Genomic DNA, 72,089 nt, shown 5'->3' with positions numbered 1-72,089 from the left:
AGCTAAAAGATTTCAACTTTTTTGGCCTAGGTCACTTCCCTACCAGCATGATATGTGATTTTTTGTTATTGACCAAAAGGTCTAACGAAGTCATGAAGTGGCCAAATGCGTCGAGAAGCCTCTGTAACCCCACCCCTGTACGGGCTAAGAGCACCGCATCGTCCGCGTAGAGGAGTACGGGTACTGCGGACCCCCCCACGTAGGGGATATCAGGTGTGGACCCCTCCAAGGCTTTATCTAGGGAGTTAATATAAAGTGTGAACAGAAGTGGGGCTAAAATACAGCCCTGCCTCACACCTCTTCTAGAACTAAAAGGTCTGGTGGTACTGCCTTCACGATTAGTTCTAATGGTGGCTGATAAGTCTGCGTGAAGTGCGGCCAGGAAGTCTACCAGAGGGGGATCAATCCCAATGCCAGCCAATATGGCCCATAACTTGGCCCTATTGACCAGGTCGAAGGCCGAGGAGAGGTCCATAAAGGCCAGATATAAATGGCCCTCCTTTGCCATAGTGTATTTACTGACCAGCATGTGGAGGTTCAAACACTGCTCTATTGTACCTCGTTTCTCTCTGAAACCATATTGTAGATCAGAGAGCACCCCCTTCTCCTTAATGATATCGCCTAGTCTGTGTAAAATGACTCTGCCAAGAATCTTTACGGCAGAATCGATTAGCGAGATCGGCCTATAACAGGCCGGATCGGATCTGGAGCCCTTCTTAAATATAGGGATAATGGTTGAGGTGGACCAGGTTTTTGGAAATCCCTCATTAACAGTTGAATTAAAAACATTGGTAAGAATTTTGGCCCATAATGGTGACTGGGAGCTGTATAGGTCTGCAGGGACACCGTCTGGTCCCGGGGCCTTATGTTTGGTCATTTCATTGATTGCCCTGATAACCTCAAATTCAGAAAAGGACAGAGGAGATGCTTCAGTCAAAGGCTGTTGGGGACGGAGTGTAGCTGGCCCATCTTCGCTATTATATATTTTACTAAAATGATTCACCCAGGCATCCTCGGGAATCACACAGTCCAGAACGGTGTTATTTGAGATGGCAAAGTAAGGGTGATTTAAAATCATCCAGAATTGGGAACTGTCTCTCAGTACACTAACCGTTGTTAAGCTGTCCCAGGCCTCACTTTTTATTGTTTTTTTACGTGTCTCGGTAGCCTGCCTATATTCTTTTCTAAGCCGGCCCACCAACTCCCTATCTCTTGGCTGCTGTTTAAGAGCCTGAAGGAGAACATTATGTTTTTTAGAGCACTCCCTGTCAAACCATCTAGGGCTAGATGAATCCGCTCGTTTCTTTATGGTCGTCAGGTCAAGGCTAATTTGTGTACATATAGAGGTGAAAGAACTAATGATGGCGGTGCCTTCAGATGTGCTGTCCATGCAAATTGTGATGTCAGCTTGTCTGTTCTGTAGAAGGTTGTCCATAAAGCTATCCGGGACGACCTTTGCCCAATTTAATCTGCGGCCCTGCTCCCTAGGGACGAGGGTATCACCACGGTTCCCCAGACGCTCAACCTGGGTGACAATGTTGCTACCCATGTCCAGGGTCAAGACTACAGGATTATGGTCACTGAAAGGGGAAGTACACACTTCATAGGATACCACCATATCAATTAGCCCGGGAGTAATGAAAATGTAATCGATAATCATACTGGCATCCCTGCCTACAAAAGTCAGTGCCCTCTCATCTCCCCATGACCCTTCAGCCTCGTATAAATTTAGTTTTGCGAGTAGATCTTCCAAGTCCGCCCCCTGTGCAGTGTGCTCAAAGTGAGTACTGACAGCTCCCGGGGGGCCCAGTACCTCTTTGTCCAAACAACCCCAGCCACATGGGTGGACGTTAAAATCTCCCATTAACAGGATATCGAATGAAGCATGTTGCTTTGACTTATATGAAGATAAAAACAGAAATAGGGACTTCAAGTGTGAACAGTTTCTATCCCTTGTAGGGGCATTGTAATGGTTAACTATCAGAATTAGCGGAGAATTTGGCCTGGCCCACTCGATGCATAAGATGTTATCAGAGGTACAATCAATCTTACTAGTGACACCCGCCAATTTTAAAGAGAAAAGTATGTGCAGCCCTCCTTTGTGCCTGCCACCCTCCCCGGGGGTTGCCTTGACTGAAAAACTCCGGAACCCGTCCAAGAAAAAGTTATCACTGGCATCCCATGTTTCCTGGAAGCCCAAAATCTCGTATTGGGACACAAAGTTTAACCATCTAGCGTCTGTGGCTTTCTTCCCTAGCCCTGCGATGTTCCAGCTTACCACTGGTATGTGGCGATACCTATGTGCAGGGATGACCTCCGTGATAGAGGGCACGGTGGATGGTTGTCAATCATTGGAATCTAGGGGAGAGTCAGTAGAAAGGGGGGAGAACCTATTACTGAGTAAGATTCCTGTCCCCTGACTACCAATATAATGTTCTTGGGTGGGTGGAGCTACTACGGGATTTGGCCTCACCCGCAGTAGAGCCTGGTGGGTTTGGTAGGATATATGTGGCGGAGCCCCTATCCCTCCAGCTTTTCCTATCAGGTGTGGGATAGGCGGGTGGGGTGATCTTGGCTGAGGGTGTGTGGGAGGGGGGTAAAAATACCCTAGTGGGAGTGGTCTAATACCAGCACCAACTAGATCAGAACCATCCCAGAGAAGAGTATCTGCCATATTACATCTGTTAAAGTTAACAATTACACAGTCTCCGGGAATGCATTTGACCTTCCTTCCCACCCAATCCACCCTTCGAGCAGCTATAATGTGTTTGCCCACATCCACACTCCCACTACTGAACTGTGAACACCAATTTCTAGTTCTATGTAGCAGCTCGGACTCAGATTCACTCTGGTGTGGTTTAAGGCACGGGATCCCGGTCAAAATAACGACTAAACGGGCAGCATCCGGCGGAAGGTCCACTGCCCGGGTCAGTCTTTTACGAGGATCGTTGGGTTGGTGCCCCTGTGCTATTGGGGTCGCTATTGGGGTCGCTGCCACACTTGGTGCCCCAACCCCCGCACCATCAGCCTTTTGTGCCCCTCGCAAAGATGCAATCCTATCATCACGTGCTATGACCATAGGGGCACAGTTAGTGCTATGCGATTGCATATGCGAGTTGACTGGCTCATTAGTTGTCATGGAGACCCTCTCTTGTTGCTCAGATGTTAAGTTACTTTTAGAGTGCGTCTCACTGTGTGCATTGCGCTCGTATAAATATTTATCAATCTTGTCGCATTTACTCATAATGTTATTCACACATGATTTCAGAGTGTCCACAATGTCTTTCGCTATGTTTACCAACAATGGTTCCAATCGCGATTCGAATAAGCCCTCGATCATTACGGCCAGGTTGGCTCGAACATCCTCGGGAATCAATTTGTCCGCACTGCCTGAGTCACCCTTACGAATTGTCGTGCCTCGTTTGCTTTTAGCTTTAGGTGGTATGTTATTAGCCAGTTCAGGATATACAATTTCACTACTTGGTTGAGGAGGTGAGGTGGTAATCCTGGGTGCGGGAGGAATAGTAGGAGCCCTAACAACAACATTGGGTTCCAGTGGAATATGAGAAGCAGACTCGGGGACAACTAGGTCGATTAGGTCCCCGGGCTCGAGAGCGGGCTGGCCGAGTCCCAGTTCTTTTTCCGCATTTGCAATTTCGTCATTAAGAGCCCCCACAGCAGATGTCAGGTAAGATATGATAGTCTCTGATTTCCTAGGGACCTTGGCCTTCTTACCTTCTCCACCGTTCACAGTCAGCTTGCGTTTCCCCATTGCGAGGAGCAGGGTATGTGGCCCTGCCCTGCCTCCTCCTACCAACGACTGCCAAAGACTGTCCCGCCCTTGTCCCGGGCTTCTCCCGGCCGCTCCCGCGCGCGACTCGCGGGGCGAGAGGGAGGTCAGCGTTTTTCTATCGCCTCCGGGCGCTCCAGGCGCGTCATGGGCGCGCCGCCCCTGAGGCTGCTGGGGGCTGTAGTTCGGGGAGTCTCCCGGCGCTCCCCGTCTGCCAAGCAAAGTACCGCCGTTCACCTCACAGCACCGCCCGCTGGCGTCCCAGGCAAGTTTTCCGCTCCTGATGTTCCCCCCTGGGCTCACGGGAGGTCAGCATTTTTCTATCGCCTCCGGGCGCTCCAGGCGCGTCACGGGCGCGCCGCCCCTGATGCTGCTGGGGGCTGTAGTTCGGGGAGTCTCCCGGCGCTCCCTGTCTGCCAAGCAAAGTACCGCCGTTCACCTCACGGCACCGCCCGCTGGCGTCCCAGGCAAGTTTTCCGCTCCTGATGTTCCCCCCTGGGCTCACGGGAGGTCAGCGTTTTTCTATCGCCTCCGGGCGCTCCAGGCGCGTCACGGGCCCGCCGCCCCTGAGGCTGCTGGGGGCTGTAGTTCGGGGAGTCTCCCGGCGCTCCCCGTCTGCCAAGCAAAGTACCGCCGTTCACCTCACGGCACCGCCCGCTGGCGTCCCAGGCAAGTTTTCCGCTCCTGATGTTCCCCTTATAGATGGCTAGTTGGCCCAGGGGACTATTAGATTTGTGCGGCAAAATGCCCTAGTGTAGTTTTTATAGGTGCTAGGAAATGTAATGTTTGTAGTGTGATTTATGCACCTTGATTTATGCTTATAGATGTGCTTTTATGCTTACTAGGTTTTATCTACTGTGTTATGTTTTCTACTGTGGTCTAGGTTTGATTTATTCCCTACTGCAGGTTATGTTACTAAGTTTATTTCCTAATGCAAGTAATGTTTAAGAGTTGTGGTCTACATAAGATTTAGGCTTATGAGGTTGGTGTAGAATAGAGTTCTCGCCTTATGTGCTACTGTGCCTGTTCTTTGATGTAATTATGTACGCGAGGAGCTTGTATGCTCGATGGAGCTGCAGAACGGAAGGGCTCCCTGATTATTGCAGAATGACTCTGGAGACGCCACGCCAGACCTGCCACTCACCCCCTCTGAAGACATGCGGACACTTGCTCTGTCCTCCTGCCACTTCACGGCATAGATTACACCCCCTGTGCTTTGGGAATTTTGGGGACCGACTGAACTTAACACCAAGGTCTCAACCCCCCTGCCTGACCTCAAGTTGGCAGCCTCAGTCGTTCTCTCCACGATGCTCTAATGCTCCGGTACAATAGAACTGGTCAGCGTCCTGAGCTTAACCACATCCCTCACCTGACCTTGATCCTGCGCTCCCTCCTGGACATGTACTCTGAACCTTCCCTCGACCTTTAGAGAACCTGCTATTTGTCCGATGTCCGGTGGAGCTACCTGTTAGCTGAAGAGGATATGGGTTGTGGATTCCCCCTCGGCCGTCACCTACCCAGACGGATTTTGGGCAGACTTTCCTTTGTCTCTCCGTCGTTTCCACCTCCTACCCTTTCACCCCACCCTCTTCCCGCTCTACGCTCCCGTCTTCTCTCCCTCTTCCCCTTTAATGTTTTTCTGTTTCGACCTAGCCATTTGACCGATGCCCGGTGGACCAACCTGATAGCTGAAGAGGAGATGGACCGAGGATTCCCCCTCGGCCGTCACCTACCCAGCCGGACCTTGAACAAACTTTCCCTTTGTCTCTCCGCTGTATCTATACACTACCCCTGTTGCCCTCACCACCTTTCCATTCCTCACCCCATTTTCCTTTTCTTCTATGCTCCTAAAAAGTTTTTTCTGGTATCATTTGTAGCTATTTTCCCCTCGTCTCTACGTCCTGTCTTCCTCCCACCCCTTTACCCTATCCCCTTACCCTTCCTGCTCCATTCACCTTGTTCCCCTATGTTCTTTAAATGCATTTGTTGAAACTTATGTAACTTTTAACTGATGTAATTTGCAACATTATTGTCCCTCATGTAAAGCGCTCTGATTCCATCGGGTCTAGCCAGCGCTATGTAATAACTCATTAATTAAATGTGTTCCCATTTAGTACTCTTTCTCCCTTTGTCTACCTCCCTAGCTCCTATCCTCTCTCCCCTGAATCTCTCACCTTACCTGCTAGTCTGCCTAGGCCCCTGTCCGTTGTGCCCTTTCACTAAGCACTCCTTCTCCCCTTGTTGGGGAAAGATCCATACTCTGGAGTGTCAGCGTACCCACTGAGAGAGTCCACTGCGCCAAGGGAGCCACTCACAGCTGAGGTATGGTATGGCACCCCTTGCCAAAGCACTCCCTCTCCCCTTTTTGGGGAAGGATCCAGTATGTAGGCCTGGAGTCTCAGAGACCCCTCTGAGAGAGTCCACTGCGTAAAGGGAGCCTCCCGCAACAGAGATAGGGAAGTGATACCACTTCCCCTGGGATCACAGCTTACTGGACTTTGGACGTTGCTTTGACTCGTCTACCGGTTTGTGTCCCCATCGCCCTTCCCCTCCTCTTTCCTTGCGATGTCCTTCACCCTCCCCTCCTCTTTCCCGCCTTCATTACCTATCTGCTTCCCCAGCTCCTTCCCCCCTCCCCTGAATCTTTCCCCTTGCTTGCTTTTCCCATTTCGTATTTGTGCTTATTGTTCATCTTGACCTCACAAGTAACTATATTGCCATGCTCTAATAACTGTGTAACCTTTGTAACGATGTAACCTGTAACGACGATCTGATGTTCATGTAAAGCACTTTGATACCTCCGGGTCTAGCCAGCGCTATATAAAACCTTTGAAATAAAATAAAAAAATAAATAAGTAATGTTCACTATTCATCGATTGGTCAGAATGTTAGGCCTACCAAATGTAAAACATCAATCCTAGCCATATCACTGTTGTAAGTCTGACCTAGTTTGTAAATGTATGCATGCGTGTGTCTCTGCTTTTAACTAGTGACATGCTATACAAAAATAAACATACAAATACTTGAATACCTGTGTTTCAAACAGCATACTTTGTAAATCTGTGTACACAAAGGTGTATGTATTGCTTTCTAAATAAAAACAAAACAAAATAACAACAGAGGAGCGTCACACCAATAATGACTAGAGTAAGAGCAAGCATGTAGCAAACCTCACAGTCTAGGTTAACTGTAAGGGAAACCTTATTAGGTTATTCGGAAAGCCTTCACTCACCAACCTGATTGGTGACATGCTTCATCATTGGGCCCCACCAGGAGTGGCCGAATGCCACCCTAGTGTGCTGCAATGCCAGGTTACTGCGGAGCTGGGTTTTTTTGTACGTGAAGTGATAATTAAGTGAGTTAAAAATGTCCCAATCGTGTCAAAATAAGAAATTATTATTTTCGCCAATTGGACATGGATAAAAGCAAAAGTGTAGGATAATGGACCAAATTAAAAGTCCAGTTTTATCCTAATGTTTGGTCAACATGTTTCAGCCTATGTGATAGTGGCATATCAGGCATTCGTCAGGACCAGTGATTTAAAGTGTAATAAAGTGTTGTGGTGAACCCCGGTGGTATGGGCGCGCTAAGGCCCACCCTAGCCTGGGGTTACTAGTGTTAAAAAAGATTGTATCGTAAAAAAAACTCTGTATCAAGATTCCAACGCGTTGGAGTGGAACCGAGTTTATTAGAAAGCGCTAATGATTAAAGCACCATGGGTCTCTGGAGGGGGGTGGTAGCGACATGGAACACCACCCTGTATGATAGGCACACGCTTGGTACCTGCATAAACCCTCAAATGCCGGTCCCCGAAGAGCATGTATGTTCTCGGGGTCCTGCATTTGAGGGTTTACGTAGGTACCATTTCGCTACCACCCCCTCCCGAGACCCATGGTGCTTTAATCATTAGTGCTTTCTAATAAACTCAGTTCCACTTCAACGCGTTGGAATCTTGATACAGTGTTTTTTACGATACAATCTTTTTTGACACTAGTAACCCCAGGCTAGGGTGGGCCTTAGCGTGCCCATACCACCGGGGTTCACCACAACACTTTATTACACTTTAATTCACTGGTCCTGACGAACGCCTGATATACCACTATCACATAGGCAGAAACATGTTGACCGCACATTAGGATAAAACTGGACTTTTAATTTGGTCCATTATCCTACACTTTTGCTTTTATCCATGTCCAATTGGCAAAACTAATAAATTCTGCTTTTGACACGATTAGGACATTTTTAACTCACTTAATTATCACTTCACGTACAAAAAACCCCAGCTCCGCAGTAACCTGCCGTTTCAGCACACTAGGGTGGCATTCGGCCACTCCTGGTGGGGCCCGATGATGAAGCATGTCACCAACCAGGTTGGTGAGTGAGGGCTTTCCGAATAACCTAATAAGGTTTCCCTCACAGTTAACCTAGGCTGTGAGGTTTGCTACATGCTGGCTCTTACTCTAGTCATTATTGGTGTGCCGCTCCTCTGTTGTTATTTTGATTTTTGCCCAAGGGGAATAGGAGCGCAAAGTCCAGTTCCCTTCCTCTCTTGTTGTTACAAGTGTATTGCTTTCTACCCATAATACAGGGCAAGTAAGAAAGTAATAGTTTTTTGTCCTGTCAATTAAAACCTTTTCAATTTCTCTTCAAAAGAAAGTGGCAAAAATTACAGCAGCAAGGTTCATGATTTAAAACTTCTTAGTAATATCATTTCGTAAACATCTGTGCATTGTATTTACATCTTTAGTGGAAATGTCCGCGATTGTGACTATTACAGTACATTGATAAGAGATTTAATCGTTCTGTTTCATGACGGATTTTCAGATCCTAAGCATTTTTATGAGGGAAATTAGATTCTAAAAGATTACAAGTTTTAATAAAACGCATGCACAGTTCGATTAGAGGAGTGATTATACAATATACCAGTTGCTTGCTGACTGTGGTAGAAGTAATTTGCAATTAACAGTCATGCTGGAGCAAATGTTGTCCGGAAGAGGGGTAATCTGAGTGTATCTTGTTTGTTGAGAAAGCAAAAACTGAAGAATGATGCAGTGGTAGATGATACTAGTGGTTTATCGGCCGAGTTTCACCACAGCTGCTTCCATGAATTGTACGAAGCGACACGCCAGCTGGACATTCCCTCCTCCAAGGCATGCCAATACTGCTTGCCTACATGTTCTTATCCCCTGCCTTATGAAGTGTGGCTTTAGAAAATAGCGTGGTTCTGCTTGTAATTCTCCGCAGATGCACAAAAGGTGTATTATGCTTTCGTTAGCTTCCTTGCATAAACGGCATGTTGTCTGGCCCAACGGTCTTTTCCAAGGGGGAAGGTGCTGCACTGATGGTAAAATGCCCATTCGGAGACAAAGGTATTTTTCTTTCTTCCTCCGGTTGAAGCCTACACCTAGGTAGGATTGCGGGGAGGGCTTGACGTAGCTTTGCACAGCAAACCATTCATGGGTTCTTTCTGTGAGGGCCACCTTGTCTTCTAGTAATGATAGTTTTTTTAACTGTCTTATTTACAATCTGTTTAAAACAATGGTAGGACCCTGATGCTGCCCAAAGTTCCTCCAGTCCTAGACGGTCTTTTGATGCGGTCAGATAGCTCATGGCTGCACAGTCCTTCTTTTGTTGTATTTCGGCCCATAGGTAAGAAGTCAATGTTCCTGCTTCAGCTCATTTGATTCTGTACTAAGTCTTGGCATAGGCTCCTTTCCGGGGTAATACTTGGCTTTGCAGGCCAAATTCTAGCCTTATTTGTGCCAGTGAAACATACTTAGGTAAACTGAAAATCATTCTGGGCGCTCTTGAGACAGTACTGTCTAATGTGGCTGCGTCTCTTACCCTCACCTACTCGCTCCCATAAGTGATTGCTAGAATGAGCTTTGCTTGCCAAACTTGTATTAGTGAAGTAAGGTTTGGACCTGTTGTTGTATGCTTGATGGATTTTATTGCTGTGGCGATAGAGTTGCTTCTGCTTTTGATGACGTCTTTTTGTGCGTTAAATGTGCCTTTATTTATTTATATATATATATATATTTTTTTTTAAACAATTTTTATTGCGAGACTGATACACGGCCATTTAGCCCACAACCCGGGGGTTGGGCGGCAACTTAGACACAACATATACATGTAAGCCCAGCAGAGGCCCAATGCGGATAAGTATTGCCCTGTGGCCAGTCGCGCTTTTACTTTATTACAAATAAGAAAAACCTATATAACAACCCCTAATATCAAAACAGCTTCCCTCCCCCCTCTCCCCTAATACAGCCTAGCCCACCCAATAAGTCAAGGGCCAGATGACACAAATATAGGATCAAATGTTCATGATATGAGCCGTGCGTGTCGTCTATGCTCCAGCCCCCCCCCCCGCCATTAGTGCAGCAGCAATTCCAATGTACATGTAGGAGGAAACCACATGGAGTGTGAAGGAGTATACGGTTAGTCTATCGCATTACTGGGACGTAGGAAGTTCTGCAGCTTCACTGTCCGTGTCACTGGGGGAATTGTGGTCCCGCAGGGCTTGCACCAGTGTTTCCCATGCCTGCGCAGTGTCCAGCGCCTTTTCATTCTGTTGCCGCCTCGCCAACTGGTAACGGAGGGTGCTCTCTCCCTCTGCCCATTTTAGGAACTCAGTGTGCGATTTAGTGCCCGTCGAACCAGCCCGTGCCTTCCAGCGGCGCGTTATTTCTCGTTTCGCCAGGATAAGACCCATATCAATGAACTTGCTTTTTACTCGCGTCTTAGGGGTATGTGGGAACCAATGCAGAAGCGCCACCGCAATGTCAAACTGGAGGGTACGTCCCGTCACCTCTCTAAGGGTGTCCCCAATCGTCGTCCAGTAAGAGGTCAAGGCAGAACAAGACCACAACATGTGGGCCAAGTCCGCTCCGATCGTCCGACATCTAGGGCAAGCCGCAGTGTCCGACGCAAAGTATTTCCGAATTTTCTCCGGGGTGAGATATGCTCGGTGCAGAACATAGAAGTGAACCAACTGGAACCTAGCGTTCCGCGAGCTCTTCCAGGCCGTAGCACCTGGGCCCATGTGGTCTCCGGGATGGGTTTCCCCACGTCCGTCTCCCATTTATTCTTGAGCGCCTCCAATGGAGTCAACTGCTCCTGGATCATCCTAGAATATTAGCACGTTACGGCCTTGACCGTCCCGGCTGCCATCATCACATATTGTGTCATGTAAAGATGCTGACAAGGGAATTTATTCAACAATTGATTTGCAGGAGGTTGATCTCTCAAATTTTTGCACTTTTTGATCAACTAAAATGAATCCTTTCCTGCCAATATTATGATTGGTCCCATAAATTGGAATACAGTAATCAAAATACTACAAACGGAAAGCTACACGGATTTCAGAGTTTGACAAATTCTCTTTATATAAACTTATTAAAAGGGTACTGTTACAAAAAGTAAAAATATTTCATTAGAAACAAATGGACAAGAAATAAATGAATTGTTCTTCACTTCCACTTGTGTTGTAGTCCACTCTTAAATCAATGGTTAACAATGAATCTTGAACAATCAGAAGCAATGATTCAAATGTCTAAATTATTTAAATTTGAAAGAAATGGACAACAAAGTCGACGTTTCGGCCTTGTGGTCGTTACATCCTTAAGGCCATCCTCAGGACAATTCAATCTTTAGAGAGTAGAGACCCCCTGTATTTTATGAACATCCACACAGTGTTGGAGGATTAGTTGGATCGAGATTTCAGAAATTATCCTTCTTTTGATGAATCTATACGTGAAGGATGGTGGGACCAAGATGTTGTATCAGCGTCTCCACACCGTATTTGTTCGAATATTCTTTTCCTTCGAAACAAAAGTTAGTCTCTGTCGATGCGTAGTCTCGCGAGAAAAACACTCTCATATTGGCATGTCAAGGACTCCTCCAACCCGGACTGCCAATACGTCTGCAGCGCCCTTGTGACCGCCGCATGCAGAAGGAAGTCCCCTCTGGAGATGCCGAATCAATCCATTAGCGTCTGGAAGGGTAGGAGCGTTCCATCGTCATACAGGTCCCCCATGACCTGAATACCCGCTTCCTCCCAGATGCGTAACTGGGACCAATCACCACCGTGGGGGAGCCCGGTAAGCATTCCCAGTGGGATCTCGGGGGCGTATGGGTGGATTATTCCCAACCTGCGCTGAACCCGGTTCCAGCACAGTCTGATGGTGCGTTCCTCCTGCGTGAGGTCCCTCACTGCCAGTTTCTGCCGCAACGCAATGTAGGAAAGGACGTGCCGGGGGACACCTAGGCCTCTCTTCGCTTCCGGTCCCCGGAACTCCCTCGCCACCTCCTGAGTGTAAACCTGTAGTTGGGCAGCTAAGTAATACGTCTCAAAATCTGGGACCGCCAGCCCCCCCTCCGCCTTTGGTCTCATGAGGGTCTGAAGCGCCACCCTGCGGCGGCCCGACCCCCAAAGGAACGTGATCACGAGTGACTTCAAATGTCTGAATTCCGCTGGCGGTATCCATATCGGTAATGTTCTGAAGTAGTAAAGGAGACGGGGGTGCGCCACCATCTTAAGCAGCGCAATTCGTCCCGCCACCGACAGCGGTAGGGTAGCCCAGAAGGACATGCTGCCCTTCAATGCCCGGACGCAACTAGATATGTTGCCCTCCAGTACATCGGCGGACGAGTGATCAATATGGACCCCCAAGTACTTGAAGCAACTGGGCGCCCATCGAATCTCCCTCTCCGTGGTGGGCCGGGGCTCTCCGCTACGCACCGGAAACAAGCAAGTCTTTGACCAGTTCACCCGCAAGCCCGATAACGCTCCGAAAGACGTGAGTGCCGCATCGGCGGCGGCCAATGCCTCTTCAGCATCTTCCAAAAATAACAATAGGTCATCCGCATAGAGGGAAATGAACTGCTGCCCCATCACAGTACGTAGCCCTCTGTAGTGGGCACCGGTGCGAAACGACATCGCCAGGGGCGCCACCGCCAATGCGAACAGCAGAGGCGACAGCGAACAGCCCTGTCTCGTGCCACGCTCTACCGAGTAATGCCGGGAGATCAACGGGCCCGATTTCACTCTCGCCACCGCCGAGGCGTAAAGTACCGCGGTCCAGCGCAAGAAATCTTCCCCTAATCCGAACGCCCCTAACACCCTATGGAGGTAGTCCCATTCTAGGCTATCAAAAGCCTTCTCCAGGTCTATAGAGAGAATCATGGGTTGGGAGGCCTCAATGTGGCTATCCTCAAGCAGGCGAAGCAAGAGGCGGATGTTCATGGTGGTTTTGCGCTTGGGGATAAACCCCGCCTGGTCGTCGTGTACTAAGGAGCCCATGTGCCCCAACAATCTCGACGCCAGTATGCTGCTCAGTATCTTATAATCTACTGTGAGCATCGATAGCGGTCTGTAGGATGCCGGGTCATTAGTCTCCCTACCCGGTTTGGGCAGAGGTACCACTAGGGCTTCCCGCATCGATCCCGGGAGGTGTCCCAGGTGCATTGCCTCTTTGTAGATCAGCAGCAAGCGCGGGGCGAGGAGGTCCATGTAGGTGGCATAAAACTCAACCGGAAGGCCGTCTAGTCCTGGGGTTTTGTTGCGTGCCATCCTCTTGATGGCGCTGCGGATCTCCCCCAGCTCCACCTCCCTCCCCAGCGCCTTGGCACTCTCGGGATCCAGAACAGGGATAGGTAATTCCTGCAGGAAAGTGTCAATGTGGTCAGCATCCACGGCTGCCCTACTTCGGTACAGTGTTTCGTAGTAGTCCGTGAAACAGTCCATGATCTCCGGTTGGGTGTAGACCTCCACTCCCGCCACATCGCGCATGGCCACCGTGGGGGAGGAACGCCTCGTAGGATTAGCCAGCCAGGCTAGGAGCGCCCCTGATTTATCGCCCTCAGCTAACGATCTAGTGAGGAAGGCCTTGTAATCGAAGCTACGTAACCTTTCGACCTCAACCGCTACCGCCTCTCTCGCGGCCGCCATCTGCTCTCCAAGTTCAGGTCTGCCGGGGCGCCTGAGCTCCAGATCTCGGAGGGTCCGGTCTGCCTTATCTAGGTCCTCTAATAAGACCCGGGGCACTCCCACCTTCGCAGCTATGCAGTAGCCCCTGACAACCACCTTGAAGGCATCCCATTCGGTGGCCCTAGCATCAGTCGAACCCTCGTTGTCACCGAAGTAAGTGGCTATCCTGTCCTCCAGTCCAGTTCGAAATACCTGATCCTCTAATAGTTCGGGCCTCAATCTCCACGTGGGGACGCATGGTGCGCCCGGGAGCCACCTAAGGTCGGCCAACAGAGGGTTGTGGTCGGAGATGGTCCTCGCTAGGTACTCTGATCTTACAGCCGCGGCCATCACGTCCGCCGATCCCAACAGAGCGTCCAGTCGCACGTGCAACTCGTGCAGTCCAGAGTAATGAGAATAGTCCCGGGAACGTGGGTGGTGGACGCGCCATATGTCTGACAGTCCCCATTCAGCCTGCCAGTCCAGCCTACCCCTAGCCACTCGATGTGTGGGCGAGGTCTCCAGGGGGGAATGAGATCTATCAAGATCCACGTCCACCACCGAATTGAAATCGCCCCCAATCAAGAGCGGTCCCGTCATGTAGTGGGTCAGTGATCCTGAGAGCGTCGCGAAGAAGGCCAGCTGGTCCGTATTGGGCGCATAGACACTACAAATGTTCAGCTCTCTACCCCCCAATTTACCCGCAATGGCGACAAATCTCCCCTCTGGGTCTATCGTGTGCTTCGTCACCTGCAGTGGAACCCCCGCGCGCACCCAGATCAGCGCCCCCCTAGCGTAAGCCGAATATGTGGTGTAATATAACTGCCCCCTCCATCTACGCTGCTGGGCTAAACCCTCCGCTTTCGTGAGGTGCGTTTCCTGTAGCAGCGCAATCTGAACACCCCTGCGCGCAGGTAAGCGTGCACTTTGTGGCGTCTGGTCATTGTGTGTAGCCCACGCACATTCCAAGTAATGCATTTCAGGTTGGAAAATTCAGCCATTATCCCACTGCTTTCCTGTTAGTCCCCCCCACCCGTTTCCTCCAATCCAGAAAAAATACAATAATCGCACTGCACCAACGGCGTCCCATCCCCGAAACCAAAAACAGTGGAACCCCCAACCATAACACCCTTCCCTCCCCCCAGAATAGGACCCAGAGATTGCCCCTCAGTACCCATCCAAACCATGTTCCAAAACCAGAAAACTAACCTGTCGGTAGCCACCGCAGGTGTGCCTTATGGGCAAAGGAAGGGGCAGAGCACCGACGGGAGGGCCCTCACTTGCTCAGGCCACCTAGTGGCGATCGAGCCTAAATTACTGGCACAGGCCCCGGGCTGAACCCCAACCCACGGAACATTCAGTTATTCAGCAGAGTCAGTAGGGGTTGTGGCAGTCCATGCCGCACAGTTCTCCCAGCGCCATCAGGAACGACTCACCCAAGCTCACCCTCGGCCATCAAGTAGTTCTTCCGCTGTGTTTGGGGTGACCACAGGGAGGGTCACGCTATCAGCCTGGGAGTCCTCCATGTCCGAGCGTTATCCACCGCCTCTCGTCTCCGGTTCCTCGGTCAGTGGTTCTCCCTGGGAACCCGAGATGCTGGACAGCATCTCAAGTACTCCACGTTGTTCCGCCGTTGTCACCATATCAGAAGGGCGGCCAAAACCCCCCCGGCAGTTGCGGACCCTCTTAGATCTTCGTTGAAGTACAACCTCCGCAGTGGTTTGGAAAGAAGAGGCAGGGCCGTCCTTGCCAGCCCTATAGAGCTCCAGCCAGCTGCACACCTTGTCAGGGGTGTCGAAGAATTTGGTCCTGCCATCCAGGATGATGCGGAGTCTCGCCGGAAAGAGCAAGGAATATTGGAGACATTCGTTGCGCAGTTCACGTTTGATTGCCAGGAAGGAGGTCCGCTGGCGTTGAGTCTCATAGGTGTAATCCGGGAAAATGTTCACCTTGCTGTTGTCCACCTGGTATGGTCCATTTTTCCTGGCGTTGTTGAGGAGCAGGTCCCTATCTCGGAAATGCAGCAATCTCGCCACCACTGGGCGCGGTGGGCGGCCCTGCTGAGGTGGTCTGGCCGGAACCTTGAGCGCCCGCTCCAGAGTGTAAAAGGAGGAAAGCCCCTCGGGCGCTACCTCCGTCTTGAGCCAGTTTTCTAGATAGGATACCATGTCGCCATCCTTGACTTTTTCTGGCAGGCCCACCACCCTGATGTTATTCCTTCTGTTGCGCCCTTCTGCCTCCTCCGCCCTCTTCTCCAGAGTTTTAATCCTCGTCAGCGCATCTTTCATGACGACTGCCAACGTCTTCTGCGCCGGTTCCAGGGTTCCGACCGAATCTTCCACTTCTTTGACCCTGTCCGAGAGCTTGCCATGGTCAGCCCTGAGCAATCCCAAGCCCGTCACCACCTGGGCGATGTCTCGCTGGAGCGCCGACCTCGTGTCCGTTATGGCCGCCAAGATGTTGTCCAATTGCCGCTGTAGACTCGGGTCGGTCGGCACCTCTGGGTCCGTCCGGTCACTCATGTCCGGCAGTTCGGTGTCGGAGGTGGCCTGCGCGTTCCCCTTGGCGCCCCTCGGTTTGCCCATGGTTGCCCCAAGCGTCAGCCACGAAAAGTCTTGGGCCCCAAGGAGTGGCCTCGTTCAACACCCGGGAGGCTCCTCGCTGGTCTACGATCTCGGACCAGCTTCTGTTCGAGTTCCCAGTCAGCACCAACCGCACGGCCAAGGCGAAACAGCCAGGCCCCGGCCCAGGCCAAGCAATCAGCGGGCAGCTCGGTCAGATCCTGTCAGTCAGGACAAAGGGCACTGCAGCAATCGGCCTTCCGTTCCGCCATAGTCGAGGCCACTTACATGATCATGTGGGTCAGGCCGCTCCGTGTTCGTGAACGTCCACGCCCCAACCAGCCTTGCAAAAGTCGGGGCCTCGCCGGGAATAAAGACAGTCGTAGTGGGAAGGCGGGCCCTTCACTGGTCTTCCTGCAGCGCTACTGCTCACTTGCGCCTCTATCAACCACCGCCGCCATCTTGGGGCTCAGGCCCTCTCTTCGGCCCTGGTGGATCGCGTTCTCCCGGCAGTCAGCACTAGTCCCCTGTGCGTGCACTCCTCCGCTCCACAGGGCCGGTCCACGTTAGAGGCCCCCGATGGGCACAGAGTAGTAGACGGCAGCTTCCCTGGTCCGGTGAGGGCGCAGGAGAGTTTCCCCGGCTCTGTCGTCCTGCGGTGCCCCGGGGGGGCCCGTCGGGTGCGCACCACAGCCAGCGAGGTCCGCCAAGCGTTGGAGGCTGCCGGTGATTCAGGCTACCGGCGCGCCCCGCCAGGAGTAGGGGGGCGGCGGGCTGGAGTCCTCCGGTCCCGCGACCCGCGAGGGCCGCCGAGTGCCTTACGATCTCCGGGCCGGGGCAGGCGCCATGATGGAGGCTGCGCCACTCGCTCCTCGGCCGCCCGGTCAGGCCCCCTCTCTGTCCCTCCGGTAACACCGAAGTTCTCCGGCCGCAGGTCACCACGCAGTGCCCTCGCACCGACCCCCGGATGAGGATCAGGGGAGCCCTGGAGCCGATATACCAGGATAAAAGCGGCTCGATCGCGGAGCCGAGCGCTCAGGCGACCTCCAACATCAGCGTTCTAGCCACGCCCCTCCGTTAAATGTGCCTTTATTATCTAAAATCACTCCTAAGTATTTGTATTGGTCTACCACTGCGATTGTTAAGTTGGCCACATGCCAGCGGAACTTGGAGATGTCCTTTCTTGGATGAATCCTCATTACCTTTGTTTTATCATAGTTGATAGATAGACCATTATTTGCTGAATAACTTCTAGTTGTATCTAGTAGATGTTGAAGGCCAATGGGAGTTCAACTCAGCAGCACTAGGTCGCCTGCATACAGGAGATTGGAAAGTGGCATCCCTCCTATTTTTGGCGCATGTGAATTACATGTGTTTAGTTCCGACGTTAAATCGGACATGTACAAGTTAAAAAGTGTCGGCCCCAGTACGCACCCCTGTTTGAGCCCCATAGTCGTTGGAATTTTCCGGGACACAAACCTGCCGTCTCCTAGTTTGACTTGAACCCCCGTTTTTGTGTGGAGGAGTATTAGCTGGTTTAGGAGAGCAGATGGTATTTTTTCCCATTAGTTTATGCCAGAGTTTACTCCTGTCAATTTTGACAAATGCTGACGAATAGTCAATGAAACATATGAATAGAGGTTGTTTTGCTAATTTCATCCTATCTATCAATAGGGACAGGGCTAGAATGTCTGTGGTTGTACCCATGCCCTTGCAAAAGCCTTTTTGATTGATGGGGATGATGGATTTGTCCTCTGTCCAGGCGGTGAGTTCTTCCAGAATTAGTCCAGCTTAGTATTTCGCTTCAATATTGATTAAAGCCACCAGCCTGTAACTGTTTGCTGAGTTCTTATCTCCTTTCTTATATATTGGGAATATGATTGACCCCCTCGAGGAGGCCGGAATGATGTTTCCCCCTGCGATTTGTATAAACAGCGGTGACAGTTTAAAAGCCCGGTACTACGGATCTTTTTTATATAGACTTGGAGGAATCCAATTGGGACCCCGAGCGCCCTCCTGTTTGCCTGTCGCTATCCTGGCCTTTACCTGGTCGATTGTAAACGAAGAACACCTGTTTCCTAGGATAACTTTGAGATTGATAGGGGTTCTGTTGGACCTGGGGTTACCAGTCCACATAGGGTAGCCTGGCACAGAGTGGAAATGACTAATCTCCAAGGCAAATTGTGTTATGCTTGCATCACACTTCCCATAGCAACTCAGCTCCCATCCACTAAAAAAAAAATGACACCACACCAGTTTAGAAAAATACGGTTTGTTTTATAAAAATCTTTAGTTTGTATTTATCCTATAGCAGTATTAAACTTCAGTACATTGAATATCTCCACATTCAATTATTGGCATACATAGGGTTTCATGTAGCATTACCAATACCCTTCTCCCCCAAATGAAAGGAATTTTGCAATAACACCTGCATCTTATCTTTTCTGCAATAGTGCCACAGCTTGAATAAAGTAACCAGCAGCAGTAAGGCTATCCTATGATGAAGCCAACATGTACATTACTCTTGTGAATTCAATGTCAGCACTAGCTAGAGGACTCAGCTGTTCAGCAAACCTATCCCCCACTGGTACACTTGCAAAGGGTTTCACGCAGCTGTTTATCTAGATATAACAGGCAGGTTATTTAGTCTTGTTCTGCAGCCAGTTAGCTTGCTCTATGACCACATTTGTTTGGCAGCTTATAATTCAGGAACACTTATGAGCCCTTAAGTGATCTGCATGCGAATGTTCCCTTATTACATTCCTTTCTCACCCCCCCTTTCCCCCTCTGCGAGTCCACCTTGTTACCCTGTTCTCCTTTAGTTGACAAGTTTTGTTTTTAATCAGGGACCTCTCTTGTAAGATCTACTCAGGCATGGTAATTTCCGGGGTGAGTCAGTCACGCATTCAATGAGCACTGTGTGTGGCGCAGGTCATTAGGTTTGAGGAATTTAGGTCTAAGGGCGAACTTCTCCACCCGCCCGACTAATGCCCCTGCTTACTGTAACCTCGTAGTTCTGTCAGTTTGCTTCCCGATTGGGCCCGATCAGTTTCCTGTGAACCGGGGAAGGCTCCGCTACTAGCAGACTCCACTCGCCTGACTAATCGGAGCTGGACCTCACCGCTTCTGTTCCGCCGGTCTTCAGGGCGTCAGTCAGCTCTTCCGGAGTACACCCCTCGCCGACTCTGCATGCACAAAGGTCTCTGCCCACGGCCGGCCTCCTTCAGCTCCTCCCCGCCTCTTCCGTCGATACAGCGATTGTAGGAGAGTAGAGTCTGCTATCCTATGGTCACCCCAATTTTTGTTTTTTTGCTTCACTGGTTTTCAACTTAATGTGGCTGTGGGCTGGCTAATCAGACCCACAGCCTGCTGTTCTCTCCCTAAATTCACATACATGTACTACAGGTAAATCACCAATTTGGTACTGAACACCTTGTCAGCCCCTGTACCATGCACTATAGGTGCTCAGGGCATAGGTGCATCCAAGGCCTACCAGGGGCTGCAGCATATCTTTTGCCACCCCTGGCTGGTACTTACATCGACACAACTGGCTGATCACTCAGCTGGGGCAAGGTGGTGTAATCACCCCTTGCTTAGATATAGTATACCTACATCTGAACCTATATCTGGACACATATATACCTATAAGTCACTCCTATGGCAGGCCTTAACAATCCTGGAGGCAGAGTGCTTGGTTTTATGTGAGTTAGTGCTCTAGCAGGAGCTTAGCCTGTCTGCAGAGGTCGGAACCATTTCCGTGCAGCTGTTCCAGTGATACTGCCATACCATATACTCTTAAGTGCATTATAATCCTCGCGGTTAATGCTAACTTTGGTTTGGCTTTATCAAAACATGTCGTGTTTGGTGTCATACACTTTGGAATACTACCCCCTCGCCAGTTCTGGCTACGGGGGTAGCATTCCAGCCTTCTAGAGGGAGAAGACATGTTACTTTACTTAAAACGCGGTTATTCCTAACCAGAGCCTCAGCATCACAAAATGGATGCTGCTGCCACCGACACGAGTCTGACCTCCTGCTGCTGACCGAAACTTGGCAGGGGAGGCCTGGACAAAGGGTTTCCTGTCACAGGGAGGTGCTACACCTCCCCAGACAGCAGATAGTGTATTGGAGCAGGGTGGTTTGAAAGAAACTAGACACTGCCTGGGGCACACAAGGTGTCCCATGCAAAATCCAGTCAAACCGGTTCTGGGGCACTCCAGCCCCAGCTCTGGCGCGAAACTGGACAAAGGAAAAGGGGTGTAACCACCCCCTTCCTGGGTCCCACCCATAGGAGGGACCTAGCAGATAATCCAGCCCCTTGATTTGGAATAAAGGTAGGAGCTGTGCAGATGCACATCAGATTATCCTGACTGAAACTTATGAAACGAAACTCTGGACCCTTTGAAATCCTACTCGACGTAGAAGACTGAAGAATCTCCCTTGTGGTCAAGGAGTGACCACCCTGTGCAAACAGGAACCATCCAGCACCTCGATGTTTGCTTTGTTGCAGTTCCCGCTGGAACTCGAGCAACAGAGATTGACAAGACCCAGCGTGCCTGCCTTCCAACAGCCCGATCCACAGTCTATGCAAAGCTGAGACCCGTGGGGGCGACCTGAAGCATGAGGCCGGCCATCTTGGAAAAACTACGAAGCGCTGACCGTGCAGCTCCTGAGGCTCCCTCGAAGCTGTGCATTGGAGTTTACGAAGCTCCAGCCCCGAGCAGCTTTTGCATTGAAGCTCACCCCTCCATACTCATGAGGTACTGGGTTTTTCAGAACCGGTACTGAACCGGTAACCCAGCGGTGCCAGGGTACACCCAAAGACCTCATGTACTTTCCTGATTCAGACCTACAGAAACTCAGAGTCTTCTAGGTGAAGTCAAAGATCGATTTTATTGGCTGCAACCAAGGTAACAAGCGTCCTAGAAGTACAACACACAGGAAGTATGTTCTCAGGAGACTGCCGCAACTCACGAAGTCAGGCTTCTCTTCTTATACAAAATAATAAGCTTCAGGCAAACATTCCTAGATTTTCAGGATACTATTCACATATTTCGAACACAAATAAGTAACAGAGTTATGATGACAAGCTCACATTTCGGTTGTCCACCCCATAATAAATCACCCGGCAAGGTCCGGCATTTCCATCAGATATCGGTGTACCCTCAATAAAACGAGCACGTCCTCATCATAAAACAAGTCAGAAAAAAAGAGTGGGGCCAGGTTTGGGCAGGATTCGGTAGGGTATGTGTGCAATGAAAAGGTTTTATGGCCGGTTGCGCCTAGATGCTATCTCGACCGGCCACTGAGGGAGGAACTGACCAAACGAGTTTGGCCTGGGGCAAGGGTTCCAACTTGCCCAGGTCACAGGGAAGTCAATCAAGGAATACGTGTTCTTTGATATTGAATTAAGCCTATGTAAAGGGCAACACACAAAATGGCTGCCACATACAAAATGGAAGCCAAGGGTTCAAGGCACAAATGACGATTTCGAGGTGAAATAGTCTCTCGAATGCGACGAAAATGCTTGTACATAATGTACTCGCCATTCTCGGTCTTTTGATACCAAATTCGTCATGTTACGACGAAGTTTTATTCTCGAGTGCAAAATTATTACACGAGTTTGGGATTTTCAGTACTACAAACCCTCCTTTTGCCCTTACATAGGCAATTTAACCTAATCTCATGCTAATCTGAGTCTAGGTCGATTATTCCTAAAGTCATTGTGATGTTGCTGTAACATCATCCTAGTACTTAGCTCGTCTCTTGATACAGGTTTCCTTATACATGATGTAACACAGAGGCCACATATTGCAGGAGCACACTGCACGCACAGACAGAACAGGAAAAGAATGGCTAAGACCATCCCAATGACCATCAGAATTTTCCATCCCCAGCCGGATATCAGTTCCCAGAACCACCCCATTAATGACCAATCTCCTTTATCCACGTGAATAGATTCGGAAATCTTATGCAGTTTGGAGATGGCCTGGTACACTGTTGGAGCGTTATCTGGGATGAAAATACAGCAACTTGATTGGATCAATCTACATACCCCACCTCGGTCTGCAAGTATGACATCTAAAGAAACCCTGTTCTGAAGGGTCATAAGACGATCCGACTGGAGCTCAGCAGTCAAGTTACTAAGGGCACCAGCGGTTTCAATCACAGTGGACTCAACTACCCTTGTCAATTGCCTTATGTTCCTGCTGTTAATCATGGGTCCCCAGAACGGCAGAAAACCCTTCGTAAAATCCCCAAATTCATGTCCTGCAGTGTCTTCTTTACTCAAGACACCTCTAACTACCCTTGTCTTGTGGTAATCTGTCCCTGCTGTGTAGGTGGGAGGCAACAGGAATGAAACAAAACATGAGCCCGAGAAGTCAGGGGGCAACTATGTATAGGCTCTATCATGGCAGATGAAATAGGTACCCTTAGCTGCTAAAAACGCAGGGGAAGTCTGAGACCCAAAAACATACGTTTCTGTACAGACACTTTTCCCTAACTGAGCTCTGGGATTCCTGCCAATACCTTGCAGACATAAGTGACCCTGATGGGGTACAATCCAAATCGGGGATGATCTTTTAATTTGCTGTTTCTCACTTAAAGTAGCTCCATATCCGGTCACGTTCCAACCTATATATGCAAATATCTCATCTTCCGGGGTATTTTCATAAGAAATTTCTTCCTTAATCATGTCAACTATGCCTTTGACTAGGGCGCTAGTCTTGAGATTGTCTTTTACAGACCGTAGGGGTTGGACTTCACGTGCGTATATGAACATTGTTCTGTATGCCCACACAGAACCATTATGGCTGAAAGGTAGGACTAGGTAAGGGATACCTTTGTCCGTAGTGTGAGGCATGAGGCCACAAACCCAACAATTAGTTGTGTTCATCACTAGTTGGTGCTGGTGCAAGAGCTGAACAAAGGAGTTATTAATGAACTCTAACCTTCTATTGGATTCATGGTCAGGAAGAGGTTGAAAAGAATGAGAGGAAACGGTAGGAGGAGGAGGTGTAGGGGATGTAGTGGGTGCAAACATTACACGAAAAGAGAATAAAACATATCCCATCAAGCATGTCATCACACTGAATAGCATAAAAATGCACAATATTAAAAAGCTTTTCTTTGTCATAGTGTTACATAATTTGTGTTTAAAGTTCGTTGGGTTGGCAGGTCTCTCCATCTCGGAAAACTCCATCCTCTCTAGAGTGCTGCCCGCGATGGGAGGTTGATTCTGCTAAAGAATGCTTCTGTCAGTCCAGAGCAACTCCCTTAGACCAACCAGAACTGCTGACCTAACGTCGTCAGCTGCACCCAAAAGACTTTTAAGCAATCGCGGCCCTAGCAGCGGAACCCGGATGGCGGTTCGAAAAACAAAAATGAGCAAGTTTCTCAGATGGGAGAGCTGCACTTCCAAAAAAAAAATTGTACCTGGAGGGAAAAGGAAAAAATCTTTTTATTAGTCCATAGGTCTTGGTCTCAAATTATAACGTCTTCTTCCGGGTACTGTGTGGTCCTGAAACAAGAGTTCGGGCTCCAAAGTGTTCAATCGTTTCGATAGTGGCACAGTCTCTTGTTCACGTTCAGAGTTAGTTCCTTTCACTCGTGCATCACTGAAAGGCAGAAACTTTGGCACGATGCTAGTCTCTGAGTCCGCGACACCCTTCTGGACCCACTGGTCATATGGCAGGGGTAAAGGAATCTTCTTACAATGGACCCCGTGGATCCATTGTTTCTTCCCTTCCACCCGAACTGCCGATCTCGTGGAAAGAAGGACAAGGTGCGGTCCGGTCCACCTGGGCTGGCTATTCTTTGTCCGTTGAAAATTCCTAACCAGCACCCAGGATCCAGGGTCAATGGCGTGGCCTGGAGTTTCAGAGACCGGAGGCAGGGTGTCGTGAACCTGTTGATACAAAACACGCAATTTAGCCGTCAATTCATACAGATAATCAAGCAAAACAGGGTGTTCCAATTCGCTGAACTTGGTGGGCCTAGGCACTCCCCATATATTGGCCGGATGGCCAAAGACTATCTCGTAGGGGCTGAGTTTCACTCGCGAATGTACAGTGATTCTGGTGGATAGGAGTGCTAAGGGTAGAGCGTCAGGCCATTTAAGACCTGTGCTCGCTTGGATTTTGGCTAGTTTTAACTTAAGCGTGCCATTGTAACATTCTACTAATCCAGCTGATTGGGGTGATTTGCAGCGTGGAACTTCTGTCGAATGCCTAGTCCTTCACATACATTCTTCATCACACGACCCACAAATTCACTCCCGTTGTCAGACCAGACCATTCTAGGCTTTCCGAATCTAGGGAAGTACTCTTTCACAAGGGCTTTAGCTGTGGATAAGGCAGTATTGTCTTTTAGGGGGTATGCTTCCACCCATCTTGAGAAGGCACAAACAACAACGAGTACGTATTTTAAATTGTTGCACCTCTCCATGTGAATGAAATCTAGCTGCAGAACCTCGAACGGATACGTAGGAGGGGCAAAATGACCAGCTGGAGTTGGAGTTCCCCTACCAGGATTATGTTTCAGACACACCATGCAATTCTTGACTACATTCTCTGCACATTTGGGAATTCCTAAATTTTGCCATACTGGAGCCAACAACTTGCAAATCCCTTTCACGCTGATGTGAGCCATTCCATGAGCCATTGTAACTACTGCAAGCACATACGCATCGGGTAGCAACCATCTCTGATGCTCTGACAATTCAATCCAACAACCATTCGCATCCAATCTACCCGTACTTTCTCTCCACATGCTCAACTCTTTCTCTGTAGCCTCAGCTTGAATGGACTTCACACTCTCTATCGTGTCTTCACACATACCAACATCACCAACCCATCTTGCAGGGCCTGCAACATACATTCGGCTCATCACATTCTTTGCAGTTTCTTTCGCGATTTCATCAGCAAATGCATTTCCACGACCAACATCATCAGTCACCTTCTTGTGAGCACTACATTTCACAATCGCTACTTGTAGAGGCAAGGTCAGTGATTCAAGAAGCTCATTCACCAACTGACCATGCTGAATCTTAGCTCCATGCGAAGTCAGGAACCCACGTTCTCTCCACAATCGTCCAAAACTGTGAGCCACACCAAATGCATACTGGCTGTCGGTATAGACAGTCACTTTCATTCCCTTTGACAACACACATGCTCTCGTGAGTGCAATCAATTCTGCTGCTTGAGCTGAATTATGTGGAATACGCGCAGTTTCAACAATCGTATGCAAAGTAGTGACAGCATATGCTGCAGTCGTGTCACCATTCGGGAGCTTAAAACATGAAACATCCACCCACAATGTACCATCGCATTCAGCAAGAGGAGTGTCTAGGAGGTCTATTCTCCCTTTCGTTTCTTCTTCTGTTTTAAGGAGACAATCATGTTGTTCTGAGGCATCTAATTCTTCTACAGTGGGCAACAACGTGGCTGGGTTGAGTGTAGTGCACCTTTTTATGTGCACATGACTTGCTAACAAGGTTAATTCGTAACCGGACAATCGAGCAACTAGTTAAATGCTGTGTCCTGGTTCTGTTTAACAATATGTCTACTGCATGTGGGACCATTACTATCAGGGTGTTATCCATTACTAGACCAGCAGACTGTCGAATAGAAACAGCTGCTGCTGCTGTAGCTCTTAAACAACTCGGCAATGCTCTAGCTACCGGATCCAAAGTCGACGAAAAATATGCACATGGGCGCTGTTTGTTTCCAAACAACTGTGTCAGTACTGATATTGCACAACCTTGTTTCTCGTGGACATACAATGTAAAGGGCTTACTGTAGTTGGGGGTACCCAACACAGGAGCCGAACATAATGCATCACGCAGTTCAGAAAAACTTTTGTGGCACTCTTCAGACCAAGGAATGGGATTGGGTGTACCTTTACACGTTAATGCCACCAAAGGTTTGGCCAATAACGAAAAATTTGGAATCCACTGTCTACAGTACGATGTAATGCCCAAGAAAGCACGCACTTCTCTCTGTGTTTTTGGCACACTCAATTTCGCTATTGCCTGAATTCTTTCTGGGGTCAGTTTCCTTCCCTCCTTCGATAAGAGATGACCTAAGTAGGTCACTTCTTGTCGACAGTATTGGAGTTTGGAAAGTGACACCTTGTGATGCAAATCACACAGATGACGCAACAATGACAACGTGGCTTTCTTACAGATTTTCTTAGTATCTGCCGCAACAAGCAAATCGTCAACGTACTGTACAAGAGTAGCACCATCAGGTAAAACAATCGTATCAAGCTGTGTCTTTAAAGCTTGACTGTATATGGATGGACTTTCACAGTAGCCCTGAGCAGCACGTTTAAAGCGGAAGCTTCGTCCACCTAAAGTGAAGCCAAAAATATCCCTGCTCTCCTCAGCAATGGGGATGCTGAAGAAAGCATTCTTCACATCAATCACCGAAAACCATGCTGCAGAAGCTGGAATCATAGTCAATAGGGCAGTAATGTCGGGAACAACTGGAAATTGTGGCACAACTATTTTATTGACCTCTCTCAGATCAATCACAAATCTGTACACAGGTGGCTGAGATGGATCAGTACGTTTCAAAACAGGCAAAACAGGACTGTTGCAAATGTTGCCTCTTGTTTCTTCAATGACGTCTTTTTCAATTAGATCGTGAACGATCGCTAGCAACGCTTTTTCACCTTCACTAGATATTCTATATTGGGGAATTCGTGGCATTTTAACATTGTCTTTCAATGTTATAACATATGGTGGTATTTCTAAAAGACCCACATCATTAGGACCAGTAGCCCAAAGAATATCAGGAAGAGACGACAATTCCGTCGGAATTTTCTCCCTTGACAAATACATTGGAGAAACCACTTTCTTACCTAAAGTAAGTTGTACTCCTGAAGGAGAACAATACAAAGTCGCATACAATCTTTTTAACAGATCTAATCCCAACAAGTTTTCACCAAAACCTGTTGTCAGAATAAGGGGTGCTTCTAATTCACAGGGACCAACAGAAAGAGACAAAGGGTCAGAAATCGGATTTCTAACTGGGGCGCCAGAAAAACCTACTGATACATTCGTTTCGCCAGACAAAGGTGCGCCAGGGAGTTTGGAGTGCATAATAGAACTCTTAGTAGCACCAGTATCCAACAGAAAAGGTTCTGACACACCTGATGTAATCACCTCAACGTATGGTCCACTCTGATCTACTGGAACTGAAACAACTCCCTCTCTTTGTCTATGGCTGTCCTAGCAATCATTACTATCCCATTGCTCACCTTCTGTATAGTAATCATCAGTATAGTACTGAGCTGTCCTACCAGATGCGTTATTCTGCTGATCAAACTTATTCATAGAGTTTTGAGGTGGAAGAGACTGTGCGTTCTGAGGGAGGTTTCCACGTCCTCTACCTCTAGATGCTTGCTGAACACCTCTACCTCTTGTGTTTGAAACACCATTCGCGCGCTGTAACAGAATAGGACAACTAGACTTAAAATTACCCTCTTCCTTGCAATACGAACACTGATTGGGTCCTATAGGGACACGTGGCTGATTATACTCGACTCTTTGCGAGTTCCTCTGATACTGTTGAGGCTGCTGATAATTACTCTGATAGTTATTCTGACCACCATTATTCTGGCCACCACCACCACGTGGCGGATAGGCTTGCTGTAACAAAACCTTCGTTTTCAACTCTTTGGTTTTCTTGTCTGCTCTATCTTTCTCGTCTTTGTCTCGATTTTCGTAATATTGGGCAGTAGCCAATATCTGTGCTGAAGAGGAAACTGCCCAAGAACTCTCTGAATCCTTTAACTTTTTACACAACTCGGGGAGAAAATTGTGCACGAATTTATCAACAAACAAACGCTGACCACCTTCTGTGCTCATATCTTGACCACTGTGGTCGACAAACGCGTCTTCAAACCTGATGAAGAAATCAGAGACCGTTTCATCTTTCTTCTGCTTACACGCAGACAACTTATCCCAGTTTACACGCATTGCAGGCATAATCGTTTTCATGTACTCAATTATTCTACCAGGGAGTTCTGCTACTAAAGGCTCAGGTTTAGCACCACCAATTTGTAGGGCATCTGCAGCTGCAATATTAGCCCATGAGTCACCTAATTCCTGATCATGATCTGTATGGGGAATCTTTCCCCATAAAGGCTGTGGAACAACATTCCCAAATAACATATCGATATCGGCTAGATTCATAATACATGACCCAGCAGTCTGTGACAACTCTTTGTAATACCCTGCAGGATTTTTACGCAGATCTGGCAATGTCTGTTTAAGGGCCAAAACTTCAGCTCGTTTCCATGGCACATGTACCCATACTCGCTGAAAATGAGGCTGAATAGGTGGGTTAGCATTTGCGTCACCCTCTCTCCATTGTGGGGGAACCTCTCTCATAGGGTACTGTCGCGCATTTTTCCTACCAGGTGCATCATGCTCAAATAGTGATTGAGAAGTGCCTCCCTTACTCCGATACGACAACAATGTCTCAACCGCTTTCTCGACATCAGGACCTACAATCATGCCCTCTGCAAAGTCGAACCGCGCACGACACAATTCGGGCGGGTTACATTCCATATCATTGTCTTCCAAATCCTCACAGAGGAAAACACACATTTGTTCAAAAACGTATCTCTGCTTCGGTGCTTCCCACTGACGGAAGACTTCCATGACAGACTCTACATCATATTTTACAGTGTCCATAACCCATTTATGCGCTAAACGATTCAGTAAATCTCTCTCTCGATAGTCAGGCAGTTGACTCCGCAACTGTCTTCGTTCCGGGTTAGGGGTCGTATTAGGCGACCCGAGAAAAGGTGAGAAAAGATTAGTAACAGTGTTTGACATTCTCTGTCGAATGGAAGGAGAAACTGACGGAAGAACGGGCGGAAAAATAGGGTGAGATAAGGTAGGAGCAGAGACAATAGCAGGGGGAGCATTAGAAGTAGAAGGTACACTAGGCAAAGTCGTAGGAGGCATAGGCGGAGCAGATGTGATCGGTGAGCCTTGAGGAGGCTGCACCAGAGGAGTATAAGCCAGCTGAAGAGTAGCTGGTGGGTGCTGTAGAGGAGCAGGCAATGCAATTATAGGTTGCGCAACTAAAGGTTGCGGAGGTGCCGTAGCATTTTGTGCATAGGGGGGTGGCGAACTTAACAAATGCGACATTAACGGATCTTTCTCAAGCTCTTTTGCTGCATCTTGTTTAGGAGTCGGCAAAACTGGATAACATTTGTCTATTACCATTTTACGTTGCCTGTGCAACTGCTCACTCATCTGTTCCTCTTCATTGTCTTTATACTGCATAGCAGCTTGCATTATTGAAATACCCCCTTCTCTCTTATTTTTCTTCTCTAATTTAATTTCCTTCTGGTTGGCTTCCTTACGCCATAGGCGGAAAGAGTCAAACATCGCCGGCCGGGCTTTATTTTTGAAAAGTTTGACCTCAAGGTTATCTAGGTTTTCAGTGTCAAAACTACCGTGTTGGGGCCATTTTAAAACACCATCTTTTCGGGTGTATTTGATCCACACTTCGTTATATGTGATGGGACCTACTCCATGTTTCACATACAACTCGTAAGTTGAAGTTCCAACCGGAGGAACCGGACACGATTCCTCCAATCGGGAGTCCCTATTATTACAACCAAGACAAAACAGGTTTCTAAGTCTAAGACCAGGCATTTTCGCTCTCTAGTCTAGCTCCAAACTTCAAAGGATTATCGATTACGATATTTCTCGTGAATACACGAGTCCCTCGGTTTTGGTGCTTGCAAGTACCAAACAAAACTATCCCAAAGGATACCCAAGACTAAGAACCAACTAAGGACTGGGAGACGCTCCACTTATACTTAACTGAAATATCGATGACGTCACTAGAAGACTTGTCTTAGTGTTTCGCTCTACCAAACTTCAAGGGTCCAAATAAGGGCGATAGCCAGGGCAGCAGTCCTTCGTAGCCGTCGGGAAGCAGGGAACCTCGCAGCAAAGACTTTCGGACCACGTCGACATGCAGGGGTTGTTGAAGTGGTTGGCCGTCCTCCAGAATTTCCACACGAAGCTCCTCACGAACCTCAGGCTGGACCGGTGCCGCTAGAATCGCCCCAAACGTTGGGCGCCAACTGAGGTACTGGGTTTTTCAGAACCGGTACTGAACCGGTAACCCAGCGGTGCCAGGGTACACCCAAAGACCTCGGGTACTTTCCTGATTCAGACCTACAGAAACTCAGAGTCTTCTAGGTGAAGTCAAAGATCGATTTTATTGGCTGCAACCAAGGTAACAAGCGTCCTAGAAGTGCAACACACAGGAAGTATGTTCTCAGGAGACTGCCGCAATTCACGAAGTCAGGCTTCTCTTCTTATACAAAATAATAAGCTTCAGGCAAACATTCCTAGATTTTCAGGATACTATTCACATATTTCGAACACAAATAAGTAACAGATTTATGATGACAAGCTCACATTTCGGTTGTCCACCCCATAATAAATCACCCGGCAAGGTCCGGCATTTCCATCAGATATCGGTGTACCCTCAATAAAACGAGCACGTCCTCATCATAAAACAAGTCAGAAAAAAAGAGTGGTGCCAGGTTTGGGCAGGATTCGGCAGGGTATGTGTGCGATGAAAAGGTTTTATGGCCGGTTGCGCCTAGATGCTATCTCGACCGGCCACTGAGGGAGGAACTGACCAAACGAGTTTGGCCCGGGGCAAGGGTTCCAACTTGCCCAGGTCACAGGGAAGTCAATCAAGGAGTACGTGTCCTTTGATATTGAATTAAGCCTATGTAAAGGGCAACACACAAAATGGCTGCCACATACAAAATGGAAGCCAAGGGTTCAAGGCACAAATGACGATTTCGAGGTGAAATAGTCTCTTGAATGCGACGAAAATGCTTGTACATAATGTACTCGCCATTTTCGGTCTTTTGATACCAAATTCGTCATGTTACGACGAAGTTTTATTCTCGAGTGCAAAATTATTACACAAGTTCGAGATTTTCAGTACTACACTCACCGAGTGCTGTGTGGGGCCCTTTTGCATTTTCCTGCTTGTTGCGTTGGTCCGGTCGCTTGCCCGTTGGCTAGTGGCCCCAGTACCGACAAACCAAAGATTTTACATTGCTGGTCTGGTTGCTCCAGACTGGCCCTCGCTCCCCTGAAAAGGAGCACCCGCTCTGACCTTGCTGGTCCGAGTAAGAAGCGATCTTCGAATCCTGCGTGGGTTGCCCTTGCCAAGGCTTGTTAACTCTGATCCCAAAGCCGACACCGCCGACAGCGAGAACCTTTGTGGGACAGCTCGTGATCCACTCCAGGACATCCTCGGTGCCCCAAAGTCCACGTGGCAGCGGAGACAAGCTTCGCGACAAGCACCTGATTGAGCCCGACATCGCCTGGTTCCTTCCTGGTTCCTTCCTGGTCACTGGTTAGTGACCCAGACTCTGTCCCCTCTGCTTTCAGGTACCCTACATCTTCGATCCACCCTTGGATCGCACCAGACACTTCTCTTCTGGATGCCTGCAGCATATTCATATCCAGGCACCATAGATCTTCATGATGAAACCCGACACTCTTTTGCACCTGTGCACCCGCTTCCTGTGGGTGAGGTAATACTTGAACGCCGGTGCTCCTGTAGTGGTCTACACCTCTAGTGTCTAAGTCTAAAGTTTTGTCCTTCTAGTCCATTCGGAAGACTCTTAAAACTGTAACTCGATAACTTTTACGCACCATTGACTTTGCATTGGGGCATGCGTGTGCTTTTAGCGCTGCACCCGAATCCCGCGGGCTACTCCCGTCCTAACTGCTGTTAGTCCAGTGTAGTCCCAGCAATTCCCAAGGCCCTAGGCCTTACCACTGATCGAATAGTGATACTTATACCACTGTTTTGATATATGGTTAGAGTGGCCACCGGCCCTATCCATAATTGTGCAACTTTCATATGTTATATTGTGCTTTTGTTTAAACGCTTGTGCTCCTTTACTCATAAAGAGTATTGGGGATTATTCTGAGAATAAATACATATATTTTAATAATATATAACTTGTGTGGTGTCCTTTCATTTGATATTACAGGATTGCATATGGTAAAACAGCTGGCTTCACATGCCCTCTTGAGTTAAGCCTTTAAGGCTGCTTAGTCCATGCTACCCCTAAGATAGCTTGTCTATAAGGTTGACTTACAACTACCACCATAAGGGATTGTTTGGACTGATACAAGGTGCCCACAGAACTGTGGACATCATATACCAGGCCAATGTCTCACAATGGTGTGCAGCGGTCCGGATTTGAGCTTGCTGTTGTTTTACCATTGCAATCTTTTTATAAAATTGAAAGATAACATCAAGTACCTTAGGTACATATAAACAAAGCTTACATATGTAAGTTCTACTGAACTTAGTAGTTGTAGATCAAAGGGCTTAGCACACCCTGCCTACAACTCACTAGCAAGGTACAGTAGGAAAACACTTAGTGTAGGTAAGTGCATCACTTACACCTCACTAGAGTCATGTCTGGCACAGGTGAGCAACCCATTGCTCTGCCTGTGGAAGGTGACATGACCAAGGCACCATACAGCTATGACAAGCTCAGCCATAAGGACTTGAGTACCTTGTGTACTGCAAGGGGGCTGAGAAAGGGTCACAACCCTACCATTCCCATCCTGATAGCCATCCTACAGAAGGATGATCTTGAGAAAGCTAGTGTAGTTCCCTCAGGGCCAGGAGAAGGAGTGAACCCCCCAGATACTGAGAACACCACCGCAGAAGTAGAAGATGAGGAGGTGGACCCAGAGTCAAATGGTGATGACTCAGATCAGGATCAAGGGGTTAACCAGGTACCAGTTGGAAGGCTTAGCCAAGTCAACTTGGTCCTACATGGAAATGGAGAGGGCCAGCACCTCCCCAGAGTACATAACAGAATCCTTCCAGGTAATAGAAGGGAGAGGTCTCCTTCCAGGGACTCTCACCTTTCTAGTGCCTCAAGGGAATCTCAAAGGGGAATGACTTCCCCCCAGAGAAAAGAGCATAAGGCCAGGATGAGAGCTGTCAAACTCCAGATAGAGAGGGAGGAGGTAGCCCTGGCCCAAGCTAAACTTGCTTTAGCAAGGGAACAAAAATTGAGTGGGTTAGAACCCACTGGTGGCAGCATTTTTCCTAGAGAGAAAGACAGGTCCTATGACAATAGAAACCTGACAAACATTGTGCCCCCCTACAAGGAAGGGGATGACATCCACAAATGGATGACTGCTCTGGAGAGAGCCTGCATGGTACAGCAGGTTCCTCAAGAACAGTGGGCAGCTATCTTATGGTACTCCTTTTCTGAGAAAGGGAGAGACAAGCTCCTCACAGTTAGACCTGAGGATGCTAAAAACTACTCTGTCCTGAAGAGTGCTCTTATTGATGGGTTTGGCTTAACCACTGAGCAATACAGGTTGTTGTTCAGAGATACCCAAAAAGCTCAGACTCAGGACTGGACTGATTTTGTTGATTGTGCCACTAAGGCTCTGTAGGGTTGTTTGCAGGGAAGTAAAGTTTCAGACTATACAGGATTGTACAATCTTATAATGAGAGAGCAGATCCTTATTAACTGTACAAACCAGCTGTTGCATCAACACCTTGTACACTCTGATCTGACCTCTCCCCAAGAATTGGGAAAGAAGGCGGACAAATGGGTCAGAACAAGGGTTAAGCAGAAACCCCAGAACCAAGGAGGTGATCAAAAGAAAGCAGACCAGAAGGGTGGAGATAAGAAAGAAAAAGACCAGAAATCTTCTTCAGGCCCCCAAAATAGTAATATTAAGGAGGGTGGTTCCCAGGGTGGAAACAAGAAGAAGAAGAATGATGGCCCAAAGAAACCTTGGTGCAATACTTGTAAGTCCACTTCCCACTGGGGGAGTGAATGCACCAAGAAAAATCCAGTCCCTACCACCGCAGCCCCTAAGGCACCTGCACCCCCTAGTACAGTTAGCAGTGGTGGTACACAACCAAAGGATATAGTGGGGTTAACCCTGGGTACTGAGATGGAGTCTGGCCTAGTCAGAATCCCTACTCAGGCAGTTCTGCTATATGACGCGGACATATCAGTGTCCACTCCTATGAGTCCCAATACTTTGGGCAAATATAGACAGACGCCTTTAATTAATCAGAAACTGGCTCAGGCCTACAGGGACACATGTGCTAGTGTCACTATGGTGACACCTAACTTTGTGGACCCTGGACAAATCATACTAGGTGAGAACTACCTAGTGACCAATGCTAGCAATGCCACTACTACACATAGTGTGGCTGTTGTTAAATTCTCCTGGGGAGGGGTAACTGGCTACAAGAAAGTTGTTGTGAGTGCAGACCTCCCAGTAGACTGTCTTTTGGGCAATGATCTAGAGGAATCATTATGGTCAGAAGTGGAGTACAGGACTCATGCAGAAATGCTAGGGATTTCAGCCCATGTCCTTGCTGTAACCAGGTCCCAGGCCAAGAAGTGCCTACCTGAACCTGTGGTGGATCTGGAAACAATAGACCATCCACAACCCAAGAGAAGGAGCAAGAGGGTAAAGGCAGTGCCTTCCCACTTGCCCCAGGTTGAGAATCAGACCTCACAGGAGGATGATTCTGTGATCCAAGAGGAGACTGTCCTTGAAGAACTTGAACCTGATCAGGTTGAGTTTCTGGGGACAGGGGGGCCCTCAAGGGCAGACCTGGGGCAGGCTCAGTTAACTTGCCCTTCACTTGAACCCCTCAGACAGCAAGCTACTGCTGAGGCTGCTGGGAATGCTCAAGGTACCCATAGAGTGTATTGGGATGATGGGCTCCTTTATGCAGAGGCTAGAGACCCCAAGCCTGGTGCTACCGGGAGGTTGGTTATACCTCTGCAATTTAGGGGCTTCCTTATTACCTTGGCCCATGATATTCCCCTTGCAGGACACTTAGGCCAGAACAAGACTTGGGACAGGCTTGTCCCTCACTTTCACTGGCCTCACATGTCAGAAGATACCAAGGAGTTTTGTCGCTCCTGTGTCACCTGCCAAGCCAGTGGCAAATCAGGTGGCACCACAAATGCCCCCCTTATACCTCTACCTGTGGTGGGGGTGCCCTTTGAGAGAGTTGGGATTGACATTGTTGGACCAATGGATCCCCAAACAGCATCTGGGCACAGATTCATCCTGGTGGTAGTGGATCATGCCACCAGGTACCCAGAGGCAATTCCCCTGGGGACCACAACAGCTCCTGTTGTGGCAAGGGCCCTACTTGGAGTTTTTTCCAGAGTGGGCTTTCCAAAGGAGTTCCTTTCAGACAGAGGTACCAACTTTATGTCTGGATACTTAAAGGCAATGTGGAAGGAGTGTGGAGTGAACTATAAGTTCACCACACCCTATCACCCACAGTGCAACAGGCTTGTGGAGAGATTAAACAAGACCCTAAAGGGAATGATAAAAGGGTTACCTGAAAAGCTTAGGCGAAGATGGGACATCCTTTTACCCTGCTTCCTCTTTGCTTACAGAGAGGTCCCACAGAAGGGGGTTGGCTACAGCCCTTTTGAACTTTTGTTTGGCCACCCTGTGAGGGGTCCATTGTGTCTTGTGAAGGAAGGATAGGAGTTACCTCCCAAAAAGCCCAAGCTTGATATTGTGGACTATGTGCTTGGTCTCCGCTCCAGGATGGCGGAGTACATGGAGAGAGCATCCAAAAACCTGGAGGCCAGCCAAGAATTACAGAAAGCTTGGCTTGACCAAAAGGCTGTTCTGACTGAGTACCAGCCAGGGCAGAAGGTGTGGGTGTTGGTGCCAGTGGGCCAAGCAGCTCTCCAAGACAAATGGTCTGGACCCTACACCATACTGGAAAAAGAAGGGAGAGGTCACCTACTTGGTGGACCTTGGCACCCCTAGGAGTCCCCACAGGGTGCTCCATGTAAACAGATTGAAAGCATTTGTGGACAGGTAAGACATGGGTTTACTCATGGCTACAGATGGGGACCAGGAGGAAGAGAGTGACCCTCTCCCAGACCTGTTATCCCAACACCCTGATGATGGCTCAGTGTAAGGTGTGGCCTTGGCAGGCAGCCTCTCTGACCAGCAACAGATGGACTGCAGACAAGTGTTGCAGGCCCATAGACACATGTTTTCTCTTACACCCAGTCAATCTAACTGGTGCACCCATGAGGTGGACACTGGTGACAGTCTGCCTGTGAAGAATAAAATCTACAGGCAACCTGACCATGTCAGGGATTGTATAAAGGGTGAGGTGCAGAAAATGTTTGAACTTGGAGTGATTGAGCCATCAGAGAGCCCCTGGGCCAGCCCAGTAGTCCTTGTGCCAAAACCTCATACCAAAATGGAAAGAGAGAAATGAGATTTTGTGTGGACTATAGAGGTCTCAATGCTGTCACTAGGACAGATGGTCATCCCATTCCAAGGGCAGATGAGCTCATAGATGAATTTGCTTCTGCCAAATTTCTGAGCACGTTTGACTTGACAGCTGGCTATTGGCAAATCAGGTTAGCTGAGGAGTCTAAAGCCAAAACAGCATTCTCTACCCCCAGTGGGCATTATCAGTTTGTGGCGATGCCCTTTGGTTTGAAGAATGCACCTGCCACCTTCCAAAGGTTGGTGAATCAAGTCCTTGCTGGGTTAGATGACTTTTGTGCTGTCTTTAGCTCTACCTGGGAGGATCACCTGATCCACCTGGAGAAGGTTCTGGAGGCCCTGCGAAAGGCAGGCCTGACTATCAAGACTACCAAGTACCAGATAGGGCAGAGCAAGGTTGTGTACCTGGGCCACCTAGTAGGTGGGGGTCAGGTTCAACCATTGGAGAGCAAAATCCAGGCCATACAGGACTGGGCTCCTCCAACTACCCAGACACAAGTCAGAGCCTTCTTGGGCCTGACTGGGTATTACAGGAAATTTGTAAAGAATTATGGGTCCATTGCGACACCATTAAATGATCTGACATCCAAGAAGATGCCCAAAAAGGTTCAGTGGACAGTTAGCTGTCAGAAAGCATTTGAAGACCTGAAGAAGGCCATGTGCTCTGCACCTATCCTGAAGAGTCCTGACTACTCCAAACAGTTCATTGTTCAAAAAGATGCTTCTGAGTTGGGGGTGGGAGCTGTGCTTTCACAACTTAATGTAGATGGTCAAGACCAGCTCATTGCTTTCATTAGCAGAAGGCTGACCACTAGAGAGAAACGTTGGTCAGCCATTGAGAGGGAGGCCTTTGCTGTGGTTTGGGCCCTGAAGAAGTTGAGACAATACTTGTTTGGCACTCACTTCCTAATTCAGGCAGACCATAAGCCCCTCTTGTGGCTCAATCAGATGAAGGGTGAAAATCCCAAACTGCTCAGGTGGTCCATTTCCCTACAGGGGATGGACTTTACAGTGGAGCACAGACCAGGGACTGACCATGGCAATGCAGATGGTCTCTCCAGGTATTTCCACTTAGAACATGAAGACTTATCTGGTCAAGGTTAATTTTAATGTCCCTGCGTTTGGGGGGGGGGGTTATGTAGGAGAGTAGGGTCTGCTATCCTATGGTCACCCCAATTTTTGTTTTTTTGCTTCACTGGTTTTCGACTTAATGTGGCTGTGGGCCTGCTAATCAGACCCACAGCCTGCTGTTCTCTCTCTAAATTCACATACATGTACTATACGTACATCAGCAATTTGGTACTGGACACCTTGTCAGCCCCTGTACCATGCACTATAGGTGCTCAGGGCATAGGTGCATCCAAGGCCTACCAGGGGCTGCAGCATATCTTTTGCCACCCCTGGCTGGTACTTAAATCGACACAACTGGCTGATCACTCAGCTGGGGCAAGGTGGTGTAATAACCCCTTGCTTAGATATAGTATACCTATATCTAAACCTCTATCTGGACACATATATACCTATAAGTCACTCCTATGGCAGGCCTTAACAATCCTGGAGGCAGAGTGCTTGGTTTTATGTGAGATGGTGCTCTAGCAGGAGCTGAGCCTGTATGCAGAGGTCGGAACCATTTCCGTGCAGCTGTTCCAGTGATACTGCCATACCATATACTCTTAAGTGCATTATAATCCTCGCGGTTAATGCTAACTTTGGTTTGGCTTTATCAAAACATGTTGTGTTTGGTGTCATACACTTTGGAATACTACCCCCTCGCCAGTTCTGGCGACGGGGGTAGCATTCCATCCTTCTAGAGGGAGAAGACATCTTACTTTACTTAAAACGCGGTTAATCCTAACCAGAGCCTCAGCATCACAAAATGGATGCTGCTGCCACCGACACGAGTCTGACCTCCTGCTGCTGACCGAAACTTGGCAGGGGAGGCCAGGACAAAGGGTTTCCTGTCACAGGGAGGTGCTACACCTCCCCAGACAGGAGATAGTGTATTGGGGCAGGGTGGGTTGAAAGAAACTAGACACTGCCTGGGGCACACAAGGTGTCCCATGCAAAATCCAGTCAAACCGGTTCTGGGGCACTCCAGCCCCAGCTCTGGCGCAAAACTGGACAAAGGAAAAGGGGTGTAACCACCCCCTTCCTGGGTCCCACCCATAGGAGGGACCTAGAAGGTAATCCAGCCTCTTGATTTGGAATAAAGGTAGGAGCTGTGCAGATGCACATCAGATTATCCTGACTGAAACTTATGAAACAAAACTCTGGACCCTTCGACATCCTACTCGACGTAGAAGACTGAAGAATCTCCCTTGTGGTCAAGGAGGGACCACCCTGTGCAAACAGGCACCATCCAGCACCTCAACGTTTGCTTTGTTGCAGTTCCTGCTGGAACTCGAGCAACAGAGATCGACAAGACCCAGCGTGCCTGCCTTGCAACAGCCCGATCCACAGTCTATGCAAAGCTGAGACCCATGGACGTGACCTGAAGCGTGGGGCTGGCCATCTTGGAAAAACTACGAAGCGCTGACCGTGCAGCTCCCGAGGATCCCTCGAAGCTGTGCATTAGAGTTTGAGAAGCTTTAGCCCCGAGCAGCTTCTGCACTGAAGCTCACCCCTCCACACTCACCGAGTGCTGCGTGGAGCCCTTTTGCATTTTCCTGCTTGACGCGTTGGTCCAGTCACTTGCCCGTTGGCTAGTGGCCCCAGTACAGACGAACCAAAGAATTTACACTGCTGGTCTGGTTGCTCCAGAGTGGCCCTTGCTCCCCTGAAAAGGAGCACCCGCTCTGACCTTGCTGGTCTGAGTAAGAAGCGATCTTCGAATCCTGCGTGGGTTGCCCTTGCCAAGGCTTGTTAACTCCGATCTGGAAGCCGACACTGCCGGCAGCGAGAGCCTTTGTGGGACAGCTCGTGATCCACTCCAGGACATCCTCGGTGCCCCAGAGTCCACGTGGCAGCAGAGATAAGCTTCGCGACAAGCAACTGATTGCGCCTGACATCGCCTGGTTCCTTCCTGGTTCCTTCCTGGTCACTGGTTAGTGACCCAGACTCTGTCCCCTCTGCTTTCAGGTAGTCTACATCTTCGATCCACCCTTGGATCGCACCGGACACTTCTCTTCTGGACGCCTGCAGCATCTTCATCTCCAGGCACCATAGATCTTCGTGACGAAACCCGACACGCTTTTGCACCTGTGCACCCGCTTCCTGTGGGTGAGGTAATACTTGAACGCCGGTGCTCCTATAGTGGTCTACACCTCTAGTCTAAGTCTAAAGTTTTGTCCTTCTAGTCCAGTCGGAAGACTCTTAAAACTGTAACTCGATAACTTTTACGTACCATTGACTTTGCACTGGTGTATGCGTGTGCTTTTAGCGCTGCACCCGAATCCCGCGGGCTACTCCCGTCCTAACTGCTGTTAGTCCAGTGTAGTCCCAGCGATTCCCAAGGCCCTAGGCCTTACTACTGATCGAATAGTGATACTTATACCACTTTTTTTATATATGGTTTGAGTGGCCACCGGCCCTATCCATAATTGTGCAACTTTCATATGTTATATTGTGCTTTTGTTTAAACGCTTGTGCTTCTTTACTCATAAAGAGTATTGGGGATTATTCTGAGAATAAATACATATATTTTTATAATATATAACTTGTGTGGTGTCCTTTCATTTGATATTACAGGATTGCATATGGTAAAACAGCTGGCTTCACATGCCCTCTTGAGTTAAGCCTTTAAGGCTGCTTAGTCCATGCTACCCCTAGGATAGCTTGTCTATAAGGTTGACTTACAACCACCACCATAAGGGATTGTTTGGACTGATACAAGGTGCCCACAGAACTGTGGACATCATATACCAGGCCAACTTCTCACAGCGATCCTGCCGCGGAGCTCTCCCGTTTCCGCCGCTCCTCAGCTGTGCTTGCCGGCCCTTTTCCTCATCAACTCCGGAGGAGGAATTCACGATAAGCACACTCCGGCGCAGATGGGGATGACAGCTGCCGCAGTGGGTCTTCCACACAGCGCACCAGGGCCTCCCTCACGGTGAGTGTCTCTTCCCGTTTTTAAAGCCGATTCTCCGCTTTCCTTCCTTAGCGGCCTGCAATATCCTGGGCCTCGAGCTGGCAACGTAGAGTCTCACAGCTCTGCTGATTCAAACTCCACAGGCAGGCTAGGAGAATATCGGATTGCGCAGCTAGTCTCAGTGTCTCTTTGGTCACAGACGCTTCCGCTTTTGGTCTCCCCAGGCCAGCCACATACAGCTCACCGAAAGTAGCCTTGGGACAATTAACCTGGAGCACTTGAAGGATGCAGGGAGCCAGGGGTAATTCTACGATGGTAGGGCTTAGTCGAAAGGTAAGGGGTCACGTCATTAAAGGGGGCAGCCGTCCCAGAGGATGATCTACCCTCACTCAGTGCGCCTTCCTCCCCACAATATCGCCTCACTCGTCACCAGGCCAGGTTCCACACCAACTCTCTGGTCACTCTAAAATGGCCCCCCTAGTCCTGACCTTTTATAGGCTGGGCCCTGGCTACTGGCATCAGCTGGAAGGTTCTAGAGCCTTCCCAGTGTAGTCCTATGGCTCAAGTCCCTGAGGTAAAAATGTGGCAGTTACAAGCCACCATTTTGTGTGTCTATGTTTTCACCATGTTTAAAGAGCACCTTAGCCTCAAAAAGTTATAGGGAAAAGAAAGGCACTCAGAACACTAGGGACAACACCAAAAATTGTAGTGGACGCAAAAATGAAAAGAGTTAGAAGGCAGAAAGAGGACAAAAATAAATAAATAATTAGGAGGGACCACCCAAAGTGCTGACAGGTCTAACACTCGTCCCCCCCAGCTGAAAGTGGAGAGAGATACCCAACCCCTTGGGAGTTCTCATCACTAAGGCGGAAATACCTAGAGAGACCGTCTGCATTGGCGTGGTCCACTCCAGGCCAATGTTCCACCCGGAAGTCCATTCCCTGTAGGGAGATAGACCATCTCAACAGCTTGGGATTCTCCCCCTTCATTTGCATCAGCCAACGAAGAGGTTGGTGGTCGGTCTGCACAAGGAAGTGCGAGCCAAACAGGTATGGCCGCAGCTTCTTCAGAGCCCATACCACCGCAAAGGCTTCCCGCTCAATTGCACTCCACCTCTGTTCCCGGGGAAGCAGTCTCCTGGACAAGAAGACAACAGGTTGATCCAAACCCTCTTCATTGAGTTGCGATAACACTGCCCCAATGCCATGCTCTGATGTGTCAGTTTGGACAATGAATTCTTTAGAATAATCAGGAGCTCTGAGGACTGAAGCTGCACACATTGCTTGCTTCAAGGTGTCAAAAGCTTGCTGACAAGCCTACGTCCAGACTACCCGTCGGGGTTGCTTCTTGGATGTGAGTTCAGTTAGAGGTGCCACAATTGTGCCATACCCCTTTACAAAGCGACGGTAATAGCCTGTGAGGCCCAGGAAAGCTCGGACCTCAGTTTGGGTCTTGGGAGGCTCCCAGGCCATGATAGCCTCAATCTTTGCCTGGAGGAGCTGCACCGTTTCCCTGCCCACCAAGTGGCCTAGGTACACCACCGACCCCTGCCCGATCTGACATTTGCTGGCTTTGCTTGTCAGGTACGTGTGAAGTGGTCAGAGTGTATTTCTTTTCAAAGCATCAAATGTCACATATAAACATAACGTATCTCAAATTATAACCAGTCCATTAATATAGTGCATTTTTTATTTTAGCACATAGTTGAACGGAAACTTAGCATCAATCAATAAGTTCCGGAAATCTTTAGATCAGAAAAGCTTGTAAAAAACATATAAATCAATTCATTGAGTCAGAAAAACTTGTAGAAAAACATATAGATCAATTGATTGGAAACGAATCATGTATATAACTTGTATCAGTCAAAAGTTATAACATATTATTTACATAGTTGTATATCAACGCGCTCTCGGTGATAAAGAAAAGGAGGTAGTTAGGTGGGATAGGTGTGATGGGATAAGTGTGGGGACTGGGTAAAGGTGTTGTGACCATAACACAATCACAGTGAAATTCAGTACAACCTTTACAGTCTGATTTAGATCAGTAGTTCCATATTGCTCTTTTACATAGGATTTGTTTTATTCCATTTATTTTCTCCTATGTTTAGAGAAATGGTGTGGTCTGGTCTACGTTTCGACCCCGTCTGGTGTAAGGGTTAGTGGAAACCTCATTCTGGGGTCTTCATCAGGACATAGATATGACAGGAGCGCCTATAAATAATACAATTAGAATGAATGTATCGGTCCATTCTAAAGGATCTACAATACATATGGACTGGACTGGAATTAAATGCATACTTTACGTCTGGCCATCCAGTGGCCATTAAGGTAGGACCATCCTAGGTTCCTATGGTGGAGAATATGACCTGCAATTAATTAGAAGGACTGTTGTTACAAAGGGGTACCTGGGGAAGGATCCCCTGTCTAATATTCGATTGACGAGAGTTAAAGGGGGGGACACTTACTGGGACGTGGCAACCATCCAGTCGCGGTTTCTAGTTATTTTCAATTCTTTTTCATATATGCAAAGACAGCCGTCGGGGTGCGCAGGAGGTCACACTGCCCCGGTGGTTCTATGAAAAGGGGATAGATAAGTACATTAGGAGTCTCGGTTGCAATGAAATGAGAACCCTATCTGTCGCTGCGTTCTACCAGAAAAAATCATCATGCCTGGATATCAAATTATACAAACCGCCCATGCTACCCTATCTGCCATATTATTACAGTTGAGGGGGACCCTGTTGGAACATGGGATTGTCTATTGTAAAAATTATTCAAAGCGGCGCCACGTGGGTAAAGGCAATAAGCCTATCGCGTCACAGGCAAAGTTATGGGGATACATAGACCCGCTGCGGGCTTCTGAAGATATTAATAGCGGTTAAGAACAACTCTTCCTTTAAATCAGAGTTGGTTCCGAAACGCGCCGCGTGCGTTACCTTCGTTAATGGTATAAGTGAAAAAAGTCCAAAAAATTCTTTCTCGCTGCGGAGGTAGAGCCCTGTGAGAAAGTTGGACCGCTGTGGGCTTTAAGTATGTTAAAGGGGTCAGGACGCTCATTCCTTACCTATTCATCACCAAACAGTGCAGGCAGACATCTCACACGATCGGCTCACAGTCAGTGAATGAGCCGCCTCGAGGTGCAGCCGCTAGGTACTGTCCGGGGGCTCGTCAGCACCCAGCCAATCAGGAGACAGCTCTCGGTCTGATCATAGGGACTGTGGTAAAAGTTACTGTATTGATAGCCTGGGTCCCTGCTGCAGACTTTGTGAGTCTCGTTTTTTCGTTTTGTCTACATTGCAATGCCCCTGTTTGTAATGGTGATTATAATGTACGGCATGAGGAATGTGTTCATTTACTCAGCGTATGTAGAGGGACCTCGTGTGGGATATTGCGAGTGCACGCTGTTCCATCTTATGTGCACCCAATCCCTGATAGGTCTATATAACATGCATAACTTATAAGTACCAACATTCAAGGAAGCATTAGAAGGCAATTAGTATTGCTAGCATATCCATTAGACGATAATACCTATACATTCAAATGAAAACAATGCTCCTAAAGGGTTATCATACATTTTCCTTGTATTGCGTATTGGTCAATGGGTTTACACTGAAGCGTGGGATGCACCTCAATACGTGTGTCACTATATTTGTGTATCTGAAAAGGAGGGTGAACATGTGTCATTAGGGCTATACTTCATTCAGGGTTAATCAAAGCCATCTGGGCAAATGTCGCGTCTAATTCGTTTAGTCCATTCTGGACTGAGTCAAAGGACTGCATCCACTTACATTCTCTTATATTCATGATGGAATTCATACCTCCCCCCTGTGGTCCCAAAGTAACTTTCTCAATAACTACCCACTTCAAATATTCAGGTGTGTGGGTGTTAGCTTGGAAATGGTCTACCAGGGGTGCCCCTGCCGTTTGACATCTAATTCTACTGCAATGTTGTAATATACGGTTCTTGATTTTTTGCTTAGTTTGTCCAATGTAGATAAATCCACATGGGCAAAAGATAGCGTAGATGACTCCATTGCTGTTGCAGTTTGTAAACGATTTCAAGGTGATAGTCAGATTATTGTGCGTGAGTGTCTTGGTTTCTAGGCACAGTGCACAGGCTTTGCAGTTACTGCATTTGTAGTTTCCCAATGTAGTAGGTAAATTCCACATTGTTTGAATGGTGGGAACCGGTGGGCTGTCCAGTATAGAGCATACTACATAGTCTCTGACGCTTTTAGCTTTTTTGAAGGCGTGCATGGGTGGTTTTGGCGTTTCATTACATCTGACACGATATTCCAATGCTTATTAATTATCTTCCGTATGTCATTGGTCTTGCTGCAGTAGGTAGTGACACAAATCATCCTGTCCTCTGGTGTTTTTCGATTTTTAGGTTCGAGCAGAGTTTCTCTGTCACTAAACCAAGCCCTCTTGCGTGCCCTTTTCACCAACCTTTTGGGGTAGCCTCTTTCCAGCAGACGGGAGATGAGTTCATCCGATTCCGTAAAGTAGTCCTCCTTCCAGGTACAGTTCCTCCGAATGCGGAGGAACTGACCGAAGGGTAAGTTGTCACGTAGGGCTTGGTGTGATGGCTCGAATATCTTAGGAGCGTGTTCCGCTCGGTCGGTTTTCTGTATAGTGTGGTATACAGGACTCCATCCCGTTCTCTGATGCTGATGTCAAGGAAATCAATTGAATCATTACTGCAGTTGGAAGTGAATTTAATGTCCTGTGATTGAGTGTTGAGCCATTGGGTGAATAACTCGAGTTCTTGTTGGTCTCCTGTCCAAATAATCAAAATGTCATCTATATAACGACGGTACTCCGAGATGTTGTTGAGGTAAGGATTGTGAGGAGAGAGAATGCAGTGTTGTTCATAATCACTCATGTAAAGGATCGCCAGATCCGGGGCAAATGCTGCCCCCATGGCCACCCCCTTGCTCTGCATGAAGAAGTTATTCTGGAATATAGGCTTTGATTGTCAGGCCAGCCTGTTTCAGGGCTTGGAGAACAGCCTGTAGGTGACATAGGTGGTCCTCCCAGCTGCTGCTGTAGACGGCAATGTTATCTAGATAAGCAGCAGAGAAGGCCTCCATCCCAGAGAGGACCTTGTTCATCAGCCGCTGAAAAGTGGCAGGAGCGTTCTTGAGCTCAAAGGGCATCACACAGAACTGGTAGTGGCCCTCAGGCGTGGAGAAGGCTGACCTTTCCCTTGCTCCATCTGTAAGGGAGATCTGCCAGTACCCTGAGGTGAGGTCAAAAGTACTCAAGTATTGGGCAGCTCCCAGGCGGTCAATGAGTTCATCCGCCCTGGGGATCGGATGAGCATCAGTTTTAGTCACTGAATTCAGTCCCCGGTAATCCACACAGAACCTTAGTTCTGGAGTGGTGCCCGGTGGGGCAGCTTTTGGTACCAGAACCACCGGACTGGACCAGGGGCTACTCGAAGGTTCAATCACTCCTAGCTTCAGCATCTTAGTGACTTCACTATGGATGCTAGCCTTCACCTTATCTGACAGCCGGTAGGTCTTAGACTTCACAGGTGGGCTGTCTCCTGTGTCCACATCATGGGTACACAGGTGGGTCCTTCCCGGGATAAGGGAGAACAGCGAGGAAAACTGCTCCAAGACTTGGCAGCAGTCCCTACGCTGTTCAGGAGTTAGGGATGGAGAGAGAATCACTCCCTCCACCGACCCATCCTTTTCCTGAGACGAAAATAGATCAGGGAGAGGCTCACTTTCCTCTTCCTCTGCTCCATCAGTTACCATCATCAAGATGACCTCGGGCCTCTCATGGTGGGGTTTAAGGCGATTAGCATGGAGCACCCGATGGGGCTGCCGGAAAGTCTTAAGGTCCACTAAGTAAGTGGCCTTGCCCTTCTTCTCAACAACCTCAAAGGGGCCTGTCCAGCGATCCTGGAGGGCACTCAACTCTCCAGGTTCCATCACCCACACTTTCTGGCCAGGCTCCAACTCCACAGGGTGAGCATTGTGGTCATACCACTCCTTCATCACTGCCTGGCTGGCTTCCAAGTTGTTAGAAGCTTGCTTCCACAATTTAGCCATTTGGCTTCGGAAGGCCAGCATGTAGCTCACCACATCCTGGGGAAGCTTCCTGGGAGTCTTTTTCCATCCGTCTTTCACCAGGCTGAGAGGTCCACGATCAGGGTGCTTGTACAGAAGTTCGAAGGGGCTGAAGCCCACTCCCTTCTGCGGCACTTCCCTGTATGAAAACAGCAGACAGGGTAGGAGGACGTCCCATTTCCTCTGCAGGCTCTCAGGCAGACTTCTGATCATGCCTTTCAAGGTTTTATTGAACCTTTCCACCAGACCATTGGTCTGTGGGTGATAAGGGGTGGAGAACCGGTAGGTCACCCCACACTCCTTCCACATAGCCCGCATGTAGGCTGACATGAAGTTGGTCCCCCTGTCGGACACAACTTCCTTGGAGATACCCACTCGGGTAAAGATCCCCATAAGGGCCCTAGCCACTGCAGGTGCAGTAACAGTCCTCAAAGGAATTGCCTCTGGGTACCGAGTGGCATGATCCACCAGAACCAGGATAAACCTGTGACCAGCTGAAGTTGGTGGATCCAATGGCCCCACAATGTCGATGCCCACCCTTTCAAAGGGGGTGCTAATGACAGGTAGTGGTTCCAGGGGAGCTTTCAGCTTCACCCCTGTTTTCCCACTGGCTTGGCAAGACACACATGTCCGACAGTAAGTGTCGGACGCCACCCTCATCTGAGGCCAGTAGAAATGAGGAACAAGCCGGGCAAAGGTCTTGTCCTGGCCCAAGTGTACTGCCAAGGGTATTTCGTGAGCCAGTTCTAAAAGAAAGGCTCGGTAGCGTTGGGGAGCAACCAAGGCCCGTGACGAACTGTGCACTGGAGCCTTGGGTTCACTGTAGAGGAGTCCATCCTCCCAGTAAATGTGGTAGTTCCCTGTACTATTACCTGCTGCCTGGGCTGCGGCCTGACGCCACAGACCCTCGAGGGTAGGACACTCCTTCTGGCCCTTACAGAACTCCTCCCTGGTTGGCCCCCCCTCCACATGCCATTCGGCAGGGATTGGTAGGTTCTCCAGTGAGACAACATCCCCCTCCGTGGACTCCAGGTCCACCACCTCAGGTGGCCTATCCATCTCACGGGGCGTGGATGCCGAGGCAGGCTTCTCCTGTCCTCGGATCGTTCCCTTCCTGGCCGCTGGCTGTGCCTATGTTCCAGGCTCCAGCCCTGGAGAACTCCCCCTCCGGGTAGACGCGGACCTTGTGCTGGCACAAGCCCAGTCAGGTGTACCAGGCATCTCAGAATGAGTCCGGTATTCCACCTCCTTCCAAGCATTGTGCTCCATATCATTCCCCAACAGACAATCAAGTGGCACGGCAGGGCATACGGCAACTCGAAGAGGACCTGCAACCCCTTCCCACTCAAATGGAACCTGGACCACCGGTAGTGACCTATTCTGCCGTCAGCCATCGCGGCGGGGTGAAGCACGTGTGGAATCATTTGCTCTGGAGACACCAGATGACTACTTACCATAGTCATACTGGTGCCTGTGTCTCTCAGAGCTTCCCTTCTTTGACCATTGATGGTGACCCACTGCCCATACTTGGTAGTATTTGAGGGCACCTGGATCTTAGGAACCATCTCCCGATCTCCCAGGGACACTAAAGTGACTCCCGCCCACTCCCCCCTTATCTAAGGGCAACTCCTCCCCGAGCACTACACTAGCTACTCCCGGGGCTTTTCCTCCAGTGAGAGGGGGTGGTCTCTTTGGGCACTTGGTATCTCCTTTATAGTGCCCAACCCCACCACATTCATAGCAGCGGACAACCGTTGGCTGCTGACTATGGTCAGGATGAGGGTTTTTCGGCGGGTTGGTCCTAGGAATGAAACCTGATCCCTTTCCTTGGAAGTTGTTTTGGGGGCCTTTAGAGAACTCCTTCTTCTTATCTCCCCCCTCTTTCTTCTGGGGAGCGCCCTGTCCCGTCCTCTGGGAATCCCCTCCAGTCCCCTTTGAGGACACCCGGGTACTAGCCCAGATGTCCGCCTCCTCCGCAAGCTTCCTGGGACTGGTCAGCTTGCTGTCCACCAGGTGTTGTCGCAGCTCTGGAAAACATTTCTCGAGTAGGTGCTCCTTTAGGATTAAATCATACAGCCCCTCGTAGTCCTCCACCTCGCTGCCTTGCACCCAACCCTCTAAGGCCTTCTTTGCATAATCTAGGAAATCCACCCAATTCTGTGTAGCTAGTTTGTGGCTGTTCCTGAATTTTTGTCGGTACTTCTCAGGAGTCAGCCCAAACTTTCTTATCAGCGCCACTTTCATGGTGGGGTAGTTAGTCTGCTCCTCCGGCTCTAGGGCCAGAAGCGCATCCCTTCCTACGGGAGGCATGTATTTATACAGGCCACCCCCCCCCAGTGTCTTTCCAATATCCCATGGGCTCTTAGCGAGACCTCATAGGCAGCCAACCATTTCGCAATGTCTTCCCCTTCACTGTAGCTGGTGACTACGTCTTTTGGCAAATAGGGTCTGGGTTCCCTGGTTATCTCTTTGGGTTCGCTGCCACCAACAGGAGTACTAGGAGTCCCTATTTGTAGGGCCTTGAGGTCTAACTCCCTGAGACTCAATTCATGAGCCAACCTCTTTTCCTCCCTCTCCTTCTCCAACCTAGCTAACTCCCACTTCGACTGCCTTTCCTCTCTCCGGTCAGCTAATTCGGCTTCGGTTAAGCTCCTCACAGAGACACTGCTGCCCTCCCTCGAAAGTGTCCTAGGACCTTGCAATAGGTTCCATGCACTCCGATGACAGTGTCCCTATCCCCCTCTTCCTCCTCCTTCCCTTCCGGGTAAGCTGCTACCCATGCTCTCAAGCTGGTTTGGAGTTCCCCCTTTTTAGCACCACGCTTGAAAAACACCCCGTTACTTTGACAGAATTCCCTGAGTTGGGCCGCAGTGTAGGTCTCCAACACTTCCAAATCGAATCCCATTTTGTCAACAGGGTCTCTGATAGTTACTTGGAAGAAGTGAAGAACGGGCGATAGTTAAAAGCTACCTCCGCCCACCACCAGGAAAGAATTTGGAAAAACAAAACTTTTAATTAGGGAGTCCGCTAGGAGAAAACTCCAGGTGTAGGCATGTGGTACACACAGCGTTACTATTAAGTGGATGCAAGCACAAGCTCTAATCCCACCGCTGCCACCAATATGTTGGACCTGGGGTTACCAGTCCACATAGGGTAGCCTGGCACAGAGTGGAAATGACTAATCTCCAAGGCAAATTGTGTTATGCTTGCATCACACTTCCCATAGCAACTCAGCGCCCATCCACTAAAAAAAAAATTACACCACACCAGTTTAGAAAAATACGGTTTGTTTTATAAAAATCTTTAGTTTGTATTTATCCTATAGCAGTATTAAACTTCAGTACATTGAATATCTCCACATTCAATTATTGGCACACATAGGGTTTCATGTAGCATTACCAATACCCTTCTCCCCCAAATGAAAGGAATTTTGCAATAACACCTGCAACTTATCTTTTCTGCAATAGTGCCACAGCTTGAATAAAGTAACCAGCAGCAGTAAGGCTATCCTATGATGAAGCCAACATGTACATTACTCTTGTGAATTCAATGTCAGCACTAGCTAGAGGACTCAGCTGTTCAGCAAACCTATCCCCCACTGGTACACTTGCAAAGGGTTTCACGCAGCTGTTTATCTAGATATAACAGGCAGGTTATTTAGTCTTGTTCTGCAGCCAGTTAGCTTGCTCTCTGACCACATTTGTTTGGCAGGTTATAATTCAAGAACACTTATGAGCCCTTTAGTGATCTGCATGCGAATGTTCCCTTATTACATTCCTTTCTCACCCCCCTTTTCCCCCTCTATGAGTCCACCTTGTTACCCTGTTCTCCTTTAGTTGACAAGTTTTGTTTTTAATCAGGGACCTCTCTTGTACAATCTACTCAGGCATGGTAATTTCCGGGGTGAGTCAGTCACGCATTCAATGAGCACTGTGTGTGGCGCAGGTCATTAGGTTTGAGGAATGTAGGTCTAAGGGCGAACTTCTCCACCCGCCCGACTAATGCCCCTGCTTACTGTAACCTCGTAGTTCTGTCAGTTCGCTTCCCGATTGGGCCCGATCAGTTTCCTGTGAACCGGGGAAGGCTCCGCTACTTGCAGACTCCACTCGCCTGACTAATCGGAGCTGGACCTCGCCGCTTCTGTTCCGCCGGTCTTCAGGGCGTCAGTCAGCTCTTCCGGAGTACACCCCTCACCGACTCTGCACGCACAAAGGTCTCCGCCCACGGCCGGCCTCCTTCAGCTCCTCACCGCCTCTTCCGTCGATACAGTGATCCTGCCGCGGAGCTCTCCCGCTTCCGCCGCTCCTCAGCTGTGCTTGCCGGCCTTTTCCTCACCAACTCCGGAGGAGGAATTCACGATAAGCACACTCCCGTGCAGATGGGGACGACAGCTGCCGCAGTGGGTCTTCCACACAGCGTACCAGGGCCTCCCTCACGGTGAGTGTCTCTTCCCGTTTTTAAAAACGATTCTCCGCTTTCCTTCCTTAGCGACCTGCAATATCCTGGGCCTCGAGCTGGCAACGTAGAGTCTCACAGCTCTGCTGATTCAAACTCCACAGGCAGGCTAGGAGAATATCGGATTGCGTAGCTAGTCTCAGTGTCTCTTTGGTCACAGACGCTTCCGCTTTTGGTCTCCCCAGGCCAGCCACATACAGCTCACCGAAAGTAGCCTAGGGACAATTAACCTGGAGCACTTGAAGGATGCAGGGAGCCAGGGGTAATTCTACGATGGTAGGGTTTAGTCGAAAGGTAGGGGGTCACGTCATTACAGGAGGCAGCCGGCCCAGAGGACAATCTACCCTCACTCAGTGCGCCTTCCTCCCCACAATATCGCCTCACTCCTCACCAGGCCAGGTTCCACACCAACTCTCTGGTCACTCTAAAATGGCCGCCCTAGTCCTGACCTTTTATAGGCTGGGCCCTGGCTACTGGCATCAGCTGGAAGGATCTAGAGCCTTCCCAGTGTAGTCCTATGGCTCAAGTCCCTGAGGGAAAAATGTGGCAGTTACAAGCCACCATTTTGTGTGTCTATGTTTTCACCATGTTAAAAGAGCACCTAGGCCTCAAAAAGTTATAGGGAAAAGAAAGGCACTCAGAACACTGGGGACAACACCAAAAATTGTAGTGGACGCAAAAATGAAAAGAATTAGAAGGCAGAAAGAGGACAAAAATAAATAAATAATTAGGAGGGACCACCCAAAGGGCTGACAGGTCTAACACGTTCCCTCTGAAGATCGGTGTGTTCCCAGATTCTTATCAGAATTAAGGTGTTGAAGCAAATGGGAGGCCCAAGCATCCTCTGTTAGATGTGAGTTGATTCTTAAGGCGTTCTGGTTAGTTAGTTTATTGTGCACCAGAATCTCGCGCTGTTGTTTGATTTTGAGTCATGTAACAGTCTAGCCCACAGATTTTGGTCCGAATCCCTTTTTGCCAGCAAGATTATTTTTTTCTTTTCCGCTTTGAGTTTCACTAGCTACCTTTGTACACTCAGGTCGTGCCCTGTACGCTTAATCTCCCGCAATGTTTTGTTTATTGCTTTTTTGAGGTTCCGAAGATGTGGAGTTTTTATGGTGCATAGGTCTTTGCCTTGATGGTCTGAGGTCCTGTTTGTCGTTGAGGCTGGAGGAGCGCGAGCCATATGCATTGCTCCAAATGTTTTGGTAAATTCTTCACAGTGCGTTATCTCATTTCTGGCGGCCTCCTCCCTTTGTTCCCATATTAACTTTGCTGAGGCCAGTAGATCCTCCAATTGGTTAGTTTTGAATTTGATTCTTCTGAAATTCTCCATATAAATAGACTTGGGGTCCTCAGCAGGTTGGTCAGGTGGTGATCTAGTTATTCTTGTGGAAATTTCTTGTGGGAGGTGGTCACTTTAATCTTGGATCCCTACCTCGAAGCCCGTGATCCAACTAAAAAATGATAGGGATACAAAAGTGTAATCTATTAGCGTGCTTGAGGTTGAGCTATGGAATGTTGCCGCCGGGGGCTGATCACCTGGAAAATGCCCATTTAGGGCCACAAAGCCTAGATGTTCCAGATCTTTTACGAAGTTCCTGGCGAGAGCTGATTGTTGCCTCTTGGTGCTCGGCTCCTGACAAGAGATATTCCAGGCTGAGTGTTGTTCCTCGAGTAGGTCAGCCCTGGACTGTGGCCCCATTAGGTGCATGTTGAAGTCTCCTGTCAGCTGTAGTTTTGAGGTTGATTCTTCCGAGAGGAGCCTGATAATTTCTGCCTCCACCATTTTGGCACCTTTTGCTTTGTGACGGGGATGTATATAGGAGTTTAAGAGTAGTATTTGTTGTATGGTGTTCCCATCCCGTATGCTCACTCTTAGTGCTTTAGTTGCGTTGGTGGAAGAAGTGAAGGTATCAACATCTTCAGTCACGTTTTTTTTATTTTTTTTATTTATTCTATTTTGAATATTTCGGATGGGTAACAAACAGTAACCCTGAATATAAGCACCAAAGCCCCCCTCCCATCCCTCAAGGTGTGAATGCATCCTCTTAAAGTTCATCAAACTTCCTACTACATTTCAAGGAGTACACAGCCATTTAGCCAACAACCCAATAAGCAGGGCATTCGGCGCATACATCACACTGCGCTGCTAACACATATGACCCAGCCAAGATCAGTTGGAGACTACTCTATCCCCCATGGCGCCCGCCCGCCAGGTCAGAAGCACATTAGGTGCCCTAGGTATAGCACCCGCAATACCTGTCAGACTTAGCCTGCCTGCGTCTCTGTGGCTGCAGCCCCATCCCCTTTATTCGCAAGATACGTTTGGTAAAGTCCCCAGAAGTTCTTGGGCCTACTCGTGGGGGGGAGGAGTTCACAGTAGTTCTCAGATTGCGTACAGCAGTATACCATCTCACGTGCCCATCTTGTGGGAGTCGGAGCGGGGCCTCTCATCCAGCAGCACGCCACTACCTTGCGTGGTATTAATAGCCGCATGCCTACCAGTCTACACACGGATGCCGGTAGCTGCTTGGTGCATCCCAGCAGAGCCATCATAGGGTACGGAGCTATGTCAGTTTCCACCGCTGCGCTGATTTCGGCAAAAATCTTATCCCAAAAGTCCCATATTCCAGGGCACTGCCACGCCAAGTGCAGAAATCCCGCAGCAGGAGCGCGACATCTGTCACATTCCGCTGTGGCCCTTAGGCCATATCTGCAGAGTCTGTCAGGTGTGTAATATATTCTATTCAAAAATTTGAAATGTATCAGCCTATGCCGGCCATTCAATGAGAGCATCCTAGCGTCGGTGCAACAGTATTTCCACATGTCATCATCCAATACCGTTTGTAAATCAGACTGCCATGCCAATCGTGCTTTAGTATATGTGTTTTCTCTATGTGTTTGCGACAGGGCGTACAAGTGTGACAGTAGTTTCTGGGGAGAGGTGGCCTTAAGTATATATGTGAGCTCTCGCACTTCGGGTGGCTCCGCCAAGTCTCCCCCCAAAAGCTCAGAAAGCGCATGACGGACTCTATAAAACTGAAATCTCAATAGTGTCAACGGCAATTCCAGGTCAGTTACTGCCTGTTCCCAAGTCTTAGCGACTCCATCGACGAATAGATCTCCCGCAACCTTAATATTCAGTTTCAGCATTGCAGCTACCACCCCTTTCTCCCGCAGAGGAGGCAACCATCGTACCCAGTCTATAGGCATAATAGGGGAGTACAGTAGCGCATCATTTTGTATATGCAACAGCCTGGACCACGCGTGATTCGTGGATGTAATGGAATCTAGTATTCCAGCCCTGCGATCTGTAGGTTCAAAGACCGTATGAGGGAGTGTGAGTGGCCAGGCAAACAGGGTCTTCATTTTCACGTGCGGTATATCTCGATTCCCGTGTACCCAAGTGTGTAGGTGTGCAGCCTGCGCTACCCTGTAGTACAATTCGAGGTCAGGCGCGCCAAGTCCCCCCATGGAGCAGGGCAGAGTGATAAGCAACCATTTAGCCCGGGGCTGACCGCCTGCCCAGGCAAGCTTTGTTAATAGTTGTTGCAGCCTCTGGAAGAACACCCTAAGAAGAACCATGGGGATGGACGTAAATAGGAATAGGAATCTGGGGAGTACCACCATTTTCATGATGGCAATTCGCCCCAATAGGGAAAGGGGGAGTCCACACCAGACCTCCACATCATCCTCCAGTTTTCTGAACGCCGTTCCATAATTAGCCCTAAACATGGTCTCTGGGTCTATGTGTAGTTGCACCCCCAGATATCTTATCGTGTCAGTTGTCCAGTGAAGTGGGTACTCCATGGTGATGGGTTGTGTGATTGGAGTCAGGGGGAACGCTAGAGATTTTGACCAATTGACTTTTAATTCAGACAAGGCGCCAAAACGGACCACCTCTCTGAGGACCGACGACAAGTTGTTGTCAGGGTCGCGGACATAAAGCAATGTGTCATCTGCATACATGGACACCTCGATCTGATAGTTCGGGAAGCTTATGTCCCTATTGCCATGATACTCCCGCAGGGCGCAAGCCAAGGGCTCAGCCACAAGGGCATATAGAAGGGGTGAGAGTGGGCATCCCTGCCTAGTTCCCCTCGTGATTGGAAATGAGTCGGTGACCAAATCATTCAATCTGAGCCTAGCACACGGTCGGAAGTACAGTGCCCAGTCCCATTCTCAGTAAAACCTTTCTCATGAAAGCCCATTCAACAGAGTCAAAGGCCTTCTCTATGTCCAGGAAAATCGCCAGCGCCTTCCTATCCTGACGGACATGCTGTATCACTCCTAGGACTGTCCGGATATTGTATGTCAAGTTCCTGCTCGGGATAAAGCCCGCTTGCTCAGGGGCAACCAAGTCAGGTGCCAGAAGAGCCAACCGAGTGGCCAAAACCTTGGCAAACAGTTTTGTCTCCACATTTAACAATGAGAGGGGCCTATATGAACTACAGTCCTCCATAGGCTTGCCCGGCTTCAGTATCGTCACTAGTAACGCCTCTCTCATTGATTCTGGCATACTGCCCTCTACACAAATATCGTCAAAAAGAGCCGACAAATGCGGGATGAGCTGGTCCTTGAAGGCTTTATAAAATGCAGCTGTGAGGCCATCTGCACCAGGAGCGCACCCGATTTCATTGCAGCCAAAGCATCCGATATTTCATCTTTTTCTATCGGCTGCATGAGGAATTCCCTATCGGAGTTTGTTAACATGGGAATGTCTATATGGCTAAGGTAGTCATCAATGTTACCCCCAAGGTTCCCACCCCGTGACATGTATAGTTTTGGCTTAGTAATTCTTAAACGCATCCGCTACGTCTAGGGGATCGGTAAGGAGAATTCTGTTGGACGACTTTATTTCTGTGATGGAATGTCGTTTTCTAGCCCCTCCAATAATCCTGGCCAGCAAGGCACCAGGCCAGTCACGTTCTCCATATACTCTAGCCGTGGCATACTTCCTCATGTGTTTAATTCCTCTATCCGCTTCCTCGTGGTACTCAGATAACTGGTCTTTTGATGTCAGCTGCCACCGTCTCGTCTGCCTGCTTACTTTGTCTCCTCTCAAGGGCCCCCAATTGCTTCTCCAGGTCTGCCAATCTCATCCTAAAGGATGTAAGTATCCCAGAGTGCTTTGACATGGCTACACCGCATATATACACTTTAAAAGCTTCCCAGATAACCTGAAAACTCTCAACCAAGCCTAATCTAGTGTCAAAAAATGTGTCTATGGCTCCCGCCAGTTCGCCCCTGAAAACTGGATCCAGTAGCGAGTAAGCATGGGCGTAAAATCCGTTCCGCTCGCGGATTTTGCGGATTTTCGGTAAATTCGCAATCCGCGAACTCTCGCGAACTTGCCGAAAATTCGTAAAATCCGTGCGAAGCGGATTTTTTGCTTGGTCGCACTTGCCAACTAGAATACTATACAATTTCGCGGGAGTAAACACTTGCGAACACGTAGATGCAGCGAGCAGCGACAATCTCGCAATTGCGAGATTGCAAAATTTGCAATTTCGCAAAAAGAAATCCACCAGCAGGCAGCATAAACCTTGAAAATTATGATTTTTATCAGAATAACTCCTCAGGTTGACATTTGCCTGCACTTTTTCTTTGCAAGGAGTCCATTTTGGGGGGTGGGGGTGGGAGGAAGGAAGTGCCCCACAGTCTCCAACTTCCTGTTCCTGTCCACCAGGCTCCTCCCAGTGCTTTCTTCATGTGCTGGTCACTTTGATTTGGATCTTGACCTGGAGGGATTACTTTTTGTGGATGCTGCTGGATATTTGGATTTTTGCAATACTGAAAGCACTCAGCAGGTGCAAAAGTTCAATCTTATCATTAGTAACCATTCCCTGTAGTGCTTCCTGAGGGGCCCCTTCAGAGTTAATTTGCCTACTTGCAACTATTCTATGACCCTGCTCTGACCCTCACAGCAGGCTCAGAGAATAGCTACAAGTATACAACAAAGGTCCTGTTAAAAAAATTACACTGCAACAGAAAGCAATTACAGACAAAACTGAGAGCACTCAGCAGGTGCAAAAGTTCAATCTTATCATTAGTAACCATTCCCTGTAGTGCTTCCTGAGGGGCCCCTTCAGAGTTCAGTTGCCTACTTGCAACTATAGGCCACAAAGGTCCTGTGAAAAAAAATTGCACTGCAACAGAAAGCAAATTACAGATAAGGAAGCAGGTGCCAGCCAGACTGGAAGTTTAAATTCAGTGACACATTAATCAACCCTAAATTAATTCATGTCAGTTGAAGCAGGGCAGGTGTGCTTGCTTTTTTTCACCCCCATAATCTACAGTCAGTGATAAACCAACCAGAGGGTGGCAGTGATGTACCAGAGGGTGGCATGGGTGTACCAGAGGGTGGCAGTGGTGAAACAGAGGGTGCTGTGAACCTGTGATGATGAACCAGATGTAGAAACAACATAGTCGCGGCCGTTGCGAGCCGACAAGTAAGTTCGCAATTGCGAACTGGTACAGATCCCTCGCGAACTGGCAGAAATCCTTGCGAACACAAAAAAAAAATCCGCAAATTCGCCAGAGTACGCGGATTTTGCAGATTGCGAATCCGTAAATACGCAAGTTCGCGGATTGCCCATTCGCAAAATCCGCCCATGCTTAGTAGCGAGTATGGCGGGAATCGCCAGGTAAAAGGAGGGATGGATCTGCCCGAAGTCTGCAGCTTGAATAGCACAGGAGAGTGGTCTGATAATGTCCTAGGGAGCACCCTACAGTCACCAATCGCACCCATTCGGAAGGAGGGGACCAGCATGTAGTCTATTCTGGTGTGTATGTCGTGGTAAGCGGAATAGTGCGTATAACCTCCCTGTTGTAGGTAGCGGGACCGCCATACATCCTCAAGGCCCAGGCAAGTCATAGCCCTCTGTAACTCCATTGCTGGTGCTGACGGCCTACGATGTGGGCCCGCTGACCTATCTAGGGCAGGGTCAAGAGTGAGGTTCATATCCCCCCCCCCACAACAGGAGATTCGGATCGTGTTGTCGTGCCTTGGCCACCAGGGCCCGATAGAAATCCGGAGAATCAAAGTTGGGACCATAAGTGTTAATAATTACCAAGGTCAGTGCACCTGGAGATAACGTATCTGCCCTCAAGATCTGCCTCTATGGTGTGCTGTGTTAGTGTGGATTTTGGATTTACCCAAGTCATCACACCCCTGGCGTGGGTTGTAAAGCCCGCAACAGCTATATTCCCTTCCAGGCCCTTACATTTCAGCATCTTACTGTTGTTCAGAAGGTGAGTCTCCTGAATTAACGCTAGATCAATATGCTGATGTTGGAGATAGCTAAGTACCTTCCTGACCTTTCTGTGGTCGTTGAGACCGCGTACATTCCACGTGAGTATCTTAATCCTGGGCTGGGTTGTGCGGCCTGCGCTATCCCTCATTACCACCATTAGTGCAAGTCATGAATGTCGCTGCTATGGTCGCCGCCTGCATGCAACATGTAAGCCCCGTGCAAGAAGGAGATCGGTACATTTTCCCTTGAGCGAATGAACAAACCCATCCCAAAACCCCTCCACCCCCCTCCCACAGTAGACCAGCCCCAACTCGGCCTAGCATGTCAGCTCCCCACCCTTGTCTAACTACCCTGAGAACGCCAAAAAGCTCCCAAGGGAGCCACAGATGCACACAGCGCTAGGGCCGAGGTTGCCAGAAGAAAAGTCAGTAACTCGGAGAAGTTCCGACTTTTGGACCACCCCTAGCGCCATCGCCTCACATTCTAATCTCAACAAGAATCAGCACAGCACTATGAAAAAAAACAACACCTCAGACGCAATGCAGCTTCAGCGTACAGACTCCAAGATGTATACAGATATGAACTGCTTGCACTCCCACCTAGGAGCGCTCAGCCAGAGCGTGATGTCCAACATATTTATATACTAGCATTACATAACTATACAGTTCGGAATGATCTCACCCATAGGCCAGTTAGTCTGTTGTCTTGCGGATGTTCATGGCCATATGCAATGACGGCTGATAGCCAGAAACCGGTCCTTGGATTTTTGATTCCGGTCCAGGAAAGACATGGCTTGGCAGTTCGGGCTGGACTGTTCCCATGAGGCACAGGGTCAAGGCTGATTTGCATATGGCCAACTCTGACCTGGGGGGGGGGGTGGAGTGCAAAAAAACGATGGATTTAGGCCCAGATCTCTGTACTGGGGTGAATGTATGACATTGTTCTGCATTCTGTCCATCAATTGTTGTTTTTACATTTGTCACCCCGAGTGGGATGGGTATGCTCAGACGTGAGTCCCATGCTCTCCACACCACTGGAGTCAAGCTATCCAGGCTGATGACAGCTGATAGCCAGAAACTGGTCCTTGGATGCTTGATTCCGGTCCAGGAAAGACATGGCTTTGCAGTTCGGGCTGGACTGTTCCCATGAGGCACAGGGTCAAGGCTGATTTGCATATGGCCATGTCTGACCTGGGGTGGTGTGGAGTGCAAAAAAACGATGGATTTAGGCCCAGATCTCTGTACTGGGGTGAATGTATGACATTGTTTTGCATTCTGTCCATCAATTGTTGTTTTTGCGCAAGTCTAGGGACACCATCCAGTTCCCAGGATCCAGAGAACAGAGGATCTTAGCCAAGGTGCGCAGTTTAATTTGTGATTCTTCAGAAAGGCATTGAATGGAAGGAAGTCTATTACAGACCTGAGGCCCTTGTCCTACTTCAGTGCAAGGAAGGTAGCGCTAATAGCACCCATGGCCACTCTCAGAAAGTTGGCTTCTGCTCAATGGAATCTTTGGCCAGCAGAAGCTTGGCTTCCAGATCGCAGCATGATCCTCTGAATATCACTCTAGTGTGGGGAGTGGGAATAAAAGATGGTGATGAAATGAAAGTCAGACATAACCCTATTGAACAATTTAAAAAACCAATCAGTCTGTGTCTCCAGCTTGAAAGGAAATATCGTATATTGTCACCTACCAGCTGTATGTAGGACAATGTGGGAAAACTAAAGTGGTTTGGGGTCTCATACAGCATGGGAGGAAGAGTTGAAAGATATCTGTCCCTGCTGGTGTGAGCGGACTCAATGCCACCAAGTCCTCTATGCCCCAAAAGGGTAGATTTTCTACTGCACCTGCTGGGAAGACTGGCATTGCCAATAAGCTATACTATGGGATAGCCCCTAAACGTTTTACACTGCTGGTGGAATTTCTGACTTGGGGCAATAACCCCAAGGAACAAGCTGTGGTGTGACTATTTTTAACGTACCCGAGCAGTGAGTCGACTTTCTGTCTGGATCCATTGAAGGGCATGTCCATCAAGGAGGCTTGAACATCCCCTGCAAAACCAGGTCGATCACATCCAGGCCTGCCTTCTAAACACTACACTTATGTCATAAGCACGCCCTATGCAATCGGTGGTGTACAGGCCTGCAGGCAACACATACTTCGCTGCATCTTGGATCGTTTGTGCCACCCGGTTCGGAGGTGCTCTAGATCAGCTGGCAAGAGCAACATCTCTCTTGTGGTGTCCCATAACACGTGTGTATCTGCCCTGAAGGTACAAAGCATTCAAAGACCATAACGTCAAGCCAGCTGAGGAAAACATTTTCTTTCCAAAGGCATCAATATGTTTTGACTCCTACTAGGGAGTTCAAAGGAAAAACATTCAGATTGACTTTCCTTGTGGATACTTGGACCACAAGACTTTCAAGCTTTGGGTGTCTCGTCAAAACATCAGGGTTGCCATGGGGTGGTTTCTGCCGTCTTGCCACTGGTCAGCTGACCAGAGGGGTTGAGCAAGGCTTAGACATAGTGGGCATGAAAGTATCTGTAAAGGCCTTGTTAAATGGTAGCAGTGGCTCAGATGAAGTTGGACAAGGTTGAAGAACTGCAGTCAATGAAATGGCTTTGGTTTCCAGACTAGGCAATCACTCGTTTAGCACTTCTACTATGATATGTGTTATTACAGCAAAAGAGAGACTTTCTTCTGTTGGTGGTGCAGGTGGTGAGTCCAGTCTTGTGTCTGGTGAGATGCCTAGCCTCCTACCTTTTTGGAAGTCTAAATACAGGCCTTCATCAGTGACCAAACAGATTTGGGACCTGGGGCTGGAGTGGAGGTCTGGACCTGATTTAGTACTCACCCAGGAACGGGCCCCAGGTAACAGAGAGTGCTGGGAAAGGGCCCGCTAACAGAGTCTCAACTGGTGTCCCCTTGTGGCCCAAGGGTGTACCAGAGAAAGCTGGCAGAGTCTGCAGTATTCCTCCTTGAAGACCACTAGCTCCTGCAGAGTCAACGAGGGGCTGGAAATTAGGGGCGGGCCAAGACCAAATGTCGGACTGGCTTGGATCAGAAGATCTTCGAAAGATGTCCTTGTGACTTCATGTCAGACTTTAAGTGGCAAGATGGGGATGAGTCCCACTTGCTTTCTAGAGCTTATGTTGTGTTTTCAATTTCTACTAACCAGAAGGCTTTAAGGGGGAAAAGGACTTAGCACTGGACCTACCTTGTGATCAAGAACAGCCCACTGACTTGACTTGGAGCGGACCTCTGTTTCGAATGTAACCTCTTTTTATTACATAAAGCTTCACCTTCTGCTCCCCGATTGCCTTTGAGTGCATGAACTCCACTTATCGCACAACTCTGAGTAGTGACTGAAGCCAAGCACCATAGGCACATTTTGTGCTATTGAGATACTATTTGCAAACTCAGTATATTGCATTGGTGGGAAGGTGGAACCCTCAATAGCTTTCAGGTTGAGCTGAGTCGAGTCGGGTCTGGTCTGAGTGGGCGAGCATTAGAACCAGGAACCGGGAACTGAGAGTCATCGCATACTACTAGAAAAATGCGCTCTGGTAAAGAAAGAACTGTGGGCTCCCCTAAGAAACGAACCCAAAGAAATCAAGCATCCAATTCTCAAAAAAAAGTCAGTGTTAAAGCACAAATAAAGGGGCCTACTCAGTCGCTAATTTCACCTATAGCAAGGATGTTTGAAAGATCAGCAAAAATTCCACAGAAATTTGACTTCATGAAAGACCCAACAACTGCACTTATGACTATGCAATCGAAACATGAAATAAAATCTTTACAGTCCCCACTCAAACCAATTAACGAAACGAAAGGGGGTTTGGACCTAAACGCTGAGTGGGAGTTAACACACTTGCCAAGTCTAACGATAATTCAGAAGGAACAGACCTACGAACGGACTTACGACTAGAACATCTTCCGTATAAAATATTTGTGCAAGACACGAAAAATAGAACAGTGGAAAGTGTAGAAGGCTTAGAGGTCTTTAATCACTCTAACATCACACAGGCAACTTTTAATTAATCCGCTTCACTACCGTTAGAGGCCAATGTGGTTATAAAAAAAATCAAGCTCATACGCCTAATGAATTACTACTAAGACCAAAACCAGGGTGCGGAAACGCCCTGGAAGGAACAAAGTTTGTCCACGTATTAGGAAACCAACATACAGACGTAAATGGATGACTCAAAGTTCAAAATCACAACTCACAAGAACCAACTGAGCAGGAAAATATTACTCATTTACAGTCCTTAGAAAATGCAAATAGTGAAGCATGAAGTAAGAAACAACCACTGACTGTAAATGGTCCTGCAACCAAAAAACAATCAATATTAACAAATGGATCTGCAATTATAGAGGAAAGTGCTCCTATCAAATGGAGTGTTCTATCGCCAAGTCACGGATTGACAATTACACACAAAGGTATTCCCGATACCAAAAGAAATGATGTAGATAACAACAGTACCTCAAATACCAATGAACTAAATCTCGAGGATAATTCAAAACAAACAGGGAAAATGGACGCCGGAACTGTATAGGACATACATTATCATACCTCAGTACTTACTCTGGAAGCTTTAAATGCTCAGTCAAACAAAATGGACATCCAAATAGACATTTTGGGTCTTATGGCTAATGCAGTTGCAGGAATTGAGAATAAACTAGCCGACCAAACAATTTAATATTAAAAGTACAAAAGGAAAAAGCGCCAACCTGCATAGAATGCACATGTGCACCAATAATAAACAAATTAGTACTTATACCGGCTGTTGTAAGCACAATATTGGAGGACGCCAAAGAAGCTATTCACAAAAAGAAAGCGGAAAATAGCAAGGAGGATGGAAACCAAATTAGTAAAAACTTAACTCCAGAAAGCAAACAGGAGAAACCGACAGAGTTGTTTATTTAACATAGTAAAAAGCCAAATCTGACAAATCAAGCAAACACAATCCACGATATAGGTGAAAATAAAGTAAACAATAAACCAGGACACTCGTCCAATAAACAGAAGAAAGAAGACAAGGACTTGGTGGCTTTTGAACTAACAAAAAGACAGAAAAAGAAACTAAAGAAAGCAAGAAATAGGGTAAATAAGGAAAGCTTTACTAACACTGAAATAGAAATAGCCATACCCTATAAAGAAAGACCAACAACTCCGGAATCCAAATACTCCACAAATACAAATACTTTAGATCGAAGGCTTTCAGTCAAATCCAGAAGGCACACTGCCACTAACACTAATTACAGTACCCACAAGTCCAATAGCGGACTCTATCCTGAAAGAGCATGGACGTTTTCGTGATTGGGGTATATTAATAAGTCAACTCCCGCCAAAGGTCTATCCAACACCCCTTTGAAATACTGGAAGCAATACAAAAAAATCTAAGTCTATAGAAAGTAACACCGTTTTCTCCGTATAAAAAAATCCTTTGGGAAAAACAAACAATGAAGCCAAAGCCTGTTCTATCCCATTAGAGAAAGAGGACAGAAAAGAGGCAAATGAACATTGGATTATGGCATCCCTCCACGGTACAAAGGACCACTGACAAACCCTACCGCAAGAGCTATTGCAAGAAAAGCCTAGGGTCTTTTCAAAATTGAAGATATGCTCATGGAACATTAATGAGATCTCTGGACAATGGAAGGAAGCTAAAATTCAAGGATTTTCAACTCAAATTCATATTATTTTACTCCAGGAAACATGGGCAATAGACCCATTTATGTTAAAACATCATACGGGATACTTTGAACCAGCCGTTAAATATCAGAAATTTGGGTGTCCCAGTGGAGGTTCAGCAATTTTCGTATCAAATGACTTAGATGCGAAACATGAGCCAATATATACGAACAACTCTAACCTTCTCGCATTAAAAATTCATTATAAAGCCTTTAAAAATATGCCATACAAAACTTTGACTCTAGTAAACGTCTACATACCGCCGAAAAGTTCTTTAAAGAAAGTGCTGACTACTGCCCTAAATAACTTATTACTGGAGCAAATTTTGGAAGACCCACTGGTGATTATATTGTAACAGGAGACTTCAATACTAATTTGTTAATGCCCTTGGTACGGAGCGACTTTGTCCAATCACAAAATCAACAATGGGCGATCCCTGACCCAATAATGGAACCTAAAAATGTCAGTCAACAAAATAAAATAGGGATAAACTTGGTGAAGGACATGGAAGCGCTGGGCCTTAGAATATTGAATGGCAGATTTCCAACGGACTCTCCACCGGCTTGCTCATTTTATTCAAAAAACGGCACCTCACGAATTGACTACACGCTGACATCGTTATCTATTTTCGATAAGGTGATATCTTATACCTTGAAAAAAGTTAGGGACAGTGATCACCGTCAGCAAAATATTGAGATAAAAACATTGTGTCCAAAATCTGAGACCTTCCAGACTATCCCAGGTGAGATCTGAACCATCAATTATACGAAACTTATATGGAAACCCGAAAATATGGATGAGACCATGGCAAGGGCAAAAAAGCTAGCGACAGAATCTATGGATGAAAAAACAAGCATAAATCCCATAGAACGATGGGAAAATTTTACCCACAAAGTAGTCACCGATAATACTAAAACAGCAGGAGTACAAAGAAGGGAAGGGGCATATAGGGAAAAAGGGGAAAGGTAGAGAAAATTACATCTTTTTTCCATATGCTGTAAGGAAACTCAGACGCACACGAAACAGGCTGAGGAGACACCTAACGAAGTCTCCGCTCAACAAAGAAATAGCTGATTCACTGAGAAATATAAACCGTACCTTAAAGAAATTGATTTGGAATGAAAAGAGCAAAGCCAGACAAGACCTGTGGACAAAAATATTCTATGCAAGTACATTGGAAAACTCACTGGGGTTTCTTAAATCAATAGGCCCCCCAAAGGTTGGAGCGGCCCGCATGGCGGGCCCACTCAGAACATGAGCCGGGTTGGGACCGGCTCCACTCTTACACTCTCGGAGCCCCCACCAGCCCTCCTTCAATTACCGGGTGGTTCTCGGGGGACTCTGATCCTCTCTCCGCCATCTGCCGGGTCAAGCACCTTCTTCCCCTCGCTGCTCGGACCTCCGGGGCAGGCTTAGCGGTATCCGGGAAGAGCGCTGAAGCCGAGACACCCAGCGCCTTCCCTGCACTTCAAAAGTTCCCGTCTGGCGAGCCTCTTGCTCGCGATGCTGGGGACAGCTTCCTCCCAGCAGGGGGAAGCAGAAATGGAGGCCGCGAGGCTCCGGTTCAGTTCTGCCTCGTCACGCGGCCCCGCCCAAACAGGCAGGGCCGCCTGGCTTCCGGGTCGCTTTGGCAGCGGCCCGGTAACACTGGTGTAACCTCGGGGCTGCGGCAGTGATGATCTCCACTGCAAAATGATGGGTAGGCACCCTCGAGGGCAAAAGCAAATGTAGCAGCGGGGTAGGCACCCGCAATAGAACAAAATAGGCGGGGTGGGCACCCGCTCGGAATTAAAAGTGATAATGCGGGCAAAGTCGCGGGGTGGGCTCCCGTGCACCAGAACAGCCAAACAATTGGGGTGGCACCCGCAATTTAAGCAGGACAAACATACGGCCAGAATGCAGGGTGGGCACCTGCCAAAGCAAGCAGAAAAAAAGGCAGGGTGGGCACCTGCCAGATGTCAAAACAAGGGAGGGAATCCCCAGGCAGCCTCTCCATGCTGCAGGCCCCCAGCAGTCCTCCTGGCCCGAGCACAGTGCTCCTCTAGACAGCAAAGCCCCCTCCTAGGATGAAAAACAAAGCGCTCCCAGGCGCTACAGGCAAAAGAAGTCCAGGGAAAGTCCTTCAGGGTGCAGGGGAGCAAAGGCTGGCCCAGGGGCCAGCTCACAGGGCCCTCCAGCCGGGAGGCAGCACCTAGTGGTGGTTCCTCCTGGCGCCCAGCAGCAGGCCCCCCTCAAGGTAGGAACAGAGTGAACAACACACATGGGGTCACAGCCCCTTTTTATACACATTACTCCTTTGTCTAAGCTGTAGCGCAAGGGGAGAACCAGGTACAACTGGTTCTTGAGCACTTTGTTTTGCCCAGCCCCTCTCCCCATTCACAGGATAGGCTAGGGACATCAGACTCACCACAGGGAGCGGAGCCAGCATTGTGGAGGGAAGGCCCAGTCCTATTCAGGTCACAGGTGCACTCCTCCCTCCCATCAACATGCAGATCTCTCCATTCACCACCGTGGCAGACGCATCCTGACTCCTGGAGCCAAACACACCAGCCAGCTCCAGCCAATCACAAGCCAGACAGTCAATTCACATTTACTGCACAGACATGCCAACTTCTAGAAGTGGCACTTCTACACTAGTCACATTAAATCTGCGCACACTGTCGCGCACCATTTAATCTCACGAGTTCACACATACCAAACTCGCCCCTGTATTCCCCACGCATCAGGTACTACCATGGACACACATATTCCCCATGCATTCCTATGGGAAGGCAGGCCAATCTCACGACAGGCACTCAGACTGCGTACGCACTTTACACTGGGACACAGTGTTAAAGTGCACAGAAGCCAAAAACAACTAGTATCAGGTCACAATTAAAAGCAAAAAGTTTAGGGGTGAACCTGCCGAAAGGGCCAAGTCCAACAATGTGCAATTCACTGATGCAGGAGCTTTGATTTGACTACAGCAGAAGCGATTGGAGTTTGATTCAGCTCGATGCCTTAGGTCTCTACACAAGAATGTTGTTTTGAAACAGCTGAAGACAATAATGTACGTTTTGACTACAAAGGTACCGAATGTGCTTCTCAGAAGCGCAATGTTTGTATTCATCCTCAAAGTTCCAATGTGAGTAGAACTAGTACCAATTCTGACACGCACCACATTGAATCTACTGTACAACAGATTGCTAACTATTCTACTGTTGATAATTGTGTGTTACAAAAAAGCACTGCCAAGGTACCTTAAATTGTTTGATGATTACATTTTTGCAATTTCTTTTTTATTTCTTTCTTTTCTTAAAGCATACATGTGGTAATCATATCCTACTGTTATTGTCCTTATAGAATGTAGAGTCATTCAAGTGTAATAGCTATTGCTTATGTCACATGTAACTGTAACATGTAATATGAAATTCACTGATGCAGGAGCATACGTTTGAATACAGCAGAAGTGGTTCAACTTCGCATCAGCTGGATGCCCTAGCTCTTGCACCAGTGGGTCCAATTAAGGAACTTAAATAAAGACATTTTCTATATAATTTGCAAACTCCATGCCTTTATTACGCACAGCCACTTTCTTAGGCACACCTCATTTCACAATTTTTCTTCTGTGGCATTGCAACATTCTGCATTATATTCTTCACAATTATTTCTTTATTCCTGCTTCCTAAAACACTTCATTCGAGTCTGCAGACCGGTAGGGGTGAGTAGTTCTCTTCCCACTCCCTGTATAGTATAAACGCACACTAACACTACTTACACAGGTATGCTACAGCGGCCAGTAGGTATACAGACAATATATCGAGTAAAAAATATAGAATTGCACAAATATCGAAGTAAAAACTATAGAATGGAGAAAATATCGAATGGACAGATATAGTGGTGAAAAATATTGTTTTGAAGGTAAGTAATGTAATATCGATTTTTAAAATATAGAAAGATAAAATATCGAAGTATATAATATAGTTATTAAGAAATATCGAATGTTTAATAATATCAATTTTGTTAAAGTGTTTTTTTATGTTATGTTATTCAATATTTGCGTAATTTAATTCGGTAGCGGGTTGTGGGTTTATAGGGGAATAGGGTGGGAAGTAATTTAATTGTAATTAATTAAATATGTTAACTTATTAGTTGGTATTCATTGTGAATTATTTGCTAATTAATTTTTAATTGGTAATTAAATAATTTTTAATTGGTAATTAATTCTTATTAATTGATTAATTGATAATTATGTTAATTTAATTATTTTATTTTCCGTAGCGGGTTGTGGGTTCATAGGGGAATAGGGTGGGAAGTCATTTAATTGTAATTAATTAAATATGTTAATTTATTTATTGGTATTTATTTTGAATTAATTGTTAATTAATTATTAAATTGTAATGAATTAATTTTTAATTGGTAATTAATTTTTTTTAATTCCTTAATTGATAATTATGTTAATTTTATTAATTTATTTTTGGTAGTGGATTGTGTGTTTATTTGGGAATAGGGTGGGAGGTAATTTAATTGTAATTAAATAAATCATTTTTATTGGTATTGATTTATTGTTAATTAATTGTTGATTGGTAATTAATTTGTATTAATATGATATTAATTGTATTAACTAATATGTATTTGTATTTTTGATTGATTAATTATTACATAATTTTAAATTTGTAATTTATTTTAATTAATTTTGTATTGGTATTGATATTTAATTTATTTGCATTAATATATTAAATCTTTACTTTCCCTACTGTTAAACTCACTAGAGTGGAAATAGTCATTTTACCCCTACACTATCCAACGCTTCCCCTACTGTTGCACTCTCTGGAGTGGGAATAGTAATTTTTACCCCGACGCTATCCAACGCTTTCCCTACTGCTGCACTCTCTGGAGTGGGAATAGTAATTTTTACCCCTACGCTATCCAACGCTTTCCCTACTGTTGCACTCTCTGGAGTGGGAATAGTAATTTTTACCCTCCCGTTATCCAACGCTTTCCCTACTGTTGCACTCTCTGGAGTGGGAATAGTAATCTTTACCCTTACGCTATCCAACGACTTCACTACTGTTGCACTCTCTGGAGTGGGAATAGTAATTTTTACCCCTACGCTATCCAACGCTTTCCCTACTGTTGCACTCTCTGGAGTGGGAATAGTAATTTTTACCCTCCCGTTATCCAACGCTTTCCCTACTGTTGCACTCTCTGGAGTGGGAATAGTAATCTTTACCCTTACGCTATCCAACGACTTCACTACTGTTGCACTCTCTGGAGTGGGAATAGTAATTTTTACCCCTACGCTATCCAACGCTTTCCCTACTGTTGCACTCTCTGGAGTGGGAATAGTAATTTTTACCCCTATGCTATCCAGCGCTTTCCCTACTGTTGCACCCTCTGGATTGGGACCCCCAAACTTTAAACATAGGAGTTGATATCAACAAATAATTTGTTTCAAACATTTCCCGAAGATTCATCAATCGGCGCCAAAGTTATTGGGAATAGAATGTTGCGATTTTCCTATGGTAACTAGGTCCTAACTATAGCTACCTACTGGCGACCGCCAGTAGGTTATATATATATATATATATATATATATATATATATTGGGTTGTGAAATAAACTAGATCTTGCCTGAAGCTCTGTGGGGTCTGTGCCTCCTTCTCCGCCGTACCGCCGCTGTGTGGGAGTCGAAAGTGGCGGGAGTAGTCAAGTGTGGATATATATATATATATGTGTGTGTGTGTGTGTTATTGAAAGGTAATTAGAGACATGGTTGTGTGCTTACCCTAGCACTCCACCAATAGGAGTGTGTCACAATTTGGCACCTAACTTATTAATACTCATAAAATAGATGAGATTGCAACCCACTCAAGGTCAGAATTTAGCAAACTGACGGATTAGTACGTAGGGCAGTTAGCTAAATTTGTTACTGGTTACAAAAACACTGATCGCAAATTCCAACTGGACGTTTGTGACCAAATCTTCGTAAATCTGGCCCTTGTTTTCCAACACTCTTTAGTGTGAGCTGTTTCCACTTGAATTTGGAATGTTCTCTTCTTGTTCCCCATACTGACTCTGCATTTTTTCACAATTCATTTTGTGAAATGGGAGAAACATTTCTCATATTGCAAAATGTCCAGTGGATGCTTCACCCACCCCACCTCTCAACATATAGTTGAAACAGTTTGTGCTAAATATTTGAAATCAACGGATGGATTTATGTCAAATCAGGCTACGATTGGCTTTCCTATACTGTTTTAAGTTATTTTTCGATAAAACCTTGCTGTGAAATTCTGAATGGAAAATACACATTTTGTAACCCCCCTATAACTTTTGCTGGTATTGACTGCACAAAACATTTCAAATTCAAACCTACATGCACATATACTTTTTCACAATATGTCAAGGTGATTTATTCTAAGGCAAATGTTATAAGTGATGAAAAAGTGGCTTTTCCGTCCGTGGAATAATGGTAAATATGGAGGCTAAGTGTGCTACTGACACTCAATTGTAAACCAGTTATTGTCCCACAGGTTTTGCCATTAGGTTATTTTTTTAAAGAGCGAAATCAAAGTACCAAGGGGTATATTATCAACAACTAGCGATAATTTTTGACTCTAACTTGCTTAGAGACAAAAATTATCGCCGCACATCGGCGATTTTTATCGCAGATAAACCTTGCTATTAGCAAGGTTTATCGCAAATGCGATAAAAAACGCCCGCAATGCATGAATATCGCTGAAAAGTCAGCGATATTCATGCATTATCGAGCAAATGCTCTTAGCCATGTTATCCACCTCCGATTGGATAACATGGCTAAGAACTGCTCAGGGCAGGTGTTAGCTTTTGGAGATATTCGCCCTTAGCGCAAATATCTCCAAAAGTTGGTAATAGGAGATAGCGATGTTAGCGACTGTTTCCAGTCGCTAACATCTTGGCACGCCCACTTTGCATATCATTAGTGATAAATATCACTGACATGCAAAGTGGGGCCCATGATGGTCGCTATCTCCTATTAGCTGTCGCTAACTGGTGTTAGCGACAGCTTGGTAATAGGGAGATAATTTTATCTCCGCTTTCTTGGCTTTTAAAGCCAAAAAAGCGGAGATAAAACCCCTTGATAATATACCCCCAAGTTGTAAGATGTCTAGCAATACCAATCACACAAATTGTATATAATGCCGGAGGCTACGTTACAGAGCATAGGTCAAATGATATAGTCAATAATCCACCAGAGATTTACAATGTTAAACCATTATAGCACATATATTTCAAATCAAGATAAAAAGGAAAGCCAGAAAAGTAATTGTATGGAAAAATATATATACTTTATGCATTTATTCAAATAATAACATTTTGTACACAGTGATAATAAATCATTAAAAAATATACGTAAAGTACATTGAGCATAGCATTAAAAAACATTGAGAATCACATGAAGAAAACATCAGTTAAAAAGTTCAAAACGAACAAGGGTCGACGCGGCGTTTCGGTTACAGGCTAATAATAGACAACCTTCTTCAGGACCAAGTTCTAAAAAGAAACAGAAAATTACTTTTTTGCCTTCACAATTTTTCAAACAGAGCACTTTACTAGAACAACACTTGTACACTGGCTACAATTATTCGGTGAATTATACTACAAACATAGGTGGATCATCAGCATTATTGGTATTGCTAGAAAACATTAACATCTTAACACTAATATCATTCCGGCAATAGTACCATGCCACCAGTCAATAATAACTGGGCTCATTTTTCAAAGGCTAGACATTTAGTGAAAAATGTCTGAGGGTGAGGTTACCTGTGTTATTAAAAAAAAGGATTCCAGATGAGTCTTGGAATACCGGGTGCCGGTTATAGAATCCGGTCAGGAGATGTTGTCAGTTCACTCAATTGTGACAATCGCTGTATCGATATCTGT

Source organism: Lissotriton helveticus, chromosome 1_1 (assembly GCF_964261635.1).
Source record: "Lissotriton helveticus chromosome 1_1, aLisHel1.1, whole genome shotgun sequence".
NCBI lineage: Eukaryota > Metazoa > Chordata > Amphibia > Caudata > Salamandridae > Lissotriton > Lissotriton helveticus.
This window is presented reverse-complemented; position numbering follows the sequence as displayed.